Here is a 72089-nt window from a genome sequence, read left to right as displayed (position 1 = left end):
GGGGGAGGGGGAGAGGATCTTGTCGAAGGATATGAATGGACCCCTCGCCCCGTGATGACAACCACCCCCACCTCCCCCTTCCAAGGATCTGATGGCCGACGACTTGACACGGGATCAGGTACAGTCCGGTCGAAGTATATCAGCCGTCGGAGCCGTGTGTCAACACAGCCCCTGCCCAGTGTTTACTGGTGACGACTATCTCTCTTGCAGCCACGAGCAGAATCCCTCTGGAACGAACCATACCCGGCGACAACCCAACATTTTCAGAAACTGAAAAAAATTGAAAAAAATAACACGTTTATAAACATTCATATTAAACGTTACGATTAGTTTGAAAATTATAAGAAAAGCAAATCTTGCTTTAATTTAAAACTCTAATCGCCAGCCCATCTGACAAGGGCAGTTTTGCAAAGAAATGCAACCACACATTCGCTTGCAGATTTTTAAAATTTTACACTAACGTAGGCCTACAAGTTTTGTTGTAATAGGCGCCTTATATTAAACACAAGTTTAATCCTTACAATTAATTTTGTGTTTTTCATAGGTATTGAAGTATTTTTTTTTGTTGACACACTGTTATACTTTTAATATAATTGAAGAGAAAACTTCCATAGCTGCGTTGAGCGATTTTTGGTAGAGGCAGAACTTATGGGTTCGCGTCACCGACATGCTAGTGACGTGTCGCGCCAGACTGGCGAATCGCAGCGGCCAGTGTACATGTATACGCATATATACACTAATACATTGTATATACTCGACTGTATCATGTGCGTGTTGGACTCTTTTTGGATGGGTTAAAATCTTGTTGAGTTAATGGTTGATTTTTTGAAGTCTATAATTTTATGAAAAAAAGTTGGTAAATTTTTTATGAGTATAATAGATACGTTTGTTAACCCGAATTTTGTTAGATTTGCTTTTTTTATGGTTACACCCTAATGAATTTTTATATCGTATTCTTTTTTTTGTAGTCACTTAATTTATTGCTGCTAAAATTATCGGTAAATAGCACAGATGCACTTAATATAATTTTTTGTCAAATTATTTTAAACATATATATATATATATACCTATATATATATGAAATATTTTCTTTTTCACAATAGTAAAAAAATAATTTTTCAATAATAATTTGGTGTATATTAAATTAAAGTATTCGTTATATCTAATCATCATTTTTCAACGGGCGCCTTGGACACCTTGCAACCTCCTAGTTGACACATACTTAGGCTACTGTTAGAGACCGGAAAAATTCGCGGTTTCCTTTCGAGACAGGCTGGAATCCAAACTTGTTTAGCTTAATGCTGCGTCAGTGATTGGACCGCAATTTACCTGAAGGACTCTGAGCCAATGGCAAACACTCAACCAAAGAAGTATCGAATCATAAGACTCGCAGTAAACAGGTGTCCCGAGTCGGTAGCCAATGACCAGGTGATAGTTGCCCGAGTACATAGAGAATCGTGGAGTCTATCCTAGTAATCGCTGAAACCGCGAATTTTTCCAGTCCCTACTTACAGTCCATGACCACCCTGTGGAGCGGGCCAGGCACGCCCGGGTGCCACAGTGAGCGGAAGCGAGGGCGGGTACAGTCGGTGCGCGCCGCGAGTGAGCCCGGGCTGTCCCCCAGACTCGCAGCCGCTCTGATGGATGAAATCGAGAGCGTGCTCCGATCTCTCCGACGCAGAGCGGCACAAGCGTCGAGCAACACCGCGGACAGAGGAGGCGAGACTGCGGTACCTGTTAGCAACTGCTCCACGCGTCGAAGCAACAGTTATCACTAGAGACCCGGAAATTTCGCGGATTCATTTAGTCGCAAGCCAGAATGCAAACCTTCACACTCTCGCACTGTGTTCATGATTGGCACGCAGTTGTCTGGACACGCCCCTCTACGACCGTGAGCCAACGATGTCCAGCTAGCAGAGAAGTAAGCGAATCAGGTAGTGCCAAATAACAAGGATAAAAATTGTTCTCGCTAAGAAATCAACCGATGGGAAAGTAAACATGGGCCGAGCACACCTATAACTTGGAATTCTATCCTGAGGCCAGAAGAATCCGCGAAATTTCCGGGTCTCTAGTTATTACTAGGGACCGGAAAAATTCGCGGGTTCAAAGACCTGCAGGATGAACTCCATAGTTCTACGTTCACTCGGTCAAATGCCACCCACTCATTGGCTGCTGTCTTGTGAGACGTCCCAGCGTAGCAGCCTGTGATTCGATAAAGCTTTGGTCGGGTGTTTCTCATTGGCCCATAGTCATCCAGGTGAGTTGTGAACCAATAGCAGAGGCAGCACTGAGGTATAACGATTTGTATTTTAGCCTATCGTGAAATGAATTCGCGAATTTTTCCGGTCTCTAGCGATGGGCCATTGTAATTCCAGTTTAAGTCGTTCTATGTTGAGCCACACATTTCTGCTTCACAGACCGAACTCACATTCTGTTTTCGTATTTTGCCCATGAAAGGAGTATTTACAGTTGGGTAGGTGAGTGGTGCGTATTTTAGCTCATTCATTTTGAAAGTTTTTTCAATGGCATTACCACTCCAATAGGTCACGGAAGAATCTGTGTTGCCCCTGCATTATGAATGTAGTAGAGATATGGGGTAGTTACCTAATACTTGCGCGTTTTGCATTACCTCACACTATAACTTCACTAGCAACATTATGCATACTTTATGAATAGCCTAAATTTATTTTTTTGATTACAAATCCAAAATTTTATATCATTATTTGTGTGCATTAAAAATTATATGAACAATAATTGACAAATTGATCGTTAGAAATATTTAATGACCAGAGGGAAGTGTTAGTGGTAGTCAGTAAACTCTCACCAAAAAAAATATTTTAATTGGCAAAATATTTAAAAATGTTAGGCTATAAAAATGTAATTAAAATTAAGTTTTAACTATATGTTATAATAGTCCAGTCAGTAGACACATTGTACCGTGCAGAAGATTGGGTAGAAGAATTTTTATTTTATTTTGGTGTATTAATACCAACATAAATAAAACACGTTATCCAACATGGCAGACCACAGGAAATATTTTAGCGGCTGAAACACTACAAACGTTTTTTTTTTTCGAAGGTTGGTTTTTAAATGATTGACTTAACCGATTTGTTTATGTTTAATGTGCAATGTTTAAAAGAGAGCTAAATTTCCTACAAATTTTTACTCGTAAAACATTTACTGGTACTAATAGCAAGTTCGCAGCATCTGCTTGAACGTTGACTTTTTTTTTAACTTTGTAAAAAAAAGCGTTAACTCCTTATTAGTGAATAATTCACATTTATCTTTAAAGTTCGGCAAGAAGCTTTATTTTCAGAAGGTTACCCAACCTTCCAAATTCCCACTCCCCCTTCTTCCAAGGATTCCGATCTCACATTCCCGCTTGAAGATCACGGACGTAGACGACTCTATGTCACCCAAAACAACACCCCATGTTTTCATTGTACAATTGGAACATAAATTAAACTTCACAATACATTTTATTCTGATATTTTGCCTGCAAGAAGTGATTTTTTCAAATAAAAAAAGAGGCTCATTTCAGTTATTTTACAAGTTGAGAGAAAATGTCACATTCAAGAAGCTGAGCGCACTTACTATTTGTACCACAGAATAGTTGTCGGAATGAAAATTGTATACAATTTAATTTTCATTTGAACAATGCATTAAATCGTTTATTAATTTTTTTTTTTAAAACTTTAAAAGGAAAACGAAAAAAAATGTCAAATTTTGTAGTTTATCAGTCACCTTAAGTTTTATTGTGGTCGGCCATGTTTTATAATTAGTTTTATTTTCATATTGGCATCAATATACAACAAATAAATCATAAAAACCTTACAAACCACTTTTTTAAAGGCAAGGTCCCCCTTTTTTTACCTACTAACTGCATTATAAAGAATAAACAATTAAAATATTTTTTTTTGTATATTTTTTTCGTTTTGGTGCATATTTTGCAAGTTATATTAGACTTTGTCATTTATAACCTGGGATAACTTTAAAAATAATTGTAACTAAATGTTGAAAAGTCAATTACATAAATGAAAGATTTTAGTTGTGAATTGTACTATAAATCCATTAAGTGAGATGCATATTTAATATTTAAACGCATACCCTGAAGTGTGGAAAAAAGACTATTGTTCTCCAGAAATTATACAGTAAAATGAGTTAAATTTCTGCCAGTATGAAAAAATATTTAAAATTGAAATGTATATTTCCATTATACAAATAAGAAAAAAGTTTAAGTTGCAATATTTACCAGAATAATTAATCTTATTTTAAAAACAAAACTGAGCCAAACCATTAACAAAATTTCAGAAATGAACAGAGTACAAATCAGGATGAAGTCATTATGGAACCTCGTTTTAAATGGCATTTACACGAGGCATTTAAAGTTGTACCTATGAAGAGATCGCACATAATTAAAATGTTCTTTTCACTTGAAAAAAATGGCGATCTCATATTCGAAATGCAAATGATTTTAATTCAGATTAACAACACCGGAAATATTCTTGTAAAATTGTTTTCTGAAGAATTTAATCTTAAAAAAATTCACATATTTTAAGAAAAAAATTTGTACAATTTAAATTCACTCATGTATTCTAAATGAATAAATACACTCCCTCCCCTCCCCCCCCCAAAAAAAACACTTTTTTGAAATGAAACTTCTTTGCCTAGGAAGAGCTATAATTTTCGAGCGTTACGAAAATTGCGATCGCGAGAGGGGAATAGTTAGGTACGTGGTTGGGGGGGGGGGGGGGAGACTGGTAGAGAAGGAGACGGCAAGGGGGGGAGGTAGAAGTGACGGAAGATAATAATTGCACACATGTGCAAACTTGCGCAATGGCATAATATTTAGCGCTCGCGTACTTGAATACACAATATATTTGGATGTGCAACCTCGGCCAAAGACATACCTAGTGACGGATCGTTACCACAACGCCGAACGTACAATAACGCCGAATACCATAACGCCGAATGCCAAATTGACCGCAACGCCGACAGCTAGAAAACTGTTGTGTACCACAACGCCGAAATACAGTAACGCCGAAAAATGTTGCTGCGGGGAAAAGGTGGCGGAAGGGGGGGGGGGGGGGTCACAGGAGCAAAATGAAAAAAAAAAAAAACAACTGAATGAATTTGTGTATCTCACCTAACCTAGGCTAGCCTAACCTAGCCTCACCTAATCTAACCTTACATAACCTAACCCAGAGGTGCCCACCCCCCCCCCCCCAAACACTATGACTCACCCCCCCCCCCTAACCTAATGGTGCTGCCCTCCCCCCCGAAATTTTTTATGCCATTTTCTCAATGATTTACTCAATTATTTTATAATATTATACTTTTTTGGTATTATATTTTATCACATTTTGCATTAATTAAAACTGATTTTCTAATAATAATTTTGGTCATAACAGGTAATATTTCCATCCTGAACCGACAGATGCCAAACTGCTTTTGTTGAGGAAAGTGCGTGGTTGCCAATTTGATTTACAAGATCCCTTTTCAATTATCAAAGCACCATAAACGTATTTTCACATTAGAAGCTATAATTATGTAAATAATATATACATTTTTCTCGTCTTTTAACCACCCCCCCCCCCCTTGAAATTTTAAATGACGCAGTCTGCGTCGTTACCCCCCCCCCCCACCCCCTTGTGGGCACCCCTGCCTAACCTTTGTGGCAGTCCTGCAATGACATTTATCGGTGTACGTTCGGCGTTGTGGTGCGTCCCCCCTAGTGACGTATAATGAACAAGACGTTTTCACTTCTGTCGTGCGTGGACTCCAGGAATAACCCTTTTTTTTTTGTAGGTCGGCAGTTGTAAATGGCGGGTCCGCGGGAACAAACTACCGACGGCAACTGCGCGAGTGTTTTCCCCGGCCGAGCCGACGGCCGCTGCTATCTGCCCGCGCCCAGACTGATAGCTCCCGTCCTGCGAGGAACCCGCCTCGCTACTACTGCGCTACTGCGCTACTGCGCGCCCATCCCTCACCGCCGCGACGCTACCCGCGCCTATCTGTGGAGGGATGGCTTCCATTTGGGGCCGGCCGCCGGCTAATGAGGCAGCAGGCAGGCTCAATTGCAGGCTAGACTCCCGGTCTCCATCCTGATATCTGCGTGTTACGTCTCTGCACTGCATTCAAACAACAACAGCAACAGAAGCATGCAGATGTTCACATCGTAACAATTTTTTTTTTGACGTGATAACGTCTTATGAATCGATGAACGCCGGCTGCACGCGCACGGAAAAGCATGACTCATTGTCCACGTTCCGCCTGAGCCGAGCGTGCAAGAACCGGCCAAACACCGCGCGAGAAAATCTTCTAAAATATATTAAACATGTTAAAGCGGGCTTTTTAAAGACAGCAATTTAAAAAATTTGATTTATTTGTCCAATTTTAGTCATTTCAAATTAACAATTTATTGACATTGATTTTATTTCAGTTTATTTCTATACTAATTGTTCGTGATTATATTTAAACAAATATTTAAATTAAATTTGCAAAAACTGTAAATAATATTTGAAAATTAAAAAGTTTGCAATTTTTCATCAATGTTTTCTTATCACGTTATCACGTAAAACTATCGTCCGTAAACCGACTTTACAGACAACCCCCCCCCCCCCCTTTTTTTTTTTTTTTTTAGATAAATGTGTAACATCTTATCTCTCGGTATACGGCATGTGGCTGCCATCTGTGGCGGTTGGCACGAACCAAAGTTCACAAAGCCAAAGGGAAACTTTAAAGTATCAACTGTTTTAATGAATTTTGACAAGATTGGCAGTATTTTAAATAAAATTCCTTGACGAAAATGATTTCCAAAGCGGGAGATATGTAATTTTATTTTTTCTCGAAACTTTTCTCGATTGATTCTGATCCGTTTCATTATGCAGTTTAAATGTTCGGTCTGCTAAGAAAATGATTTGATGGTCGACTCAGCTGCTCCGGCAGCGGATTCTAGCGGAGGGGGCGGAAACTACGTGTGATTTCGCTTCAAGAAATTGGGTTGAAAAACACAATTTGGTAATTTTTTTTATTTCCCCGCTCGGCATTATTTCAAAGAATTAATTTGTGTTAGAGTTTCGTATTGTGAGAGTATTCGCAACACGAGGACACATGAACTCGCCCGAGTGCTGTGTGAGAGTCGCTAACGTGTTTTTCCCCCATGTAACAAGACATCGGCCGGTGCAGAGAAAGCCCAGGTCTCTCTCTCTCTTCGCCTCGTCTTGCCGTCGAACGTGCGAGGCGGGGAGAGATGATGAACGATAGCGGACACAGGAGACAGCGATGGACGGGGGATGAAGAAAGCGTGAGGGGGGGGGGGGACAAATTGAGTCGGGAGAGGGGCGGCGCGGGGTAACTGGAGACAAACAGCCCCTGGAGCTGTTATTTTTACCCCATTATACGCACCCTCTCCATGCGCGCCGCTTCCCCCTCCTTCCCAACACTTGTTCTCTACAGCGTCACGAGAAGGAAGTCAAAACGGGAATTTATTTTCGCGGCGGTCATTAGAGCGACTCCTCCTCCACGGCGATGGAGATCGCGTTGCCTTCGTCGAGATGTAACTAGGGACAGGAAAAATTCGAGGGTTCATTGACCTCCAGAATAGACTCCACTATCCTCTACACGCTCGGGCCAACTGCCAACCGTTCATTGGCTGTTGACTTATGAGTCGTCTCGACTGGGTGGCCTGTGATTCGACGCTTCTACGAGCGACGGTCTCTAATTGGCCCTCATTACTCCAGATTAACAGTGAACCAATGGCAGGAGCAGCACTAAGATTATGATTATTTGAACTGTAGCATTACACGAAATGAACCCGCGAATTTTTCAGGTCTCTACTTATCAGTAGAGACCCGGAAATTTCGCGGATTCTTCTGGCCTCAGGATAGAATTCAAAGTTATAGGTGTGCTCGGGCCCATGTTTACTTTCCCATTGGTCGATTTCTTAGCGAGAACAATTTTTATCCTTGTTATTTGGCACTACCTGTGATTCGCTTACTTCTCTCCTAGCTGGACATCGTTGGCTCACGGTCGTAGAGGGGCGTGTCCAGATTAACTGCGGTCCAATCACGAACACAGTGCGAGAGTGTGGAGGTTTGCATTCTAGCTTGCGACTAAATGAATCCGCGAAATTTCCGGGTCTCTAGTTATCGGCACTGCCGGGCACCTTGGTCCGACGCAGCACAGCGACCTCTGGTGGACACGACGACAACCTCGGCGTCTTCCAGAAGCTTCAAACCCCCCCCTCCCGGGGGACCACACCGTCTGCTCTACGAGCTTCTTCCCCGACCAGGGAAGACTTCTCCCAGGACCAGGCGCGGGGACTGAAGAACAAGGCCCCCGGGGACTCGTTTGTGTCGGATGAAGGAGAGGCCCGTGTGTTTGCCCGGCTCCTAAGGAACTGCGGGTTAATCTGCATTGTTCTGCAAACACAGAGGATACTTCTTACTTCCCTCCTGCTTTTCTTTTTTTTTTTGTAAGAGGGAAACATTCAACGTAAACGTTAACTCTAAAATTTAGATAAAACTTCTCTAACATAATAACAAGTAGGCCTACGTATATCAAGAGATTTAAAAAAAAAATCAATGTTTTGGTATCTACACGAAACATTTTGTCACAAACTACCATATTAAATATGCTGATAATTAGAATGTGTGTGTGTGTATATATATATATATATATATATATATTTGGGAAAAGGGGGGGGGGGGGGAAATAAAGATAGAAAAATTAGGAATTAAAAAAAAAGCTACTTAACAGAATTTTGAAATCTGTCTCGTTCATCCTTACGCAACCAAATCTATATTATTTTAGCTTTCTGCAACAAATTAAATAATGTTTAGTCTTGTATGCATACACTCCAAAAACATATTGTACTTTTACAAGGGAAATTATTGGAAACCCTGTTGCCAAGGATATTTCTTGCAAAACTACAAGGCAGAGCCTTGCAAAATCGCACATGGTACAAAGCTCTGCCTTGTAGTTTTACAAGTAATATTCTTGGCAACAGGGTTTCAAGGATTTTCCTTGTAAAATATACAAGAATTTCTTTCAGTGTATAATGACCTAATGCTCTTTAAAATTCGGGACACACAATACAACGTATGTTGTAGGCTGCCAATTGTGATTACCTGAAGTAAGTTAACTGTGTAATGTTAAGTGAATGTGCATTTCCAACACTGTTCCTGTTAAAAAATTTCTGAGCGGATAAACGTAAATATTGATTGAGTATTTAAATTGTTTAACGAATTTTTCATAAATATTCGATTAAGGTTTTATCTTTGATTTGAAAAATTAAGTTTGCACTCATATTATATTTTATAAGAGATAATTCGGATAATCACTGTAAGACAAGTGAAATTTGGTACAAATCTATTTTCTGATATTTTAATTTAATGATGCACATATTTATAAAACATATTTATTGAGTGAATCTTTTATTTAGTTACTTTATGAAAAATTTATGAGAGTGAATTTTTACGATGCGTTCGCATTTATTTATTATGAATATTAGTGATATAAATTGTGTGTATAAACACTTTCAAGTGTATTTATGTAAGTGAGGTTAGGTTAAACTTCTTTAGCCGCGTTATAAAAAAAGATAATGAATTTTTACGATGCGCGCGCAGGATAAAACGATAAATGACAGGATTTAAAAACATACAAATAAATAATATATATGCACTTTTAAATAATGTAATTGGTGATTGATATTAAATAAAGGTTCATAAAATTAAAACCATTAATTTATTTTCAGTATTAGTAATAGAAATTGTGTTTATAAATTTTTCACTGTAATTTCAAGTTTAGTGAGGTAATGTTCCAGAAAGTATAATATATTTGCATTACAAATTATTATACTAAAGTTTTAAATAAATTTACCATTAATAATTTAGAATAAAATTTTCCGCATATATATTAATTTAATTATTATTTAAAATATATCTCGATTATTTCAATAAATTAAACAATTCATTTTTTACATATATATTTATATTGATTACGGAGTATGTAATAATTTTTTTGTTTGATTGATTTTATAATTTACTAGCCGTATTTATAATATTTCTCCCTTACTTTTATTATTTTATTACAAATAAATTATTTTCATGCAAAATTAAAGTAATTGTTTATCATGCAAAGTAACTTTCACATCTAACGCGCGTACATACGTGACCTGGAAAACTTGTTAACTTCTGCTAACGTCGCGGCAAGGGTAATGGTAAGTAGCACAGACACCCAAGCATGACCCTGGGAACTCGAGGCGACTCTACTGGGGACCCCCCCCCCCCCCCCTGGGGGACCCCCCCCCCCCCCCCCCCACCGCCCGCACGCCCCGCAGCTACCGCGGCGAGGTTCGCGACTCGGCGCAGAAACTGTTGCGGGCGACGCGCGAAGTCAGCCCTACTAGCGCCGGGGCGATAAGGTCGGCCGGCTGGTGCGCGCGGGCTATAAATAACGGCCCAATAACCTCGCTGACGTGTGTGTTATTCCCCTCCATAAGCGAGGCGAAGTATGATATATGGGCGGACGCGTCGGGCCGCAGATGGGGTTCTAGGTTGGGGAGGAGGGGGGAGGGTGGTCGTCGCTCACCACCTCCAGAAACAAAAGAGCATCGTAAAGCTATCGCTCAGCGCCCTCCCCAGGGCTCGGGGGGGGGGGGGGGAGGGGGGAGACCACGCCCCCGTCTAGGAGATAACGAGAATACTCGGGGGACCTGCGCACCGGCTTCCACTCATTATCATAATTCATCAAGGCGGGCCCGGGCGCAATAGCCGGCTATAATCCATTCGCGCTGCACACTTCTTCCTTTTTTTATTTTACCCACGGCTTGTAAAGGTCAAGCGATGTCCTCCGGTGTACGAACGCTATTTTATACCGGCCTGGCAGTTTGACAGAAATTTTAATTGAACTCTTTTTATTTATACCTTCAGCCGCGACTCCGGCGCTAGCGAGCCATGCGCACCTAGCGGCCACTTCTGGATGCACACGCGAGAAAAAAAAAAATTTCGTAAAACCGTTAACACCCGGGGAATCCAAAGGCGTCTTAAAAAACATAAACTGTTACAAAAAGGTTATCAGTATGTTTTCATGTCATGTAGTACCAATGCGGTAGGTATGTCATTGATAAATTGCATGTACGTCAGTAACAAATAGTTAAAACGTGTATTGAATTTGTATGACATAACTAGTGAATTTTTTTTTCAGTTGATACGTAGAGTAGCAGCCCTGATTTTTTTTTCCAGGAAGTCGAAAAACATTTTTTTTTGTTGAAAAAGCTAATATCACAATTGGTAGGGACCGGAAAATTTCGCGGGTTCAATGACCTGTAGGATGAACTCCACAGTTCTACGTACACTCGGTCAAATGCCACCCACTCATTGGCTGCTGTCTTGTGAGACGTTCCAGCGTAGCAGCCTGTGATTCGATAAAGCTTTTGTCGGGTGTTTCTCATTGGTCCAGAGTCATCCAGGTGAGTTGTGAACCAATAGCAGAGGCATAGCACTGAGGTATAACGATTTGTATTTTAACCTATCGCGAAATGAATTCGCGAATTTTTCCGGTCTCTAACAATTGGGAGATTGCAGAAAATTACGTTTATTTTGTTTGGTGTCGTGTCGTTGAGGTGCAGACTTGGGTCCCTGGCGCGTGTGTCGTCCAGGCCCAGGCTGTGGTGGACACGGACCTGCAGAGTCGCGGTCAGGAGCTGACAGGAGCACAGGCTGTGTCGCGGCTGTGTCACTGAGTGCTGAGGTCACTAGGTCACTGTGTGCCGCACCGCCGCGCCACCACGCTGCGACGCCCCCAACTAACAGCAATTATAATAATTTATTTCCCTTTTGTTTTCACTTTGTTAGCAATATTCACTTAATTAACCAGGAAATTTAGCACCCACGAAAGCAAGCTCGTACGTGGGTGCATCTAGTCACTTCAAATTACGTGCGGAATTTTGACGATTGTAAACATTTGTGAATGTATAATAACTGAGAAATAAATATATAAAACATAACCTAAGAAACTTTACATTAGTTATATAAAAATGAAAGTTATAAAGAGCAATTTATTAAAATTCAATATTATGTATAAACAAAAATCGTATAAATTATAACATTGTTACATGAATAAATGAAAATATAATGAAATAAAAATATTAGTATTTAAGTAAAGTACAGGTACAAAGTTATAACAATATATAAAACTTACTTAAATACTAAAGCCATCTCTTTATCAGTTAAATTATGTAGCCAAATATTAACATTATTTTTTTCATTTGAAAATAATTTTTAGTTTTTAGTTTTGCAGGAAGAATAACAACAATTTTTTGGAAGCAATAATTCTAAAGATCTCTGAGATATTGTTTTATGAAATTGAGGGATTTGTAAATTTATATTCTGTCTATGCCGTGTAGGATAGTTATGATCTATATAATTTAACTGATTATCCCTTTGATACGTATTAATTATTGCAGCTCTAATAAACAATCTTTTAATATCAAATACATTTAATAGTTTAAAAAGTTCCTTGGATTCCTTGGATACCGCGGGAATGTTGCTTGACACGCCTGGTGTGGCGAATAAGCTCGAATAGTGCTTCTTTTCTTATTATTGTCACTGATTGCAGTCACTTCCATGGAATACAGAACCTTTCAAAACTGTTCCCACAGTGCTAACACTACACCTCACCCGGTGTTCTGGATGTCCATCAGACACGAAGCGGTCCATCGGCTGCATGCATGACCACTTCCTCAAACAAACCACGCGAAAATTAATACAAATGAAGCTAAGGGCTTTGCTACTTTTGAGGTCACAAAACTAACAGAAAAAGAAAACTGACTGAAATGCTAGCGAATCAGCTATTTTAGATGCGATTTAATACCATTTCTTGGACATAAGTACGCCACTGCGTTTAGCACTATTTACATACACAATAAGAAATAAAAATGAATGAAATGAACCCACAGAGATAAAGCCTAAATCAGCTTATGTCAAACAGATGGATCCAACGATGAACCTGTGCAGGTATTATGGATACATAACGATGACGGTTCAGACGAATTATTTCAAGGAATTTAGAAATGGAAAAATAATAAGAGAATAAGAAGAACACAGTGGCCTAACAACGACGAGTAAGTTTCAACAATAACAGTAAATGCAGACAGACAACAAAACCTGCACAACCATGACAAACAGTGCAAAACTGCAATGGCGTTTTAAATCGAATTTCCTCAATGCATGAATGATTTAAAGATCGTAATTTATACGCGCATATTCATAGTTTCATATGTTGCTTACACACTGCTTTGATGCTGGCCTACATAGATATGTGTCACAAAAAAATACAACTTTTTTTTAAGGCTGTTAGCAACTAGGTTTTGTCTGCCTGTATGCCACACACTCATAGTTAATTAACTCAATGAGACAGAGAGATGAAAATTTTACAGAATTAGTGTTGTATGATCCAAAAACAGATCAAAACAAACTTAGATAATAATCATTTGAGGAGGTATTTGTAAGCTAAAGAAAAAAATTGACTTCCCCGTGAATGTAACATGCGCTGTAACATGGCCTCTGTGACGTAAGGTAGTCTCCCCCCCCCCCCCCCGGGCCAGACCTCACCGCGAACACATGACACGAACGCCGTGAATTAGCATGATGGCAGGAAGCAGTCATTAAGCACAATACACCGCCATTTTTATTTACCCCCAGCGTAATATTTCAGCGCTGACGAAAGCTACTTGCAAATTGCGTGTAATAACAGCTTGCGTTTTGCGTGTTTTTTTCGAGAAATACGCGAGATTGCTACTTGATTGTAAATGTGGGAGTTGTAATTGTAAGCGTATCTTTACATCGAATTTCATGTTCATCACAGACATAAAAAAAAGAATAACGATTCTCGCTGCTCTTAATTCACTGCATTTGAACAATAGAAATTCATACTTAATTCTTCAGAATTATTCGTCTCACCAGCAATCATCTTTCATGCAATTTGAACCTGCCAATTTTTAGGTCTCATTTGCTTAATAACAATATCATAAAAAATATTATCCGTGTTTAAAAAGTTTGAGAAAAATAAGTATTCTCGATTTGAATATAACAGCTCTAAACTAAATGCGTTCTTCTACATGCAACCAGCTCTCTCAACTCTCTCTCTCTCTTTCTCTCTCTCTCTCTCTCTATCTATCTATCTATATATATATATATATATATATATATATATATATGTGTGTGTGATTTTCAAAACAATTATTAGAAATACTGGAGTTACACTCAGCATTGTATCGAATAAAAAAATTAACGATTTTAAATTAAAAGTAGTGTACTTTTACTTTGTAGGTAGCTTAACCTCTCTTAAACAAATGTCATAGAAAAAAAGCATATATCTGAGGCTAGGCAGTTTAGCCAAAACGTAATTACTCAAGGTAGTCGAATCTTGCATACGTATAAGTTCTGACCCAATTACCACTCACTGTGGTAAAGATCTATACACTATTGTGAAAACAAAAATAAATTAATTTTGAATAAAATTATGATAGATATTGAACTGACATTAATTAATACTTATTCTCACAAGCATTGCATAAAAAATCTACATCAAATTATGTCAAATTTCAAAATGTTCGAACTGAAATTTTTTTAAAGAATAAAGTAAGATAGTTTCCTCCCAAATGACTAGTATTCAATTGTTATCGACACAAACTGCCCTGCGACTTCAACAGTCCTGATGTGAAATGTATCTTCATTAGGATCACATACAGACATACCTGTTAGTAGCCTTTAAGGCTTATAGTTACCGCAATTTGCACTATCCAGCAGCACATTAGTGGGCGGACCTGCACAGACCGAGTGTTAACGTTAGGTGTTAGTGCTAGATGTCCGTTATCTCATGAGAAGCACTTTCAGTTCTTTTTCATATGACCCACAGTTTCGAAAATATTGTAGACTCTGACACTTAGAACACAAATAAACTTTTAACTAACTGTCAAACCAATACTTACCTATAAACGTTGCAAGAGTGCAATAAGAAGTAGATGTGATCCTAATTTTTATGAGTACTTTACAAGTGTGTGTGTGTGAGTGGATATTTAATTGTTTGTTATAGGTTCAGAATTTTTAATCTTAAGTTTAACGATAATAGTTTTGAGTTTCCAGTGTCTTTGGCATGAGTTTTATTTTTATTTTTTTGTTGAATACATTTCTGGCTTGTGTTTACTATTAATAAAATGTATCAATTGTTATATCAGTAACATGCAGCGTAATATGCGCGAATCATGTTTAATTGCTTGCTAGTTAATAGTTTTGTTTATTTAGTTTGTTTTGTATTTTGTAAGTGGTTCATCACGTTCATGTTAATTGTGGCTAGCTTAGTTATGTATGTGGTTTTTGTCGTAACTTTACATTTAATTTTATAAAATGTCTGTGGTTAAGTGGACTAGATAGACTAAATTGTAATGACACGAGGAATGTATAAAATACATAAAATTTTAAATGTATTTTGTTTAAAATTTTATCTCTTTGTTTGTTACAATCGAGGATGAAATTCAGCTTTACAAATTTTCTGTAGTTTCTTTTTAAAATATGAATTTATGTGGTTTTGGTTGAGTAACACTCTAAGTTAACATGATATTTATCTAATAACATTTTCAGACCTAAAAATTCATATTTGATGAAAAATAATTTTAAATAAATATTTATTTTTAGTTGAATGATTTCCCCCATCCCCCACCCCCCCACCCCCAATTTATTTAGTTATAAAGAAAATAGCTGAATCAAGTTCTGTTAAATTTCTTTACAGTATAAGAATGTTTTAAATGAACCCGGGAACTATTTTAAATATCTTAGCTTTTCAATCTGTGATCAGAATTCAAGTTAAGATATAATTCAACGGATAACATAAAATAATGTTAATTACTGGTAACCAATTATACAATTAAAGATCTAAACCACAATTACTGAATTTTAATTGCATTTTCCTCCACTCGAAGAAAATGGGGACCTTCATTTAATTACTTCCACAAGTTATGGTTCCGCTGAGAAAGGCATTTTATTTTAAATTTCTTGTTATATTTTAATTTTATCGTATTGGTATATAAAATAAAATTGCAATCTGAAGAGCTCACTTCGTCTGAAATTGTAAGATAAATGGCACCAATAATCGTTGGTTCAGAATTTCCACTGAAAGTTTGTTTCCTCGCGAGCATGTGGATAATGATGACGTCTCTCCGGCTGAAATCCTGCTGAAAGTGTTGGGATCTGCATGTTCATAGTTGCATTGTGAGCGCAGCGCGATAACTCGGCGTGCACGCAGGTCTTAAGCTTGGACTAAAACCGGCTGCACGTTGTTTTGGAATATAATTAAACCTGAATTGCAGCGTTAAAAACCTTGATGTTGCTGTCAAAACACGCATTACACGGAGAAAATTTGCTGGAAACATTTCAAGTTTTGCTACTTGTGAAGTTTAAATTAGTCTCTTGATAATTATTTTCATAAATATTTATGTGAGCATCAAATTAAAAGAGAAGCACGAAGTAACTACATAGAGGTTAGCAATAAAATTAAAGAGAATGGTTACTAAACAACTATTTTTTTTTTTCATTTATCTCATCCAACCAACTATGAAATAAACCATCCAGCTGACGGTAGCAGGAAACGAGATAGTAGTAATATTCACCATAATTTCTCAAAAACCGAGATAATTTCTATCTTGGATAAATAAATTCACCCACAACTGCAGTCTGTGTGCAGTATTTCATTGCATTTATGGTGCAAACGAAAATTTAACCCTCAACGCCCCAAAAGATGTTTAACCTCAAAAAACGCAGGTATGATAATTACGGTCTAGGGGGAAATGCCACAGGTTAAATCTTTAAGGGAATTTATTTACATGCGATATGTTCGGTACTCCTGTTGTTCGGCTAGACCTGAGAAATTCATAGTACCATCTCAAACAGAATTATACATAAATTTTAAAAAAGGGGAAAATACTTTACTTTTCCCCCCCTCAAATTTATACTTTTTGTTTATTTATCACGCCTAGTATTATTTTTAAGAAGTCTACGTTTGAATTGGTAAACAGATTTTCGGATTATAATTTTTATTTTCAACATGAGAAGAAATTACTTTTTTTCTTTGCCGAAAAAAAAATATATATATATTCTCACAGTTTTTTTCCGTCTAAATATGTTGTCTTTATACTTTGTCTCGAACCTTTCTTTTCTTTGTTGAGAAAACGTACATTCTGTATTTCCAGACCTCGTACCATCCTATACGCCGACTGATTTCTTGCTTAACCAATTTTATACCTTCTCAACATTTTGCAGTTTGCATTAGTCAAAAGTCACTGGCAATTAGTGAATATTCACTAATTCATATTTAGAGTGTGACTCTTGGTTTCTTCTCCAATTTCTTGAATTTTTCTAAATGGGCAGAAACTTCCCTTTCTCGCACCAGTTGTGTTATTCTTGTTGCGAGCAGACAGCCCGGTAGGCGGAGGGGGCAGACTTGTGGCCGGGGACGCACCACAACGCCGAATTACCACAACGCCAAAATACATTAACGCCGCAAAATGTCATTGCAGGACTGCCACAAAGGTTAGGTTATGTAAGGTTAGCACACAAATTCAGTCAGTTGTTGTTCATTTTGCTTCTGTGCCCCCCTCCCCCCTCCTCACCGCAGCAACATTTTTCGGCGTTACTGTATTTCGGCGTTGTGGTACATATCAGTTTTATAGCTGTCGGCGTTGCGGACAATTTGGCATTCGGCGTTATGGTATTCGGCGTTATTGTACGTTCGGCGTTGTGGTATTTCGGCGTTGTAGTGCGTCCCCCTTGTGGCCTTGTGGTTCGGAGACGGGGCTGTATCTGGTTCGCAGTCGCCCGCGGACCAGGGCACGTCCGCTGACGGGAAGGGGGGGGACAACAAACAAAAGAACGAGAACAAGGCCTCAGAGACAAAAGGTGTGTGGAGGGGGGTGGCCAGTCTGGAAGGAGGGGAGGAGGGCTAGGAAGGCAAAAGGGGGATTTGTCGTCGGTCACGAGAGAGGGGGGGGGGGGGACTTTCGAACTTCTGACCTTTCGCTTTTGATTATCCAACCGCGCGCGACCATGCGTTTTGGTTCTGTTCTTATTTTTCTTGACCAACATCTCTCTCTCTCTCTCTCTCTCTATCTCTCTCTATCTCTCCCCCACCTTTCCACCAAATGGGAACTGCTCGCACAACCACTGAATCTGTCCGTGAGTTTCGCTGGAGCGCTTCCTGGCGGGGAAAAGGCGAAGCAGGCCCCGAGTAGGACGCACCGGAAATGCACTTTTGAGAAACCCGCTGTAATTTTATTCGCCTGTTCATTTATTTATTTGCATAATTCTCGCTGCTCGCTTTGACACGCGAGGCGATTCCGAGGACAAGGCGATAGGACGTCTCATCGCCCGCTTCCTCTCTGGCTGCACTTCCTGCCATAACCTCCTGGCATTACTTCCTGCCATAACCTCCTGCCATAACCTCCTGCCATAACCTCCCGCCTCTTCACCGGGAATCGATTTGACCACTTAATTGATTTTTAAATTTATTATAGAACTAGCTAATGCCCGAAATGCGTTGCTATGCCTCTTTCAGTTATTTCGTATTTTGTTTTAAGTAGGTACACGTATATAAAACATCTCTATCTATCTCCGTCTATCTCTATATACGTCCCTCTATAAATCTTACTATATTTCTCTATATGTAAAATCTTACTATATCTCTCTCTCTCTGTATATTTTTCATCCACGTGTCTCCATATCTGTACGTATCTCTCTATGCATCTGTGTTTCTATCTATAGCTCAATACATCTCCCTATCTAAATCTCTCTACATCTCTCTAAATCTCCATATACATCCCTCTCTCTATGTCTCTAAATCTCTATATGTATATATTTTCTTTTCTTTATTTTTATCGTTACAAAACTGAAGACTAACTAACATAGGATTAAATTCATCGCGAATAGACGTTAAGGCAGACTTGAAATTTTAGCGTGCTAATGTCGTTGCGGACTCTATTCGATTGAGCACTGCATATATGGCTGCCATCTTGGCTTATATTGAAACGTATCCACAACGAGACAGATTAAAGAATGATTTGGAGGCAATTAAATGCGATGTGGTTTTCAAGAGGTTCTGCATTAAAACAATTGTTATTTATCAAATATGTTTTTATCATTTCATATATATGTATAATTTTCGTACTATCAAAAGCTTGTTTCTGTTTTGGAAAACTATTGTGTTTGTTTTCGTCTTTTCGGTTTGTTGTGTTTTGGTCTCGTTTCAACTGTTGTGCTGGCTTGTTTCTGTTTTGGAAAACTATTGTGTTTGTTTTCGTCTTTTCGTACTGTTGTGTTTTTGTCTCGTTTCGACTGTTGTGCTGAATATTTTTTTGGGGTTCAATTCATCATTTGTGGTATTTTTTTGTCGTTCTCTTAGTCCATTTTTCTCTATTTTTACCTTTGTTGGTTGACCATATTCCTGCTATGGAATATTATGCGGTGTATATATCCTGTTTACAACAGCAATTTTTGCTTAATATGTGTTTTTTTTTGTCTTTTTTTTTTGTAGTTTTCTTCTACAGACATGCATGTGCTTAGCAATGGCGTATGTCCAAAAGCTTATTTAAAATGGAAGAAAAAAAAATGTGTATTTTTTTGTCGTCCACCCAATTCTCGTAAGAAATAATCAGTATTTTCTCGAAAACTGTATTTAGTAAAAGCAAAAGTAACCATAGCTATGTGTTGTACACAATTATAATATCTTTCTTCTGGTAAATACCTTTTTTTTTGTAAAAGTACAGATACCTATATCTGTGTGACGTGGACCCTCATATTTTTGGAACTAGGATGTTCTTCACAGTATCAAAAGATATTGAATTGTAATAAACATCTGGTGTGCAGTGAATGAAGGTGCTTGTTGACCAGAGAGTGCCCTAGAGTGCAGGCCCAGCACAGAGGACAGCTCGGCGGCTACTGGTGAGGAGGCAGCGAGTGTCGCGGCGGTAAACAAGCCCGCGCGACCTCCTGGGAGACAGCCCCGGCAGATAGCGGGGCCCGCCGCGCCGCCCAGGAATCCCCGGCGCTATTTTAATTGGACGCTGCGCGGAGGGGGAGGGAAAGGGGTTTTTCGGGGGGACGGCCTCCACCCATTATAATTCATCCCCCTTGCGCGCCCTTTTTGTCAACGGGACCACCCGATAGCGACCCTTAGCGGCGGGGAGGCTGCTACTGGGTCGGCGGCACCCCGGGACTACGGACCTGACGACAGCAAGTCACGGCTCAGGCCTGAGAGAGAGACCCATCTCTGTATCTCTACTCAGTAGCGGCTCAGGCCTGAGAGAGAGAGAGAGAGAGAGAGAGAGAGAGAGAGAGAGAGAGAGAGAGAGAGAGAGAGAGACCAACTTTGGATCTCTCAGCAGTAGCGGCTCAGGCCTGAGAGAGTGACACCCACTTTGGATCTATGAGCAGACTGTAGCTGTTCTGCGGAACAGTTTTCTGTTAATGCGAACATTTCCAGAACGTCCAACACTGTATACATTTGTGAAATTACAATTATTTATGCGCCTTTTTGAAAATACATTTTGAATGTAAATTTTTACGATGCGCGCGCACCATTGCATCGAAATTTTTACGGGATGAAAAAATAAAGCTACATACAAGTAAACAAATTACATGCATATGTGCTCTTAGTTCTTATAGTGATTTATATTGAATGCTGGTCCATAAAATTAAAAAAAATATATATTCATTATAAAGATTTGTGATAAAAATTATGTATGTAAATTGTTGTTATTGCGTTTTTGGTTGGTTTTTTTCTAATAAATAAACATTAATCTTATTTAATGATTTTATTGTTATTAAAATTTATCTCGATTATTTTACTAAATTAAATAAAATTACTATAACGTGTAGCCTAAATACTAATTCTGAATACTTAGAATTTATTTATTTTTAATTAAATTAAAATTTTACTAATCGTATTTATAATACAATATTTGAAACTTTTATTGTATTTATACTAATATTTTTGCATAAAAAATTATAGTTAGATTTTGATCACGCCAAGTAATTATAAATTCTAACGCACGAAATTGTTTTGGGAATAGAACAGAAATATACATGTAAAATTGTAGATTTTTGTAAATTTGTAAATTTACATGAAAACAACTGTATCACTACAAAACAGTGTTGACAGTAATGATGGATTCGGATTCTTACCCAGGCATTCGTGCTCTGTGTTGTCCCAGTACCTCCAATAGTTCAACCGTTACCTGAATAGATTTCCAGTATTAAATACGCACACAATAAGCATGGTACAACAAAATAAGTTCAACTCTTAAATATTCGAATATATTTTCTATAGTTTATAAAGTTATGCTTAAATTAAATATCAATTAAATATAAAATTACTTGCCAATCTTCGTAAGAAAAACGCATGAAACAGTGTAATAATTATAAATTTATAATTGAACAAGTTAAAACTTTAACATGTAAAAATCATAAATAAAGAAGAATACGAACCAGAACCACACACTTACATCATGTAATGTTGCAAATAAACATTACATTTTAACTCTCGTGAATTTACATTTCCGACATGTATCTGACACATTGTGTAATGTATCGGCAGTTAGTTTCATCGACGGCGAGAGTTAAGCTCCGCCATCTTGAACTTGTTAAAACATCCACGCCGCGACTGGCTGTCCTCAGTAACGTAAAAGACAGCATGGCTGGAATGCTGTGAGGAACGTATCGATAATATAAACACATTGTTAACAACTGGCGTGTATCAGTCTAAATGTCACGTCCCTTCCACTACTTAATGAATTGGTACGAATTCTTTCTGATCAGCCGCGTAAAATGGAAATATTTTAAAAACTCCTTTTAAACGAATAATATTTAAATGTAAAATACACAGAAATATAAACGAATCATTGATCCGAGCTGAATTAGACATCGGAATACTGATGATAAAAAAAACTAAGAAAATAATTTTTTTAAACTTGACTTTTTATCGTTTTCCCAAATCAGAAGTCAGCCTCTGAAGGCTTCTTCCTACAACCTGCGAGGAAGCCATGTTCAATGTTAGAAGTGTTTCCTTGCACTATAACAGCCAATGTGACGACAGTGCTGCTATATCTCGAGCAAGAATTTGATAGCAATAGGACAGGAAGATAGTAAAAAAATAACATTTCACTTAACATTGTCCATTTATATAATGTGGTGCCTATATTTCGATAGACATATGAATATATACATACACGTATTACATCGTTTTGAATATGCACACTATACTACACATCACAATGATATGTATTTTTTCCATCACTTCAGCTCAACTTTTTTGTAGTGCTATCATCAGATAGAACGAAATCTGAAGACAAATAGCTCACTCAAGTACAATACTGAAGTCCTTTAACAGCTTTTTTTTAATGATGATACTGGCTCAAACTTAAGTTCACATACCTAGCCTACTAGGAACAAGAGTTTACTTGGTATAAATATGCATTTCCTAATTCACATGGGGAAATTCTTCCTCTTTCGTAAACAACATACAGCATGATTGTGAAGTTTTAATACTAAACACTAGCAAAAGATAATTATTTTTGGTATTTCCAAGAATTAACATATTTCTTATCAATCTCCGTATTTATTAATATGAGTTAGCTGGTGGAATCACTCTTGGCAAACGACAAAACTGACATTGTCGTAAATCATCAACGCTCTCTTGCTATTTGTTCTCATTACACATTAAAATATAATTTATTCTAGAGTAATAACCAACTCTGATGTTACAATTTGTCAGACGACTTTGTATTTAGACAGTAAATGTGACTTAAATAATTGGTCATTGTTGGAGTTATGTCTTAATGTTCATTAATATTTCAATATCATACTCATGTTTTTCTGTTCGTGTGACTGGCTCTAGTAGAAATGAAGTAAAATTTTGCTAAAATGGAAGTAAATAAATATGTGTCCTCTTTGGTCGTCCACCCAATTTTCGTAAGAAATAATCAGTATTTTCTCGAAAACCGTATTTGGTATAAGCAAAAGTAACCATAGCTATGTGTTGTACACAGTTGTAATATATTTCTTCTAGTATTACAAACTATCTTGTTTTCAAAAGAATCTTTTGTAAAAGTACAGACATTTCTGTGTGACGTGGACCCTCGTATTTTTGGAACTAGGATGTTCTTCACTGTTTAAAAAAAAACTCGCATGCTTTCACGAACATTGTTTGAAGTGTGTTGGATTGCTGGATTCAGCCACGCCGAGAGTGAAGTTTTCACTGACGTTTAGGTCGACATTGCATTAGCCATCTTCAGGGCAGAATCCCACCGAAGGTCACTGATGTCCTCTTACCTTTGGGTTTATTCTTCTGTCTGGGACGTGTTTTCTGATCGGCTGCAGCTGTGGACCAATCAGAGCTATCTCTTTTTATAGATGGCTTGTTAGAAACCACTAAAAAAACAACCAATCGCCTCCAACGAACCATGTAGCCCAGTAATCACAGAAGCCAATCTCCGATTAGCTAAACCAACCAGCCAATCAGGAATAAAGGAGCCCCTGATAGACCCCAGCTTCAGCCAATCAGGAAACGCATAGATCCCTGACAGTATTATAGACCTAAAGACAAGAGGAAATCAAAGACCTCCAGTAAGAAGTTACTTGGCCGATGGCAACCGAAATGTCAACCCTCACCGCGGCTATGTCCTCCCTCAAACCAATAAATTTCGTTCAACTATATAGTTATGATTATAAGCTCAAATATATGATCAGACCGCAGTTATGTATACATGGTAGTATTTACGAAACTATAGGCAGTGCTTTCAACAAAAAAAAAAGTGTACGCATGAATAACATTTCAAAGTATAGTTTGTAACAAATAGTCTCACGTGGTGAAGGAACAGTTGTATGTCAGCAGCAATCTATAAGATAACAACCTAACTGTTCCTACAGTAACAGTCCATATGGGTTGCATATGGGGACTTGCCAGCGAGCACTTCTCCTAGTGTGCGGTTCAGGATCAAGGGCGCCGTCGGGGCTGTGCGACCTTAGCTCGACGTCGACCGCAGTGTCGATAGAAGCTCGGCATGTCCCTCGACGTGGCGTACCATCGACACGTCACAGCCCTTGAGGCGGAGCAGTCGGTTGGAGGACAAGCCAAGGTCAGAGCGAGGACTAGTAGAGGTCAGAGCGAGGAGTAGTAGAGGTCAGAGCGAGGACTAGTAGAGGTCGGAGCGAGGACTAGTAGAGGTCAGAGCGAGGAGTAGAAGAGGTCAGAGCGAGGACTAGTTGAGGTCAGAGCGAGGAGTAGAAGAGGTCAGAGCGAGGACTAGTTGAGGTCAGAGCGAGGACTAGTAGAGGTCGGCGTGAGGACTAGTAGAGGTCAGAGCGAGGACTAGTAGAGGTCGGCGTGAGGACTAGTAGAGGTCAGAGCGAGGAGTAGAAGAGGTCAGAGCGAGGACTAGTAGAGGTCGGCGTGAGGACTAGTAGAGGTCAGAGCGAGGAGTAGTAGAGGTCAGAGCGAGGACTAGTAGTGGTCGGCGTGAGGACTAGTAGAGGTCAGAGCGAGGACTAGTAGAGGTCAGAGCGAGGACTAGTAGAGGTCAGAGCAAGGACTAGTAGAGGTCAGAGCGAGGACTAGTAGAGGTCAGAGCGAGGACTAGTAGAGGTCAGAGCGAGGACTAGTAGAGGTCAGAGCGAGGACTAGTAGAGGTCAGAGCAAGGACTAGTAGAGGTCAGAGCGAGGACTAGTAGAGGTCAGAGCGAGGTCTAGTAGAGGTCGGCGAAGCTGAGGGTCTGCGTGGTCTGCGCGTGGTGCAGGTGAAGCAGCGGCGGCCTGTGCATCTCGTCGTGGGAGGGGGCGGCGGGCAGACTGTTGCTGTCGCCCAGCGCCGGGCCGGGGGCCGGCCCACCGCCTCCACCGCCTCCACCGCCGCCTCCACCGCCCCCGGGCTGCTGGGCGGCTCCCTCCTGCCGCATCATGTTGCGTCGCCACTTGGCGCGCGCGTTCTGGAACCACACCTGCCCCGTCCCCCCTTGCCGTCAGCGACACATACCCAGTCCCTGCGGTCCTGCCGTGGCTCTGGTAGTTGGGGGATCAGAGGCCTCTGTACGGACTCCATCTCGGGCAGATACCTCCTGCATGTTGGCTGCTCATTCCTGGGACGACCCTAACATGTGATTCGATACTTCTTTGGTGGAGGTTTTGCCGTTGGCAACATCAGGTGGGAGATGTTATCTTTGAAAGATTTGTGCAATGGGAGTGCATGACTTGATGTAAGCTTTTGGACAGACGCCATTGCTAAGCACATGTATGTCTGTAGAAGAAAACTACAAAAAACCAAACGACACAAAACACAAATTAAGCAAAAATTGCTGTTGTCAGCTGGATATATACACCACATAATATTCCATAACAGGAATATGGTCAACAAACAAAGAAAAATGGACTAAGAGAACGATAAAAAAATACCACAAATGATGAATTGAACCCCAAAAAATTCAGCACAACAGTTGAAACGAGACAAAAACACAACAAAACGAAAAGACGAAACAAACACTACAGTTTTCCAAAACATAAACAAGCCAGCACAACAGTTGGAACGAGACAAAAACACAACAAAACGAAAAGACGAAAGAAACACAATAGTTTTCCAAAACAGAAACGAGCGACGTTTCGGGAACTGCTATCTGCCCCCGTCCTCAGGCAGAGACGTACATGGTACGAAAAAAAAGAAGTTGCGACTGGGTGACAATAGCGGAAGCAGTATACAGGCACACTCAAGTAATTAAATTTTAGTGAATCACAAAGTGAGTCCACGAATATTTTCGATCTCTGCGTAGCTCGGCGTGAGGTGGTCAAGTATAGTTAGGCACCGAGCAGACTCATTCCAGACCGTTCAAAAGCCTGTCAGACCAGCTTCTATTTCGGAACCCGCTCCAGGAAGATACCGGCACTGTTCCTAAACTCAGGCCAGCATTGTGACGCAGTGACCTGGCTGACGACGAGAAGTCAAAGCTCAAGGAAAGTGACCTCTGTGCAGACGGACAACTCAACCGCCAGGTCGTGACCTCCGTCGATAGTACACTGTTAAAAATTACAGCCACAAGTCTTAGCGCTGGGAAAAAAGTTACATTGAACAAAATCACTCATACAAGGAGCTCTACTCGTGGAAGAAACTCAGCCGTGTTTCAACTTGGGAATTAAATTTTAAGGTATAACAAGTGTAACGCACACTTGGAAGAAATAAGTGAGATTTTTCATGATTTCTAACCAGTTTTTGATTGGTCTTCTTCTGTACCAAGATTATTGTAGTTAGGCACATATTTACAGTAAGTGAAATATGTGCGCCGTAAATTTACGAAGATTATAACAAATTTAAGAATATCACAGGATATTTTTGTAGACAGAAATCTTCGTAAATTTGAGGTGCACAATTTGAACAGTGGGACACACCTGGAGCACCCTCTTGGACAGCCCTGTCTTCTGCGCGAGCTGCTTGAGGTCCTTGGCGTCAGGGTTCTGGTTGATGGCGAAGTAGGACTTCATGGTGCGCAGCTGGTGGTGCTTGAAGGAGGTGCGCATGCGCTTGGTGCGCTGCTGGCCACCCGGGTTGCCCGGCGAAGACACCGAGGAGTCGTAGGCCGTCAGCGAGTCCATGGAGGAGTTCAGGTCACCGGGGTGCAGCAGCTCTGCAACAGGCCAGCGAGTCCATGGAGGAGTCCAGGTCACCGGGGTGCAGCAGCTCTGCAACAGGCCAGTGAGTCCATGGAGGAGTTCAGGTCACCGGGGTGCAGCAGCTCTGCAACAGGCCAGCGAGTCCATGGAGGAGTTCAGGTCACCGGGGTGCAGCAGCTCTGCAACAGGCCAGCGAGTCCATGGAGGAGTTCAGGTCACCGGGGTGCAGCAGCTCTGCAACAGGCCAGCGAGTCCATGGAGGAGTTCAGGTCACCGGGGTGCAGCAGCTCTGCAACAGGCCAGCGAGTCCATGGAGGAGTTCAGGTCACCGGGGTGCAGCAGCTCTGCAACAGGCCAGTGAGTCCATGGAGGAGTTCAGGTCACCGGGGTGCAGCAGCTCTGCAACAGGCCAGCGAGTCCATGGAGGAGTTCAGGTCACCGGGGTGCAGCAGCTCTGCAACACGCCAGCGAGTCCATGGAGGAGTCCAGGTCACCGGGGTGCAGCAGCTCTGCAACAGGCCAGTGAGTCCATGGAGGAGTCCAGGTCACCGGGGTGCAGCAGCTCTGCAACAGGCCAGCGAGTCCATGGAGGAGTTCAGGTCACCGGGGTGCAGCAGCTCTGCAACAGGCCAGCGAGTCCATGGAGGAGTTCAGGTCACCGGGGTGCAGCAGCTCTGCAACAGGCCAGTGAGTCCATGGAGGAGTTCAGGTCACCGGGGTGCAGCAGCTCTGCAACAGGCCAGCAAGTCCATGGAGGAGTTCAGGTCACCGGGGTGCAGCAGCTCTGCAACAGGCCAGTGAGTCCATGGAGGAGTTCAGGTCACCGGGGTGCAGCAGCTCTGCAACAGGCCAGCGAGTCCATGGAGGAGTTCAGGTCACCGGGGTGCAGCAGCTCTGCAACAGGCCAGTGAGTCCATGGAGGAGTTCAGGTCACCGGGGTGCAGCAGCTCTGCAACAGGTCAGCGAGTCCATGGAGGAGTCCAGGTCACCGGGGTGCAGCAGCTCTGCAACAGGCCAGCGAGTCCATGGAGGAGTCCAGGTCACCGGGGTGCAGCAGCTCTGCAACAGGCCAGCGAGTCCATGGAGGAGTTCAGGTCACCGGGGTGCAGCAGCTCTGCAACAGGCCAGCGAGTCCATGGAGGAGTTCAGGTCACCGGGGTGCAGCAGCTCTGCAACAGGCCAGCGAGTCCATGGAGGAGTTCAGGTCACCGGGGTGCAGTAGCTCTGCAACAGGCCAGCGAGTCCATGGAGGAGTTCAGGTCACCGGGGTGCAGCAGCTCTGCAACAGGCCAGCGAGTCCATGGAGGAGTCCAGGTCACCGGGGTGCAGCAGCTCTGCAACAGGCCAGCGAGTCCATGGAGGAGTTCAGGTCACCGGGGTGCAGCAGCTCTGCAACAGGCCAGCGAGTCCATGGAGGAGTTCAGGTCACCGGCGTGCAGCAGCTCTGCAACAGGCCAGCGAGTCCATGGAGGAGTTCAGGTCACCGGGGTGCAGCAGCTCTGCAACAGGCCAGCGAGTCCATGGAGGAGTTCAGGTCACCGGGGTGCAGCAGCTCTGCAACAGGCCAGTGAGTCCATGGAGGAGTTCAGGTCACCGGGGTGCAGCAGCTCTGCAACAGGCCAGCGAGTACATGGAGGAGTTCAGGTCACCGGGGTGCAGCAGCTCTGCAACAGGCCAGTGAGTCCATGGAGGAGTTCAGGTCACCGGGGTGCAGCAGCTCTGCAACAGGCCAGCGAGTCCATGGATTAGTTCAGGTCACCGGGGTGCAGCAGCTCTGCAACAGGCCAGTGAGTCCATGGAGGAGTTCAGGTCACCGGGGTGCAGCAGCTCTGCAACAGGCCAGCGAGTCCATGGAGGAGTTCAGGTCACCGGGGTGCAGCAGCTCTGCAACAGGCCAGCGAGTCCATGGAGGAGTTCAGGTCACCGGGGTGCAGCAGCTCTGCAACAGGCCAGTGAGTCCATGGAGGAGTTCAGGTCACCGGGGTGCAGCAGCTCTGCAACAGGCCAGCGAGTCCATGGAGGAGTTCAGGTCACCGGGGTGCAGCAGCTCTGCAACAGGCCAGCGAGTCCATGGAGGAGTTCAGGTCACCGGGGTGCAGCAGCTCTGCAACAGGCCAGCGAGTCCATGGAGGAGTTCAGGTCACCGGGGTGCAGCAGCTCTGCAACAGGCCAGTGAGTCCATGGAGGAGTTCAGGTCACCGGGGTGCAGCAGCTCTGCAACAGGCCAGCGAGTCCATGGAGGAGTCCAGGTCACCGGGGTGCAGCAGCTCTGCAACAGGCCAGCGAGTCCATGGAGGAGTTCAGGTCACCGGGGTGCAGCAGCTCTGCAACAGGCCAGCGAGTCCATGGAGGAGTTCAGGTCACCGGGGTGCAGCAGCTCTGCAACAGGCCAGTGAGTCCATGGAGGAGTTCAGGTCACCGGGGTGCAGCAGCTCTGCAACAGGCCAGCGAGTCCATGGAGGAGTTCAGGTCACCGGGGTGCAGCAGCTCTGCAACAGGCCAGTGAGTCCATGGAGGAGTTCAGGTCACCGGGGTGCAGCAGCTCTGCAACAGGCCAGCGAGTCCATGGAGGAGTTCAGGTCACCGGGGTGCAGCAGCTCTGCAACAGGCCAGCGAGTCCATGGAGGAGTTCAGGTCACCGGGGTGCAGCAGCTCTGCAACAGGCCAGTGAGTCCATGGAGGAGTTCAGGTCACCGGGGTGCAGCAGCTCTGCAACAGGCCAGCGAGTCCATGGAGGAGTTCAGGTCACCGGGGTGCAGCAGCTCTGCAACAGGCCAGCGAGTCCATGGAGGAGTTCAGGTCACCGGGGTGCAGCAGCTCTGCAACAGGCCAGCGAGTCCATGGAGGAGTTCAGGTCACCGGGGTGCAGCAGCTCTGCAACAGGCCAGCGAGTCCATGGAGGAGTTCAGGTCACCGGCGTGTAGCAGCTCTGCAACAGGCCAGCGAGTCCATGGAGGAGTTCAGGTCACCGGCGTGTAGCAGCTCTGCAACAGGCCAGCGAGTCACGATCTAGAGAAGAGAGGACCGAATTTGTGTGGACACAGATATTGCCCGTGGATCAGCCACTACAGCTAACGCTAGCTTCTTTCATCGAATTTCAGTAGTGACAACTACTCTGCCTGAATCACACCTACTCCAACAGCACAGTGTCTCGAGTGAGTAGACATTCATATACATTCCAAACATTTCGATACTGACTGAATTAAATCCTTCTTTTTAATAATTTATTTTTGTTTGGACATGGTATTTGACTTAGCTTTGGCTACTTGTTGATTTCATCAATTGTGAACTGGTATGATTATCATGACAGTTGTAGCTGCACGCGTGAAATTCAAGATTATCTCGTCACGGCACTTACAGACTAGAGCCCGTTAGTAAGCATGTGGTTGCTACAAGGTACAGAAAGTCCGGGAGAAATGTCATGCTTTGACGTGCCATACATTAGGACAATTTGTTAGAAATTATGAATTATTGCTGAAAGAGGGATAAATAAAAAATGTTGTAGCCTATCACCCTTAAAGACAACATTTGGCCTATTGTCAGAAGTGTTACGGAACGGCTCACCAGGTCTAGTCGACCGCAGGCGATGACAGGTGTAAGTTGAGGCTGCAGTGTCACTGACGGAGTTAGATGTTCGGATGGACGCGAGCACAAACAATAAGGATGAACCCGCCGGACTGCGGCAACGTCCGTCGCGTTCCCCCACTCACAGTCCCGGGAACGTGATTGTTTAGCACGTGGCATTCTAACCTACACGGGTCATCTCTGGACAGGGTGTTTATTTTTGTTTTGTATACTGCACATATGTTGGCCTATATGCAATCAATAAGCAGAAAACTTTAAAATGCACAGAAAGTTATCCATAAATCAAATCTTTGACTTCAGACTTGTTTTAAAGTCACAATTATGAAAGCGCAAACCGTACTTCTCAGCGAAAGGGCTTGTTTTTTCCTGGAATTTACACCCCTGGGGGGAATTGTCCTGCCCCTGAAGTCAAAAATTCAAAAGGAACGTTACGAGTTGTTCCACACTCTGGGAAAGGGGATGTCTGCGTCGCTCCTGGCCGGGGGACCACCGGGGAGCCGGGTGCTGAGTGGAGTCCCGGGCAGGGCTGTCGACGGGAGAGGGTGACGGGCTCATCAGAGCCCCGCGCGGCCATGTTCTGCCCCAGATCCGCCATTGGCACTCGGGGCCCACCTGTCTTATCCAATCACCGCATCTGGGCCGCGCGCCGATCCCCATCTGTCACTGTCGCCCACCCACAGAGGCCGAGTTCAGCTGTAACCGGTCCTCGCCGGGCCGGCGGACCCGATAACACGGACACCACTATTCAATTATTCAATCGCTTCTTCAAGCGCGCGGGACCGTGATGCGTCCCGGGGAGGTTCCCTCGCGACTCGCACCGCGTCCCAGCGGGCCTCCACTGCGTGCTGGCACCACCGCCGTAGCGTTAGCCGACCTCCGTAGCGTTAGCCGACCTCCGTAGCGTTAGCCGACCTGTGTAGCGTTAGCCGACCTCCGTAGCGTTAGCCGACCTCCGTAGCGTTAGCCGACCTCCGTAGCGTTAGCCGACCTGTGTAGCGTTAGCCGACCTCCGTAGCGTTAGCCGACCTGTGTAGCGTTAGCCGACCTCCGTAGCGTTAGCCGACCTCCGTAGCGTTAGCCGACCTCCGTAGCTTTAGCCGACCTCCGTAGCTTTAGCCGACCTCCGTAGCTTTAGCCGACCTCCGTAGCTTTAGCCGACCTCCGTAGCGTTAGCCGACCTCCGTAGCGTTAGCCGACCTCCGTAGCGTTAGCCGACCTCCGTAGCGTTAGCCGACCTCCGTAGCGTTAGCCGACCTCCGTAGCTTTAGCCGACCTCCGTAGCTTTAGCCGACCTCCGTAGCTTTAGCCGACCTCCGTAGCTTTAACCGACCTGTGTAGCGTTAGCCGACCTCCGTAGCGTTAGCCGACCTCCGTAGCTTTAACCGACCTCCGTAGCGTTAGCCGACCTCCGTAGTTTTAGCCGACCTCCGTAGTGCTAACCAACCTCTGTAGCTCTAGCCAACCTCCGTATCTTTAGCCGACCTCCGTAGCTTTAGCCGACCTCCGTAGCTTTAGCCGACCTCCGTAGCGTTAGCCGACCTCCGTAGCTTTAGCCGACCTCCGTAGCTTTAGCCGACCTCCGTAGCTTTAGCCGACCTCCGTAGCTTTAGCCGACCTCCGTAGCTTTAACCGACCTCCGTAGCTTTAGCCGACCTCCGTAGCTTTAACCGACCTCCGTAGCTTTAGCCGACCTCCGTAGCGTTAGCCGACCTCCGTAGCGTTAGCCGACCTCCGTAGCGTTAGCCGACCTCCGTAGCTTTAACCGACCTCCGTAGCGTTAGCCGACCTCCGTAGTTTTAGCCGACCTCCGTAGTGCTAACCAACCTCTGTAGCTCTAGCCAACCTCCGTATCTTTAGCCGACCTCCGTAGCTTTAGCCGACCTCCGTAGCTTTAGCCGACCTCCGTAGCGTTAGCCGACCTCCGTAGCTTTAGCCGACCTCCGTAGCTTTAGCCGACCTCCGTAGCGTTAGCCGACCTCCGTAGCGTTAGCCGACCTCCGTAGCGTTAGCCGACTTCCGTAGCTTTAGCCGACTGTTTTCCGGGGATGTTTACCGAGCGCCTGCACTTAGGCTACACACGCATTACGTGTTCGCGGTACAAGATGCTTATTGCCGAGGCGTCCGTTCCATTCCCAGACGGCGAACATCCACGCAGAGGGGTCAAAGAAACTGGTGCAGCATTTTGGAACTGAATGGCGATTGTGTGAAAATGTGAAGTATATATTAAAAATAATTTTTTTTTCTCTTTCTAAAGAAATTTTTTTTTCTAATGACCAAACGGAGCATACTCGAGGGATATCCCTACATGGTTGCATGAGGATTCCCTGACTCAGCTCTGTCCGACAGGCAGCGCTGTAGCTGGGTACAGGGAGTGTCCGCCCCCCCCCCCCCCCCCCCTCTTACAGGCATGGCACGGGGGCAGTGCCCGGGGCGCGCTAAGCGGCTTGTGGCGGAATGCCGGGTATCCCTCCCCCCCCCCCCTCAGTGTGTGGATCTCCCCTCGGCGCGGCTGCTCACAACGCACGGCGCACGACGGCGGGCTTTTCATTACGAGGCGCGGGGCTGCGACGGCTCGTTAGGAGTTTCCGAGGGGCGCCGCCCCACGGGCCCCCGGCTGCTTGCGAGGGAGGAAATGTAACCCCCGGTACGTAAAGGAGCGTCCTTTTGAGCCGCGCCCTGCCTTTCACGCGGGAGGAGGAGGAGAAAAAAAAGTGTGTTTCCATGTTTGGGATAAAGCAACACCCTTATTAAAAAAAAAGAAAAAAATACATAGCCTCTAAGAGTTCAGTATTTGGTTACAGAAAAAAATATGTATGTATATATATATATATGTTCATTTGCAGGCCACGTTTCGTATCCTTTCCTGAAATAAAATTATGTTGCCTCGTCGAAAATTAAATTTTTAATTTTATTTCTTCTCGAAAAACTTGCGGAAATAAAAAGCTTGTACATGTAACGAGTTCGAGGTCAGTAATATTGTTTATTTGTTATAGTTTCAGGTTCAAATAAATTTTTTTATTTTGTAATGAAAATCAAAATTTGATGATTAAAACTGTTCCCCATTTTTTTTTAAATTTATTATCTACGTTAACCAAATAGATTTACATTTTTGCCAAAACACAAGATAGGCCTAATCTATTAATCTCTGTGAATTATATATTTTGATGTTAGGTATTATTCTCGAAAATGAATGGAATTTTAATGAGGAAATTAAATTAATTGTACAAACGAGATGTTTGTCAAAAATGTAATTCTTTATTGAGGGAACTATGTTTTCAATTGAAAGTAAAAAAAAATTAAATATATTTATATTTTAAAGATAGCGGATACCGACTATAAAGGAGTTAATTTCCACAAGAATCAGGGGCTGCCGTAAAGCCTAGTTTGTTTTACATATTTTATTTAACATCTGCGTATTTACTACATGAGCGTCCTAATCCTTTTGCATCGTTCAATCGTTACAGAAATTGTTATCACATCTGCGTGGGCAATAAATCCCAAAGGACTTCGCCTGCCGTTTCGGAAATTTGTCTGCCCGTCACGGATCTCGAAGAGTGACACTTTACACCCAATAATACAACACTTGCATGCAGGATCACGTAGGATTGGCGAGGGGGGGGGGGGGTGGGGGAGCCGCGTGACCCGAGAGTTTTGAGCGTGGACTTTAACCGATACAAGTCATCTCTCGATAGCGTGCTTGTATGTTGTATATGTACTGCCATTTCTTTTCCACCATATGTATACAATAGGCAGAAAAACTTCAAAATTTCAAAAAAAGATTTTTCAATAAAACATAGTTTCGTCGTTTACATTTTTATCAACCCCATTTTCACAGGAAATACTTTGCAAGTACAGGCAGGCCAACTCAGAGAATGAGTTCTTAAATCTAGGGGAGGGGGGAGGTCTACGCCCATACCTACTTGTATGGTAGGGATTTTCTTTTACCCTCACAGGGTTGTTACCGTTTCACGCGAACGTGGCGCGAAGCGGTAACTGTCTCGCTTCAGTTAGGGTTTATTTTGTTAAGTTGGTAATTATTTTCCTTTGATTTATTTACTAATTGCTATTTAATTTGGATTATTTTTGCTCTGCTAATTTTATTTTGCCTTCAGCACGCTCCGCTGGTAAAAAAAAAAAGGGGGGGGGGGTTGGTTTACTGACAGTACAGGTTATGATGTTTTCAATATAAAATGATATTTGGCCCTTTCTGGCGAGCGTGTGCGCGGTTGTCAGCCCTGGTCTTGAACGTAGAGGCCAGCCGGTGACAGAGTGTTGCGACGATGAGAACCGTTGTTTGTACCTGAAGACGGGAGAAGACGTCAGTTCCCTAAAACTTCGCAGCAACTGTTCCGTCGTAGATATACCTGCTGCGTTCGTCTGTGCTGTGGTCGCGTTGCCCGGGGTTGGATTCACCTGCTTACTGCGTTTCTTCGTTGTCGTCCTACTGTGTTCGTAATTTTCTGTCATATTATTTTTTTTCCCGACTAATTTATCTTCCACGGAATTCTCCGTGTTGCCTGAACAAGTGGTATTATTTGAAGTCGACTGGTTTCGACGTGTGCTCGTATTTGCTGCCCCGTGACAACCAGCGCGGATCAGCAATGGATAGGGACCGGAAAAATTCGCGGTTTCGATGGTCTTCAGGATAGACTGCACATTCTCCTGTACACTCGGGCAAATAACGCAAGTTCATTGGTTGTCGACTTGTAAAAGTCGTCTCAGCTGGTTTGTCTCTGTGATTCGATCCTTCTTTTGGTTGAGGGTTTAAAATTGGTTGAGATTCGTCCAGATGAACAGTAAGCCAATGGCAAAATTATCTAAGAGGGGTATATGTGTTTGAATTCTAGCCTATCACCGAATGAATCCGCGAGTTTTGCAGGTCTCTAGCAATGGAGCGTGTTGGATCCATCTCACCCGCCGCAGGACTCCTTCAAAGACCCAGACGCGGAGCTAGGCGCAAGAGTACCACGCACCATCAGCTGGGGGGGGGGGGGGGGGGAGACGCCCAGTGAACCGAGTCGACGTCTAGGCCAGACACCGTCGCTTTCAGCGTCACCGCTAATTAACACCGCAGCTTCGACCAGGGGGGAGGGCGTCGCCGCGCAACAGCGGCCTATGAGGCTGGAATCATCTTTGAAAGATTTGTGCAATGGGAGTGCATGTATATGTCATATTCCTGTTATCGTCGGCTTACTTCTAAAACCTCGTAAGTCCAGAATTTCCCAGTTTTATATTCCGGATGTGTTTGGTGTATATTTTCATTTTTTTTTTCATAGTGCATATGCTGATCAAACTTCGTAAGTCAAATCTACTTAGTCTCTTTTCTATTCACAAATTATAAAACCTCGTATCTTTGTCAGTCGAAACCGTGCTCCAAAAGCTCATAGGTGTCTCCTGTATAATTGACTGAAATGGAGTTACGAGGTTTTAGAAGTAAGCCGACGTTATGGAATATTATGTGGTGTTTATATCCTATTGACAACAGCCATTTTTTTTGCTTGATTTGTGTTTTTGTTTTTGTCTTTTGGGTTTTTTTTTGTAGTTTTCTTCTACAGACACACATGAGCTTAGCAATGGCTTATGTCCAAAAACTTACATCAAGTCATGAGACTGGAGCGACACCTGACTCTGGTCCCGAAAACTGTCCGTCATTCAGCAACATCTCAGCACTCGGGGTGCGATGTTTGGTGCGAGCAATTTCGCGAATGGAATGGAAATTTGTAACAACCCCGGTTCTGCCAGCTGCGGCGGATAAACAACGAAAAACTTTATAGTGTTTTTTTTAAATCAATTTTAACAAAATGTGCAGTATTTTTAAAAAAAATAGTGCTTGGAGTCCTTCCACGCGGAAGAAGTGAAACTTCGTAATGTGGAAATGAAAATAGGAAGGGGTAGAAATTGATTTTTAGTGAAATCATTTTGTTTCTTTAAGACAAACTTTATTAACATTTTTAATTATCATTTTCGAGTGGAGAAATATCCAAATCTATAACATTTACAATGGAATTATGATAACTAAAGTAAAATACGAAATGTTCGAATGCCACGCATTCACTCTCGCTCTGTCTCTGTCTATTCCCCCTCCCCAGGAGCGTTGAACGTTTAACGCAACAGTGCTTTCTCCATGGTATCGTTAAACGTTTAACGCAACCTTGTTGGAAGTCGCATTAGAAGTTTCACTTCAAAAACTGGTCGAAAATATGTTTCAAAGCCGGGGTTCAGTATTATTTTTCGAGTTTTTTTCCGCTTTTATCGGAGCCGTTTCATTATATAGTTTAACCTTTCCTCAGCAAATCGATCGATTTGATAGTCGACGTAGCTGCTCCGGTAGTGAATTCTAGTGGCGGGTGCGGGAACTACGTGTGATTCGCGTCCAGAAAAAAGGTTGAAAACACGATTTGTGTCTATTTATCACGCTCGGCGTTATTTTTTTAACAATTATATGTTAAATCGCATTCCCGAGTTTCGTTTTATAAGTTTATTTTGCTACACGAGAACATCTCTGACGTGGACTGAAACACTAGCTCACAATTTTTTTAAAAATCTTAATATGTTTGCACTCTCCAAATAGCAATGTAGGCCTGTGTACCATAAATAATTGTTTTCCTCGTGGCTGTGAATAAAATGATACGTCCATTAAAACGCTCTGAATTATTTTTATTTCCGTTGCGATTCTGATTGGTCCTAAAATATTTTCAATATAAATTATAGTACAGTCGATCAGCTATCTCAGAGGCAGGAATCGCACCTCTATTGAGTCTAGTTCTGCGAATAGTGCTTATTTTTTCGATTCCTTCAGATCGAAAGAGCAGAGAACCGTTTACTTCGACTTGGCCACAGCCCTTGCGATTCGATGGGCTGTTGTTGTTTACGACCTAAGTATACTAAAGCGTCTCCATAGTGCGTTATAACATACATATTATAATACGATTCTAATAAAAATAAGTATCACAGAACTATTGGACTGCAGGTATTAGTTTCATTTCATTTCGTCAAGTTACTTGTTGATATTAATGACTGATTCCAACAGAGCTTCATTGAACCTACCTAACCCTTGTAGGCTACAATCAAGGGTAACGAATGTTCAACAATCAGGAATATTAATAACTTCACCCTTATTATAGTTCATAATAATATGATCGTGGTTTCGTAAACCAAGCATGCTGCCAGTTAGAACTGACAGAATACCAGCTCGCACGAGGCGTGGCTACTTCGCCTCAATCCCCAATCATACCAGGGCCTCTCCTCGTGTTTACTGCTTGCAGCCTCCTTGACACTACTCCCCCTCAACCCTCCTCCCCTTCAGTGTTTCACACACACTCCCACCCGCTTCGCTACCCGGGCAGATATCATTATTATTTTACCTTTCACAAGCCTCTGTGGAGGGCTCCCCCTTTCCGCTTTCCACCCTGTCTCTTTCTTTCTGGGGTAGCAGAGTGAATTGTGCGCCTGCGCAGTGCCACGAGACTTTGTTTCACGATGTGAACAGGCCCGGGGGGTGGGGGTGGGGGTAGTTGCTGAGGGCCTGGCTGGAGTGGCGGGCAAATACCAGGTCGCTAGCGTAGCTATAGCGTAGCTTCCACACTCCGAGCGCACTACAGCAGCTGACATCAAACTTTTTTAATCATACGGACAAGTGCAATTTTTTTCTTTCAGAAAAAAAAATAACGAGGATATTAACTTTATCTACATGAGAAGCATTTTAATGTGGTGAACACTAAATTAATTTTTTTATAATAAATTTTTATTAACTCGTATTTAAAAAATAATTCTTTCAGACAGTCAACTCATTATGTATCGAGTCCCTAGCTCACTAGCTCAGTGCTAGTGACGCGTAATTTCATGCTTTGCTTCCAAGTGATTGCATTTAAATTTTTTTAGAAACGCAATTCTGTTATTCGCAATATCAATTATTGTTATTTCAGAGATGTGTGACATCTGACCTCGCTAAAGAAAAAACGCACGTGTTCTCGTATTACAAATGCACTTACAGTACGAAACTCGGACACGAAATTGAATGCAGAATTGTTTTAAATAATGCCGAGCGTGATAATAATGTGCAATTTGTTGAGATAAACCAAAAATATAAACAAACGTCTAAATACTCAAAAAAAATTTAAAGTTTACAAAATGCTCTGCTAACCATACTAACGCCTGTGCAAAGAGTTAGTCCCAAAAAGGTTTAAATTAAACTCCCGTTGCAAATTATAGAGGAACGTATAGGTAAATGCGTACTCAACCCTTCAATAGGACGGAAATAATAAATTATGACTAATAAACTTATATAAAAATTGTATGGAAAAATTAATCCCACCAATCAAGGAACATGAATATATTTTTAGTTGAGATGTTCTCTAGAAACTAACGAGATGAAGTATAAGATTTCAAGCAACGATTTAAAATGATGGTTACAGAATGCCTGTTACATTATAAGCTCCTATACAGTTAAATTTGTAAAATTGAAATTATTGTTATTATTAATTGAAGTTATATATCGAATCATTGTTATTATTAATCGAAGTTATATATCGAATTATTGTTATTATTAATTGAAGTTATATATCGAATTATTGTTATTATTAATTGAAGTTATACATCGATGTACTGTATATTACACTGAATACATAAATATTTGTCTCCTTCAAAAAAAATTATATTTTCTAGTTAACAATAAGAACATGAATTTCTCCTTATACTTTCAACAATACCTTTATTTAAAAAAAATAAAGCATCATGATATGAAATGTATAACAACATTCCTTAAACAAAAATTAAAAGGGAAGTAATTTACCTTGAATATTATATTAAAGTATAAATCTTATTATATATTGCAAATATAAAAATATCCCAGAAAGTTCATTCTTTAAAAATAATGTAAATACGCATGTCACTGTTTCTGTTAAAATTTCAAGAAAATTTTAAAACACATATTTACGTTAAAAATTGTTAGCAATATCTATAAATTTATTGCTGACTGTTAATTTAATTTTATAACACGGAAAGCGCTTGAATAAATTTAGATTAAGTTTTGATATAAGTCTAACTAAATTACTGCGTCGCAAATACGTTCCTAAACTGATAAATATAATCGATGTGGTAACAAAGAAATTTATTTTCAAGCAAGTAATCCCAGTGTTTAATTCATGTATGGTTATGCTTGCACATTTCTAATTTATTTTTTAAGTATGACGATCTATTTTTTAAATTTGTTTCCATACTCCGCAGTAAATCGCTCTAATCTGCGCGTAAGTACCCTGTTATAGCCCTCGATTTTTTAAATTTAATTGGTGTTTAAGCATATAATTCTGTAACGTAATGCTATATATGATGACAATTGTTCGGTTCACATACACCAAAAGGGATTGCTCTGTGCATTATCAGCTGTGTTTTTTTCCCGTGCCTTACGAGCAGTTTAATGATCCATCTCACCCTGAATGTTGGTACAACCAGCGTAACCTTTCTGTTTTTAATTTTATTCTTAAACTTATTTTTTGACGTGACAACGTCTAATAAATCGATGAACGCCGGCTGCATGCACAAAAAAGTGCTTCGTTACGCACATTGTCCCGTTACTATGTGTCCCGTTACGCTCATTGTACGCTTGCGCCGCATCTATCTCTCTTCCACTCGATTGGAACAACTATCGATTTTACTTTTTCGAGGCACATTAAACTTGAAACACTCCCATTCGTTTCCTACTTTTCCTATCATCGTCCTATCCTTGACAGAATAACACAGATTGGAAGAAGTTAAATAGCAAACATGTATAAAAGTTAAAGTTAAAATAATCTCTTCGTTAAAGTAATAAACATATTTGAATTAATGAGTGCAAATAGAGTAAATTTATCAATTAAATTGTAGATTTCATTTCACTCCTTCTTTGTATCCATAAAAAATAGTGGTAATTCAATAAAAATTATTCAATTTTATTCATAAAAGTATGCAATCATTTCATCAATGTTTTGTTATGACTTTGTCAAGTTAAATTATTGTCCGTAAACCGACTTTTCAGAGAACCAATTTTTTTGCTGAAATATTAAAAACAATAATTATATAGTTCAAATAATTTATGGTGTGAAACTAGATCACAGTTCGAAGCTGCTAGGTTGGTCTGTTGCAAGGGCGCTGTGTCTGCAGATATTGGGTGGACGGTCATTTGGAAATGTTGGTGGAAACCACGAGCAGGTACAATTTAAACGTCAAGCCAAGAAATATCTTCAATATGGATGAGTCTGGCATCCAAATTATTACCAAGCAAGGCATTTTTTCACTGTTCAGGGTTTAAAATTGTTTATATATTTTATTTGAACCCAAAGTTTTATTATAGTTGTAAGTCATTTTACATAAAAATTAAGTAGGAAAGTAACAAGTATCGTATAATGTTCCAACTTTTTTTTATGAAAACACCATTTGTAATGGCAATGAAAACCATATGTGTGCCAACCCATCCTGTTTTACCTAGGTTGCTTTATTTTCTTTTGATTTGGTTAATATGTTTTCGTCCAGCCTGCATGCGAAATGAATGCCATTCATTGAATTTAATATTTTAAAATATTACACAATTACAGTTACATTTTGGTACTTTATTTTATACAAGATATAATATTAGTGTTATTTGGTGTATTGTCCTGATTTTATATCAAAAATCATTGTAAAACCGTGTCCCTATTAATGACCAGTAGTCATGCTCCAAACATAGCAGAACTGTCACTTTGTTGGGAGTACGTTTAAACATGTTGTTTTCATGATAAATGTTGTTCTAACGGATTTTAACGAAAACAAATACATTTTAGCAATCATAAATTGTAAATATGGAACAATTTACGTATGATATTCTGCCAACCTAAAATTAGCGTGGACTTAAGTGTGAAACGTAGCATTATTATTAAAAAAAAACCCTGTCTTTTCTTCAAAGCATCACGTGTGTTCAGTAAATATGTCAAAAATTAAGCTTACGCAAGTGACTACAGCATGGTCGTAACTTTCTGCCTTCTTCCTGGACCATCCTTCTTGTCCTGTACTGAACCTGCCTGCTCAGAGCTTGCAATACTTTACCCCCGCGTGAATGAGCACAGGGTTTTACATGTGTCTATGCAGGTTTTAACCGGGCCCAGCTTAACTACAGTAGTTATAGAGTAGATCAGTGGCTGCCATGGCTGGTCAACACCCGAGCAAATACACGATGCATGCTACCCTTCCCAGCGTGACCAGGCGTTATAGGTAGAGACCCGTGAAATTCGCGGGTTCATTTCGTGTTATGCTAAAATTCAAATAATTATACCTTAGTGTTGTTTCTGTCATTGGTTCACTGTTAATCTGGAGGACTGAGGTCCAATTAGAGTCCCTCACTCATAGAAGCGTCGAATCACAGGCCACCCAGTCCAGACGACTCACAAGTCAACAGCCAATGAACAGTTGGCATTTGCCCGATTGTGTAGAGGATATTAGAGTCTATCCTGAAGGTCATTGAACCAGCGAATTTTTCCGGGCCTTGTTCATAATTATATTTAAACTTTATAGCTAAACGCCAGTTTTTTAAATGAATTACATGTCATCTACAGGTGAACTGTTTCGTCGACTGTTTACAAAGGGAAGTAAAAAGTTAATATGGTTTTCATTACTTATTACAACAACCCGCGAATTTCACGGGTCTCTAGTTATAGGCTTCGGCCTGAGACGCACCTAGAAGTCTTCCTTGACCGAGACCCTCCAAAAAAAAAAATAGGTTGTCTGTAAAGTCGGTTTACGGACGATAGTTTAACGTGACAACGTCATAACAAAACATTGATGAAATGATTGCATACTTTTATTAATAAAATTTAATCATTTTTATTTTAATAATAAAAGAATAAATACTTGAAATTATACTAGTAATCAGATTTTAAAATGCAAGCATAATTAACCTTTATTGCCGAAATTGTTGTTGTAATAAGTAATGAAAACCATATTAACTTTTTACTTCCCTTTATAAACAGTCGACGAAACAGTTCACCTGTAGATGACATGTAATTAATTTAAAAAACTGGCGTTTAGCTATAAAGTTTAAATATAATTATGAACAAGTTTTCATATAAATAAACTGTAATCAAATATCTATCATCAATTATATGAATCACCATAATTTTTTAGTCAATTGTAACATAACCTATTATTACTGCACTCGCCGACAGCGTAACGGAACACAGCGTAACGGAACAATGAGCGTAACGGGACACAGCATAACGGAACAATGAGCGCAACGCACACAGCGTAACGGAACAATGTGTGTAACGGGACACTTTTTCATGCGTGCAGCCGGCGTTCATCGATTTATTAGACGTCACGTCAAAAAAAACACTTAGTTTAAGTTAGGTATGGGGAATATTCGCCGCAGAGCAGTTCTCGAGGCCGGTCGCGCTGACGGCGGGCAAGACGCCTGCCCGGGAGAGTGCCGCTACACACTGGCGTATCGACGCGGTCCTGCACGGGGCAGGGGTGCCCACCGCCGAGCCTGGCCCGGCCAGGGGTGTGTGTCGCCTGGTCGCTCCTTGCCGCGTCCAGCGCGGGGTCGCCTCTAGGTGCGAGTTGCAAGGGTCTGTACACCCCTCTCGAGGATCCATTCAGGGCATGCCGAGACTTTGGACACGTCATCAGACTTCAATGCTACAAGAAGTTTGGCAGTAAGCTTAACATAGGATTGTTGATCCAGGCCTACCAACTCTCTCTGTAGGTATATTTATCTCGTTACTAAATATTCTAAACGGACAACGTTCAACTTGTATACGTTTTAGCCTACGTAAACTTTCATTAAATTTAATATTATTTGTCACATTTTTTTAAAGACAGTTAATCTTGTCAATTTATATATATATATTTTTCACATTTCGTTGTAACTCGATGTATAGCTATAACGTGTACACAACTAGATAATATCTTTTAAATTAATGTTGCTTCTAGTATTTCGGTAATTTATTCAATAGTTCTAAAAGAACGTACAGGTATAAATTTTTTTTTAAAAAAATTTAAAAACATAAATAAAGTATGGCACGTTGCATAAATAAACTGTACTTAGTAAAATTCTGAAGATAGATATTAAAAAAAAATAATGTTTATGATTTCAGATTGATGAGAACCTAGAATAAAATGTACACATAAAAAAATGTCAAAATACATTGCCGCAGAATTGATTGTAGGTTGGTATCATTGTAAATATTATCACTAAATAATTGCACTATCTCTTTAACACTATTATTCTATAGATATATGGAACCCAGCATGATAAAAATTATAATTTTTTAAAGTTTTTCATTACATTCAGATGGACATTAGGCCTAACTAGCGCTTTGTTCACCCCTGGCAATTAGAACAGCCGCGCCCAAAGTCGGGGTAAAACTCGCGGAAAGCCAGAGTATTCCGTTCCTTTGAGAGTCAACACGGCCTCCGCTGAGAGAGGCGCTCCCACCCTCTCCCACTGCCACCCTCTCCCACTGCCACCCTCTCCCACTGCCACCCTCTCCCACTGCCACCCTCTCCCACTGCCACCCTCTCCCGACAGTCGGCGAGGCTTTGAGCGAGGGAGGGATGACAGAGAACCGAGCAGCGCTGTGTGAGGGGGAAAAAAAAAGTGTGAAGTTTGCTCCAAGGAATTAAAAAAAGAAAAGCTTAAAGAAGCATTTCATTACTAATTTTGTACCTGGAGGGACGAAACCCTCAGCAATTTCCACGAAATACGAAACCACGTTTGTATTATTAAGGGTGATATCTGGCGACAGCTCTTAGTTCTCGTATCGTCCTCACCTGCGATGAAGACACTAATGGACAGTTGCACCATTAAGACTCCATGTGTGATCTCGAGTCATGAGCTGGTGTGATCATCGCTGGATCACTGTCACTGTTGCACCGTTGTGCTGCGAGCGCTGAGCGGAGATCGCTGGCAACTGCGATGTGAACCGAGTCATAGGAAAGATCTCGGCTCGAGCAGACATGGCCGGCATTTGCACGGGCTTTGTGCAGGTCAATTTAATCAGACTAAAGTATTATTTACAAAATTCCAGATCATATGTAATACACGTGTCAAAACTCTTACTTGGGTTTCAAGCTCTTCTCAAACGAAATATCCATTATTCAAATATTTGAAATGCTGGTTATTTTAATTAAATGTTTAAATATGATATTCGTCATGATTAATATCATAATAAACAGAAAAGTTTTTTTTTTAAATCAAAACCTATTCATATTTCCGACTGTTTCGTTTTGTATTAACCTTTAAATACAAATTATTCAAAATAGGAGGCAGCGACTATATGTGCTGCTATCTTGTGTCAATCGCACCAACCAGTTGCACGCCGTCTCACAATCGAATGTAGCGCTTTTCACACCTAGCGTTTATTCAACACTGCTGCTACCTGTAGTCGAAAATTGTAAACCCGAGAACTATAGTCCACGCGGACGACGATCGAGCAGTAGTTCCGGTATGTGTACCTACTTACATATGCGCCAAGTTTGGAGGGACGGTACTTGGATCATTCATGGGCTAATATCATTGGAGAATGGCGTAACTGGCCATGCGCCAGGCAGGCCTTCTCGTTTCGAGTTCCGCGCGAGAAGCCAGCCTCCAGCACGGACCTCCCGCCGGGTACTGCCTGCGTCCGGCCTCCTGACATTTTGTCAAAGCTTTCCCTCCGCTCATTTCTTACGGGCGATTCCCCTAAACCTCGCGGGCCGGAATGCAGATCTGAGGGGAACGGATACGCCGCTTCATCGCAGCCCGGATGCGTGGAGAGGCCAGCGCAGAAACTACCACTCCCTCGCACCTCAACCAACCAGCAGCAAGCCCCACCCCCCCTCCCCACCACCAGCAAGCTCCCGAAGGCGTGAAGAAGACCCGTGATCGGCCCCAGGTACCTACCCGAGCCTCCACTTCCTCTCAGGGCTAGCGCCGGAGAAGATAGACGCTGAACTCACGTCCACCCGTATCGGATTGGGCTATCCCAGAGCTTGCGACCGCCTAGCTTCGTCACAGTAGCCGACTTCAGCCGACACCCTGGATCCGACTGCCAGATATATTCCGACCTTACGGCTGGCTTTCTCACGTTCCCCTCCCAATACGCGCCCTATCAGGGTAGGGTGGCAGTAGCATTCCAGTTCTCTTTCAAGACATTCCAGAGCTTTCACAATACAGAACTGTGAGTGATCGCTCCATGTTGTTGATCGGGAGGGTATTAGAGCTTCAGCGTCTACCAGAGGCTGGAACCACCAAACCAGCATAGTCGCCTCTACCACACTCAGAGTGCCACAGTTTTCCAGCCCGAAGGCCGGCTCAACCGCCCCCTCCCCTCCCATGTCTGCTCCCTTTTAGGGTGGAACAGGAGTCGACTTACAGATCTTATTTAATCCAGAGCCAAACATCTGAACTAGACTTGGTGGACAGGTCCCCTCCACTCTGTCCGACTAGTGGAGACCGACTCAGAGTGCCGCTGCCGGTGTGAATTCGACGCCACACGGCCGGAGCATCTGGATGCTGGACTCTCCAGGGCACCTGGGGGTTTCTCCGGGCTGCTGACCCAGGGAGTCACCTCGTGCAGGACTCACCCAGGCCTCCCGCCGGGACGCGCAGGGCCACGGGCAGCTCCGCCAGCTCGGCCGAGGACTTCCTCTTGCGCGGGCGGCCCTTGTGCGCGCCGAAGAACACGCCGTCCAGCTCCAGCCCCGCGGGGCAGCAGTCGTGCGGCGAGAAGAGCAGCTCGTAGTGCGGCCGGCAGTAGACCAGGCCGTCGCGCAGGCCGAAGTGGTCTCCCTTGGCCAGGTGCGCGCCGCAGGAGTAGCACGTGAAGCAGTGCAGGTGGTAGACCAGGTCGCGCGCGCGCATCACCAGCTCGCTGGCCGAGATGCCGGCGCGGCAGCGCGCGCACCGCTTCACCGCGAACAACCTGCGCCAGGGGCACACCCTCGCTGCACATTTCAGATATTTATAAATTTAAAAAAAATTGTAAATAACCCTGAATGGACATACTATTAATGATTAATGTTAGTTTTTTAATGTATTTTTCTGATTTTTCAAGACGAGAATTTAAAGTTAATTCCATTGCCAAAAATATTACATTAGCGAGTTGTTTTACAATTAATGCCTAATGTACATATGTTAATTGGTTTATTTTATCCATAGATACAAGGGGATTAAAAGTAATATGTAATTCGGATGAAGATAATTTATAGTATCGTATTAATTATTCGTTTAATAATAATAAATAAAAATATTTATCATGTATTGTCACTAGTGCATTACCCCTGCGTCCTTGTATGTCTCCACGCCGTCTAAGCGCCACACTTCTCTCCGCCTGCCTGGCTCCCAGACGCTCTAGTTTGCGTGCGGCCACTGTGTAATTAGTGCCAGGGGTGTGTTTCAGCACGACGCGATGGCCATCTAGGTCTCCGGGGAAGCCTGGAGGAGGGAGGGAGGGAGGGGAGTCGCTAATTGCAGGTGAGCAGACGGCGGCTAGTTCGCCCCTGGCGCGACGGAGGCAGGCGTGTTTACAAACACCCTGCGCCTGGCGCGGCAGGCAACCACGCAGACACCCGCGTCTCTGGGGACGCCTGCCCGCAGGAGGGAGTACAGCTGATGTGTGTCGTGTAGACAGTGTTTGAGTCTGCCTTAACCAACCTGTGCCGCGCACACGAAACTGCTTAGCTCAAACACTTACTCATGCCAAAACATGTTTTACTGTTGAATTTAAAACTTGCGATCATGTATTTTCCCACGAAATTACTTCCAGACCGGCTGTGTGTTAAAACATTGTAGCGTGGTCTGTGTTTCGTGGTTGGCTGGGTTTATCCCAGGCACATGTCTACTGTCGGCGCACCAATCACAGCCAGCCATTGTCCTGATTGGCCCCATCCAAACAGGACAATGGCTTCTCTCGCAGACGGCCATCCAATCACAAGGAAACAATCGCTATCGCGGGCATACCTCATTGCAGGCTAATGAGCAAAAAATTAATGCCCTAATCATAACATTTTGTTATTTAAAAACCTCCACCACAATTTAACATACAATAACACAAACTTCACTGAAAACCATTCCGTAAATGAATTTTTTTTTTTTTTTTTTGTATTTTATCGTCAGCTATTCATTGTACTTTTGACATATATTTTGTGTGTGTCACGCATTTCTAACTAATTACAGAATTCTTCTTAAGTTATAGTAATTTATGTACTTTAGCGCGTGCATGAAAACAAAGTGCCTATCATATACGTAATTCACAAAGTAAGGTGTTAGGATCGTTGTTCAGAAACAGTTACGTATTATAATATTATTTAGGTTTTCATTCGTTATTTCCCAGTATTAAAACGAGCAGATAATTTTACAGGTAATTTCCATTCCAACAACTTTTGAATCATAGTTTAAAATTAAAAGTTTTGGCCGTGTTTGATAAAGATACCCATTGTTTTAGCACATTGTTTATCTGCCAATGCTGTCTAAAATTAAATATACATATGTATTTTTTTTCTTTATAGTTCGTGGATTCAGTGACCTATATAAGATAGACACCACAATCCTTAAAGAACTAGGACAAATGCTACCTCCCAATTTTCTCTTGACCTGTTTACTGGGATGCTTGCGATTCGAGACTGAGTGTTTTTCATTGGCCCAGGGACCTGAGGCCTGATCGCAGAAGCAGTAGTAAGGTCAAAGTTAATCGATCCTTGCCTATCACGAAATAAACCCGCGGAATTTTTTTTTCCTGTGCCTACAGATGACTATGCTCCCGGCAAGCAGGTACAGTCACGGCGCGCGAGAAAAAGCTCAACCACTGACCTAGGATCATTGGCCTATAGTAGTCCTCCTAATAGGATAAAGTGGTAGAAGAGCAAAGGTAAATAGAACTGTAGTTGAAATGTGGCTACAGGTGTTGATATTGCACTGGCGGATACAAAAAAAGGGGGGGGGGGGGATATCGTAACCTCCCCCCCCTCCCGAAATGGAATACATTCATACATGTATATATATTTATTTAATTTTCTCTTAACTCCTTACCATTGTTTCTCCAAACTTACTTAATTGTTATTTTACTGCAGCGCAATGGATAACAAGACTTTTTTGAACTACAATAAAACCAATTAAATATTTAAATTCTAAACGTACGGAAATTATAATCGAAAATTTAATTTGGCCCTCCACTGATCATCATTCTGGATCGGCCCTTGTGCTATTGGCAGATTACTCAAAACTCCCGGCCAGAAGGTACAGTCATTGACCTATGATAGTCCTCCTAGGACCAGTGACCTGTAGTGGTGAGCCCAGGATACAGTGGTGGCATGGCAGAGGTAAACAGAGGCCCCCGGCCAGCAGGTACAGTCACGGCTAGCGAGGACAGGCACAGTCACTGACCTGTAGTAGTTCTCCTAGGACCACTGACCTGTAGTAGTCCTCCTTGCAGTAGATGCGGCCGTCGCGCGCGAAGCAGGTCAGCTCCGAGTCGAGCGGCAGTTTGCACTCCCCGCACTGCAGGCAGCCCTGGTGCCAGGAGCGGTCCGCCGCCAGCAGGTAGTAGCGGTCCGCGATGCGGCCCCCGCAGCCGCCGCACACGGCCGGCTCGCCGCCCCCGCCGCCCCCGCCGCCGCCCCCGGCGCACGGGCTGGCGGCCGGGCCCATGGCGTCGCGGTCCTTCAGCATGCCGCCCCCCGCCGCCCCCCGGCGCTCATGGCCGCCCCTCGCGCGCTGGACACACCACACCCGTCCGTCCGTCCGTCTGTCTGTCCGTCACCACACTTCCAGTCCGCCAGCAACACTGCCAGTTGGGGTTACCAACTATTTCACCCTGACCATAAGACACTGAACCCCACCTAATTGGTGCTATTTTAGCAGTTTTTGTATCTGAAAATAAATTATGCACCTGGTTGAAATATTAAAATTTTTCGTATTGGCCTAATAATTTTTTGAGTTATGAATTTAATACATAAAGATATGATAATAAAGATAACTTCATCCGTTTTTCAACTCAACACAATATCAACATAAACATAACAGACTAAGCGCGGACGAGTGATGCCACCTGTCGGCGTCAACATGAACTATTTGGTGGCCAGTGAACTGCGGAGTGAACGGAGCCTCGCAACGTCGCAATACATTTATAACAGGTGGTGCGGCGCAGGCGGGAAAATACTTTTTTTCAATTTTATGCAGGTGTGTGAATTGAACTTTAAACAAGATACGGGAAATATCACGTCCCGTCCTGCCTACGTACGGGATAATTCTTTTAGTCACAGAATACGGGAAATCCCGTACAATACGGGACGGTGGCAACCCTACTGCCAGTCCACCAACAACACTGCCCGGAGGCCTTCGTCAAGTCACGGACACCGAGATCACTATTAACAAACCTTTCAGGGAAGTCAAAACACACTGTAGTTTCTAAGAAGATTCAGTTATTCGAAATTACGAAGAACTCATCAATAGAGACCTGCAGAATTCGCGGGTTCAATGACCTCCAGGATAGACTCTATACTACACTCTGCACACTCGGGCAAATGTCACCTGTTCATTGGCTGCTGACTTGTGAGTCGTCTCGACCGAGTGTCTGTGATTCGACACTTCTATGAGTGAGGGTCTCTAATTGGCCCTCATTAAACCAGATTGACAGTTGACCAGTGGTAGAAGCAGCGCTAAGGTATACTGATTTGAATTGTAGCATATCACGAAATGAATCCGCGAATTTTGCAGGTCTCTACTCATCAATTATTTGAGGTTAATTCTTCGTTGGAAAGTCTGTATATTTGCTGTTATTTCTAACGGCGTAGAAAGCATTGAGTTTTGGGAAAATTAATCCTGTTTGTTTGGTACGCTAAGTACATATGAACTATTAAACTGTTTTTACTGTACTATTAATTTAAATGTATCTTCAAATTACCGTACATTATTAATCATACGTTTGTGTGTCGGTAGAATTTTTTTAAAATATTATTTTGTTTAAGGTTTTTGGAATGCATATGGAAGCAGCTAAACAAATAAAATAAAGGCAATGTTTTCCAGACTTTTTGAGGTTATGATTCCAACCAACCGTCCGTCGAACGTTAGGTACGTCTTGGCAAGGTTCTGGCGGCCGCGGCCGGATGGAATTTTTCGGGCAATCTGATTGGCTGCACGTCGCGTGATCGACGTTCATATCGAGTCCAGCTTTAAAGAACAATCTGTCTGGCGGAATGCCTTTGTCGCATCGCCATTTTCTCGTTTACAACACTTCTGTGCTTTCAATTCACTGTCCAAGAAATAGGCCAACTTCTCTCTGAAGATGGGCTCACAATTGAAATAAAATTAGCGACTGCATAATGCATGGCATGAGAAATATAGGTTTGAATTATTGTGCATTTTCTCCAATGGAACTTCGCAATGCAGCATTCGTAAATAAATAATACTTAAACTATCTAGTGACTATTCCGCAACAGTGACCAGTAATCTGCGAACAAACAAATTAATTTTTTATTATGTCAGCTTATGTAAAATTTTGAGTATACAATTAGACGCAAGAAAAATATTTTTTTAAATATTTTTAAATTTACTTTAATCGCTAGTAACTTTATTCAGATAATTTTGTGTGATTTATATTTAAAGCACTTGAGCAATCTAATATCTCGACAAACATTACCCCAAGAATAGAATAACACAAACCATTTCCAACTCCCAACTCCCGCCAAAATGCCACCTTACTCTGTTCTCATTGGTTCTTCAGCTGTGCATCCACATGGAAATTATGTGATTTCAATAAGTGGAATGAGTTTCACTAAAACTTCAGGCATTGTGTTTCTGACGACTACCAATCGGCGGTTTACAATGTTATTATTAATTGCAATCATGTATCTTAAATAATATGTGTGATTTTACTGATTTCCTTGGTACAGTTTCAAAAGATTTTCAGTTAGTTATATCCGATTTGGGGTAGTTTTTTTTAATTTAAAATATAGTGTTTATCATTATCTAGGCTACATTCTTGCTTTTAAAACTAAATAATTAATTTCACACATTCTTCAGCAAAGCATTGTAACAATGACAGTGATTCTTGTGAAGTCTCAAAAAAAAAATACTAGCAAATAATTTACAAAGCGCTTGTTTTTTGATCATATGAATAGGTACCTACTTTTTTACTACGCAACTGTGGCGTTTTGAAATGTGCGTTATACAAATTACAAAACTTAAATAAAATAGTTGCATGTGACTCGGGAAGTGTTATAATGCTTTAAAGCAATACCAGTTTTCAACCGTTCCAGCGGCTATGCAGTCGGTTTTCACTTACTTGAACTAGTTCTCTCTACTTGATAGTTAGGCCACGGTCACGCATTTTAAACTTCTTCATTAGAATATCTTTTACTCAGCAGAGGTGACATATTTTATTCAGAGAATTTTGCTATCGTGGTTCTCATTTAAAATAAACAGGTTTTGCAAGTACCTACTTCAGAACGACACACCGTCAATGCTTGCTTGTGATTGGCCAGTTTTACGTAAGCAAACTACAAGCTGTAAAAGACGACCGAAGCAGCATAAAATTCAAGAGGCAAACAAAATAAAAATAAACTTATTGGTTTTGCGTAAGTGTGCACGTAAATGGAAATACAGAATAATTGAGTGGTATGATACTTTTAAGCAGGAAATGAAAAGAAAAAAAAACCCTGATTGCAATCAATCGCTTTCAGTTGTAAACATTCGAATCCTGTGTAACCTGGCAAGTGTACTTTCTTCTCAATCAAGATAATATTTTAATTTTTTGGTGACATAAACGTATTCGCTTAAGCTATTTTATCTGTGACGTGCAAGTGAGTGACTCAGCAAGTCCGACTTGCAACTGAGAGAACAAAGGTTGAGTTTCACCTCTGACTCTGGTGTTTCTGGACTGAATTAGTGCCTATTGTAAATAAATCTCTGACAACCTCCCTTCACAAATTATATAAATTAACGTTTACATTAGCGGAAAATACAACGTTATATTTAACTATTCCATACGAAATATAGGATGAATCTATGGCGTCGGCCTTGTAATCAAAACTCTTAAAGTACATTTTTGTAAATTTTTACTTTTTTTTTGCATTAATTTTCTCAAGACTATGTTCTGAACGTCATATTTAGCTACCTGAAAAGTACATAAGCAAACCTATTAACTGCTAACTTTGTATTCTTAATGTAGGCCCCTATATTACAGTAGGAATCATAGGAATCATGATTGTATGTTTATCATGCCTTGAAACTATTTATATTTTAAATGAAAATTGAAACCAAGTAGTTGAGATGTACTTATGCATAGTTATACAAACAGTAGTACAGTCATACGTAGTAACAAGATTTGATTTTAATCTCTTTTTGAAAGTTTTTTTCCCGGGATATAAGAGATTGTCTAACTACGTAGACCGATAACATGCTGTCGTCAATTTTGTAGTGGTTGTTGTAGAAAAAAAAAGGCAAAAATACCTGAAGAATGAATGATATGATGAAAATTGGTTTTCAATGTATAGTTAGCCAATGCATATTTTTTGTATTGATGTATTTATAAATATGTACATATATCATATTTAGATATTATATTAATATTGATGTATATATACCTATTAACTTTAATATATTTTAAACTGTTATTTGAATTAATAATATAAGGTAGACCAACCATTGTTTTAACATTTTAGTAACCATGGTCAACGGACTGTTGAGAAAGGAAGACAACATATGTTGTTATAAAATGTTACCATTTATGTGGGGAGAACTACTGGGTGCGGAAGAGATAGCCCAATTATTGATTATTATTGTCTACACTATAAATTTAATTACTGCACTCAATATCTCTGTCCACAACAATTAGTCTTGCACTGGTCATTGAAACACTAACACTTTCCACCGGAGCTTGGCTGGATAGTGGCTCGCTCTTCTGTCCGCCTCTGTCCGCTTCCTTCGCACACTCGCCCATGCAGTACCACAGCACAGTCCCCCGACTATCGCTCGCCAGGCCTTCTCGCAGGCATCGCCTCCCGATAGGTCCGGTCCGCTCAGCAAGGGCCACTGCCCTCTTCACCCCTCGCTGATCGCACGTGTATCACCAGTATCACTCCCCGAGGGGGAGACCCTCTCCCCTAATCCCAGATCCCTCGGAACTCCTACGGAGGCCGGCGTCACTGCTTATATACCCTTGGTGTCCTTCTCGAAGGGACTAGAGCGGCTGAGACGTGTCGCGCGATCTCGGGACGACCCGACGCCCGAAAAACCCAGAAAAGCGACGCTCATTCACGCCACTCCACGCGGCGGCCTCTGCAAGCCCGTAATTCTTATGCCACTAAAGGGAATGATAGCCCGAGGCGGGACGATGCTATGGTTGGGCGGAGGGGGTAGCGAGGACCCTTGTAATCCGGCCAGGCACGCGTGGCATGTCTTAAGTCAGCGGACGGCGCGTGACGTCAGAGGCCGTGCGGGGACACCAGCCAGCTCCGAACCTGGCGCGCGTCGCGGTTATGTCTCTCGCATTCGTATAATTATTTATCTATCTCCTGCGATCCTATGAAAATATAGCAAGTCATTGAGCTGTGGAAGGCATTTTATACTACAATGGTGCTGTCATAAGCCGAGAAAGTAACTGTTACTCTGACCTCTGAATGCACCATGGAGTGTTACCTCTCGTGTATAACCACCACACAGTCCTCGAGGCTTTAAGGATGTGTCTGACACACCTAGTTGGTTACTGCATTTATTTTTCAACGCTATAATTCAAATGAACTTTCATATTTTGTCTGTGCCCTCAAATTTTTTTCGCCAAATGTTTACTAAATTTATGATTTGTAAACTCACACAAATATTCACAATTGTGAACTCTTGCACGATATTTTACCGCCATTGTAGGTATAAAATATTGCAAATATTGGTGGGGATAATTTGAGAATGAAACATAAAATGCATGAGGGATGATGTGGTAAAAGGAAAAGAAATGCTAATGGAAATAAGATGAAATATACAACTTCGCGCGTGAGGTCGGAGCCTCAGGAACTATGCAGCCGTTGCTCGCCTGACTAACTACTATTTCGAATTAGCTTGCAGATGGCAACTTTTCTTATTTCTGTGCAGTGATGTAAGTCATTGAGCAATAAGTCAAAGCAGACAGGGTTATTTAGAGAAGCATACAAGGATTGCAGAGGATGGAAACATTTGAGCGTCAACTCGATGTTCGTGAGCTGGCATAGTCGTTGGATTCGAACTCACGACTTTTGTCAGGGTGAGTTCATCCCTCAACGACCACATCCAAGGATGACACTTGTGTAGGTTACTGTACACGAGAGCTTACTAACTTTTGGACCTTATTGTAAGAGTATTTTTAGACTTGGAGGCTTCAATAAATACGTTTCTCTTGGTTTTATATTAAAGTATGGTTATGTATGACTATATTTTTATATTATTTAAACAACGTCACAGTCTCATTTTTTTAACCAGCACTCTGCAGAAGTGTTTGAAAGAACCTGGAAAAATATCCTAAATATCACTTTAAATATGAACAATTTACATGAAGAAGCATTACTTATTGTTTTTGTTTGTGTTCTTTGACGTTAGTATATGATTTTATATCACGTGGAAATTAACAGGCTAGCGAAAGACATGAGGTTTTAGTTTTTTAGTTTTTGGAATTTGACTTGATGAATTGATATAGGTACCTATACTTTTAAATTATCTTTAACATTTCTGCATAAAATATAGGTAGGCCTACTTACCTACTTTCTTGTCAACTTTAATGTAAAGTTGTAACTTAAGAGTACCATAAGCCTAACATTGTTTATGTCATGAATGATATTAAGTATAAAATGTAATCCGTTTTGATTTCGATGAAACTAATTACCTATGTCTTTACGAACGCATTAAGCAAATATTGAAAGTGTCACCAGGTTATTTAGAATTTAAAATTACTCTTGGAAACTACCTAAACATTTATAAAATCCATTTTTTTTTCCAAATTCATCCTTTTAAACACTATAGGTATATTTAATCAGTTGGTTCGTACTTGAGAATACTTCGGGAATACAAGCTTATAAAATTTGTTTTGTAACAAAATGTTAGTTAAATTATTATATCTAACATTTACATGAGTAGTTTCTATGATTTTAATTAAATTATAATCTTATATTTTATTAATAGTTTTCTAGTTTAGTATAGTAATAGGCATATGCTATTTAAACAATATCAAGAAAAGATTAATGCTGACAAAAATTCCATAGGTATTATTTAAATGATATGATAGCTATAAATTTGTATAGGATACTGTAGAAAACTAATGTTTTTTTTTTTAGTTACTTTACTATGAAAAACAAAGTTACTATTTCAACACCAGCAGATTTAATTTCAAAACGATAAATATAACTTAAATTTGTGACGTTTGTCGGCCCTATATGTATGTATTTTATGTATTATCCTTTGAACCCACAACTATAACTGCAGTGGAAAAAAATGTGTATTTTTCTGAAAAGTTTTTTTATATTTTTATAAGTATGTTATAAGTTAAAGGTAAGTTATGTTATAAGTAAGTTTTAAAAGTTTCAAGCAGTAGGTATCTTCTATAAAATAAAAATAGTAAAATAAATGCATGCTGAAAATAGATTGGCGTTGAAACATTTCTAATCGTCAGCAGTTGTTATTTCAGATAAATATTAACTAATAGGCCTACAGCAATGTGAAAAATTTCTAACTTGCGTTATCGATTTCTGCAAGTCTTAAAATGTGTCATTTTTACTTAGTTATACAAATTGGTTAAAAAGTAGATATTTAGTGTAAAAAATTCATAAATACATAAATATATTTTAAATGAAATAAATGATAATAGATTTTTCGTAGAGAATGTGTAATTATCACGCGTAGTTGCCGAGACAAATAACTAGCAACCTGAAAATTTTTGTTCCTTTGTGGGTGGTTTTCAAAACGTAAAAAAATGCGACGAATAGCTAACAAAGTAAAATAAAAGCAACGGTTGTTTTATTTTTCAAAATTTCATTATAATTAAATCTGTTCGAAGTTTTTAAAGAAAATATTCAATTACTACCTGAAATGTGCAGAATAATACTTTAAAAAAGGCCCAAAAAGGTTGAAAAAATTTAAGTAGATGCATTATTGTCTAAACTTAACTTTCCACTTCTCTCTGTATAAAAGATTTATTTTTATAGCATTATAAAGTACGGGGAAGATATATGACGGAAGAAACTTAAAAACGCAAATGTTGCAACATGAATTACTCTGGCCCTTATTACAAAAATAAATAAAATAGTATTTATTATGTATTAAATGTAACAATTATATAAGCCTACGGTGAAGTTTCAAATATTTGTATTATAAGTAAGAAGGCTATACCGGCTGATATTTCTACACTTAAGTAGCTTACCTACGTTTATGTATTTGACTGTCTTGAATTATAATTAAAGTTGTCCAATTTAACAGGCACATGCCTAGACGTTATTTATATATACGCCATTTTTACATAGCATAGCTATATTTAGGCTACGTAGTTTAGAAAAAAATATTGGTACATAAGCTTTATCAGCATTAATAGAGTATATCGTAGCTATAGGTACGGGCAAAAGAGTAAAAGGTTACGTAAGTGTGGGTGTATGCATTTTAACTTCTCTGTACGTGCAGACCTCTATGCCAAGTACAAATTAGTGGCACACACATACACACACACACAAACTTAACCTCTGCTTGTTCGAAACGATATTTGTTTTCACTTTACTTCCTATTATTTTGTCTGGTAGCTGCAGTTTTCAGATTGTCATACAAACTTGTCAAATGCTTTACAGTGTTCTGTTTTGACATCAGAGCTCAGGCTAAATATATAGGCTACATTGTAAAAAAAAAATTGTACTTTTTACAAGGAAAACCCTGTTACCAACGATATCACTTGTAAAACTACAAGGCAGTGCTTTGTAAAATTTCATAGAGTACAAAGCTTTGTCTTGCAATTTTACAAGTGATATCGCTGGCATCAGGATTTCCAAGGATTTTCCTTGTAAAAGTACAAAATCTTTTTTAGAGTGTACTGTTATTAAAACACCAAGATATTTAATATGCTGTTGATATTTATTAAGTATGTTTCCTGGGTGGTAGCTAAGCCTGTGTTTTAAAATATAATGGTATTAGGTTACATGTTATTTACAAATTAGGTATATCTGTGAGGAACTTCTTATTTTTCGTGTCTCCTAATGTATCTATTTATCAAAAGGATTTTACTCTACTGCGTTTTGGGTATTATTCGGCACTTTTTTTTGTTGCAAAGGTAACGATTCGTCAGTCCTAACCTAGGACTTAGTAAATAAAAACATATGCAGTTGCAAAATTACATAGGCTACACAACAATATATAGGCTATATATTTATCCTGGTTTGAATGCAGGTATGTTGTTCGTTAAGATTTTAAGATTCTATGTGATAACCGTTTTACTTTGAAATCACGGCTGAAGAGAAAGAGAACCGCGAAATGCTGTGGCGCGCAGGAGTCACGGATACACACTCTACAGAATTGTTGTACTTTTACAAGCAAAGTCCTTGGAAACTCAGTTGCCAACGATATCACTTGCAAAACTGCAACGCAGAGCTCTGTTTCATGCATAATTTTTAGAGACCTGAAAAATTCGCGGGTTCATTTCGTGTTTTGCTAAAATTCAAATAATTATACCTTGGTGCTGCTTCTGCCATTGGTCCACTGTTAATCTGGAGGACTGAGGGCCAATTAGAGACCCTCACTCATAGAAGTGTCGAATCACAGGCCACCCAGTCGAGACGACTCACAAGTCAGCAGCCAATGAACAATTGGCATTTGCCCGAGTGTGTATAGAGGATATTGGAGTCTATCCTGGAGGTCCTTGAACCCACGAATTTTTCCAGTCTCTAGTAATTTTACAAAGCTCTGCCTTGTAGTTTTACAAGTGATGTATTTGGCAACTGAGTTTCCAAGGTTTTCCTTGTAAAAGTACGAAACATTTTTGCTGTGAGCATCGCTGGCCAGCAAGGACTGAATCAAACCCAAGGAATGCGTCACAGTTGCTCTGAGTCAGCTGATGAAAATAGCAGAGACAGAATAACAGGTAGGTATTTAGGAAGCACTAACGGCCTCATGAGTGCTTGTTCCAGATGCGTACAAGTTGCGGTCTACGCATAGGTACGTCTACAGCCTACAAGTCTACGTCCAGCAGCGGTTGCACGGTTAGATTATTCGCTTCAAAAAAAGTGCCTATAGGTAGAGACTGAAATAAATTTCGTGGTAGGATAGATTCCACGATCCTCTATGCACTCGGGCAATTCACTCCAGCTCATTGGCTACTGACTCGTGACACCTGTTAACTGGGATGCTTGTGATTTGATACTGCTTTAGTTAGGGAGTTATTCATTGGCTCAGAGTCCTTCTAACAAACTGTGTTCCAATCACAGAAGCAGCCTAAAGTTATACGCATTTTGATTCTAGCCTATCACGAAATGAATCCGCGAATTCTTTTCCCGGTCTCTACCGACAGGCCTGTGCAAATTGCAAAACACTAATAAATTGTTGTTTTTTTACGATTGGCGAGTCACGCGGCACAAACAACACAACAGCAACTCCGTGACCTCATTGGCCAGTCAAATGCACCGCGGGCTTCTCTCGCCAATCACAGTCTCGACACGACCGGCTTGACAACGTGTAGAACTGTGGCTTGACTACAAGTACTTATTAGTTTGCTGCCATTCTTCTCTTATTCTCATTAAGTACAAAGCATATTTATCCTTGATTTAAGCGACAAAAAAAATAGTGTTAATATTCATGTAGCCAATGGAACTGGTTATTTACAGTAACACCATTTAAATACCCTCAAATATTTCAGTAGCGTTAAAAAATATTTTTTATAAAACACGCTGTAGTTTCGAAGAATATACCTATTGTGTTTAAAAAAAAGGGGGGGGGGGAAATTGGTACTTAAATTTCTTAAAAAATAAAAGTCTACCTATACATAACCTCTAATAATTGATAGTAGGCTATTTATTACGTTCAATAAAATAACCTTTCTGAATTCAAGAAATTGAAAACATTAAAAAAAGCTTACAGCACAGCTTGCATTACTTATACGAGGCAGTGTATACAGTACCTATAGGCCTATTATTAAAACATTTACATTTAAGAAGATTTCAAAGCAAACATAAATTTATAACGATACAGTCCTTCACAAAAATAGGCCTAGTATATCGATAAAGGCCACATTGACCTATGTTCTATTTAAATATTATATTTGAAATGTTTAGATAGGTAGGCCTACTTCAGACATCGCAGCAGCTAGCCAGAGAATATTGTTGAACTCTGTCGAGTGCATGCCGGTGGACGGTTGGTCCAGTCGGCGCGGGGACGGGACCTGGTGATTGGCTGACCGCGCACTGGAATGTGACGTCACTGGGGAATGAAACAAGCACTCGGAGGCGACAGTCAGGCACGGCGATCGACGCGCCGATGTCGAGTGACGCGGAGGATATTTTAATTGAAAGGCGGTGCGGCTGAGGGGAAATGAGGAGGGGGGGAGAGGAGGGGAGGTAGCTGCTGCTAATGAGCTTGAAGCTGCAGTAGTAGCGGGTAGCAGTAGTAGCGGGGGGAGGGGTAGCCGGAGAGGGGACGGTGCTACTCACGCGCCTCCAAGGTCCGCCGTCTCAGCGCCTGACGCCAGTCCAGCCGGCGATGCACTCCAACTATCACTCGCGGTCGCCACGAACACTCACTCCACACAAATTACGTTAAGAAAAATATTTTGATAAACTTGGTAAAGGGGGGGGGGGGAGGGTGTATGAATTAAAGGGCGATAATTTAGACTCCCGCCAAAAAAAAAAAAATAAAAAAGGTTTGGATTTCCGCGACGAAACTTGTGAGCGGTCCGCAGAGCCACTGGCGGCCCATTTGACGCTTACCTAGGTCCACGCGGCCTGTCAGTCATGCACACGTACACTCGCCTGCGATGGCAGATAGGGGAGTGTTCCCTCTCCCCTCCACTCCTGTGAGAGAGAGAGAGAGAGAGAGAGACGGCGACTCGCGTCCCCTGCAGAGCGAGAGAGACAGAGACACGCGAGACCACGCCCCCCGCCGACACGCAGGCGCAGGTCGCGGCTTGTCACCCGGTCCCCCCCACCCCCCCCCGCTCTCCCGCGCGGCGCTGTCCGCCAATGAGGCGCGACCGGGGGGTGGGGGGCCCGCGCCGCGCCGCGCCATTGGTACTCTCTTCCCCTCCCGGCCGGTGGGAGGAGTGGGGGTGTGGGGGGGCAGACGCCGCGGCGCGGGGCGGCTGCTGCATTTGACTGCTCGTCGCGGCGAGGACCGGTCGCTGATTGGCGGGCGGTCACGTGTCACTGTGGCCTGTCAGTGACGCTAGATGCAATACTGTAGGCATCAGCAGGCTCCTTTGCGAATTTCGTCAGAATTTCTTGTTGAAAACTAATTTTAATAATAAGTGGTGTGAACAGAGGCCAAAGCATTTCGTTCCTTCGCCTGGCAACATGCTAACATTCACAGGCTCCACGATCCACTCGGGCAAATAACACAGCTATTTGTCTTTGTTGGCTCTTGAGAACTGACTGGGAAGCTTATTGACTTGATATCGTCTTATGAATAGAGACCTGCATAATTCGCGGATTCAGTGACCTCCATGATAGACTCTACTACACTCTACACACTCGGGCAAATGCCACCAGTTCATTGGCTGCTGACTTGTGAGTCGTCTCGACTGGGTGGCCTGTGATTCGACACTTCTATGAGTGAGGGTCTCTAATTGGCCCTTTTTACTCCAGATTAACAGTGAACCAATGGCAGAAGCAGCGCTAAGGTATAATTATTTGAATTGCAGCTTGTCACGAAACGAATCTGCGAATTTTGCAGGTCTATAGATACTTATAAATCGATGAACGCCGGCTGCACGCATGAAAAACTGTCACCTTCAGCCTGAGCCGAGCGTGCAAGAACCGGCCAACCACCGCGTGAGAAAAACTTCTATAATATCAAACAGGTTAAGGCGGGTTTTTTAAATAATCGTTCGTGATTATCTGATTATATTTAAACAAATTATTGAAATTAATTTTGCAAAAACTATAAACATCTAATATTTGAAAATTAAAAAGTGTGCAATTGTTCATCAATGTTTTCTTATGACGTTATCACGTAAAATTATCGTCCGTGTTGTGTGTAAAGTCGGTTTATAAACCGACTTTACACACAACCCCCTTTCTTGTTGAGTGTTTTTCATTGGCTCAGAGTCCTTCAGGAAATAATATTTCAATCACTGAAGCAGGATGAAGGTGGACGATTTTGGAATCTAGCGTATCGCGAAATATATACGGCAATTTTTTTTTCCAGTCTGTATTTGTTGGATTTGTTTCGTGCTCACCCAGTGATACGAATCCAGCAACTCATAATTATAGACCGGATTCATTTCGTGATAGGCTGAAATTCAAACATGTGTATAATTTTGCTGGTTCTGCTATTGGCTCGCGGTTTAAATGGAGCTCTCTGGGCCAATGAGAGACTATCGACCAATGAAGCGTCGAATCACAAGCTGCCCAGTGGAGACGTCTCACAATTTAGTACCCAATGAACACGCGTGTCTACTTGAGAAGTGCAGAGGATAATGGAGGCTATCCTAGAGGTCATTGAATCCGCGAATTTTTCCGGTCCCTACTCATAATTAGACACCCGTAAATTTCTCGTTTTTTTTTTTTCGTCACCAGTTAGACTGCAAACATCCTTTACCTTAGCATTGCTTTATGATTGTGTCACAATAGTTCCGACTGTGTGCCAGTCAGCTGTCAGCAAGCCGAAGAGAGACCGAATCACAACGACCCCAACTTCCTAAGGGGAGGTGCCACATAATAAATAAGCCAAAAGTAAAGCCTTGCCATTTTGCCACGTGCCTACCGATGAGAAACCCTCGCCCAAAGACATAATTATCGCAATACGGGAAACATGTCACGTGTGAGCAGCCAATGACCAGGAGAAAAATGCTGGATTATGCAGAGGACTTAGAGTCCATCCTAATGGTTACTGAATCCGAGATTATTCCTTTTTCATCGGCTATAAATACTGTGTTTCAAACTTACTGCGTTCAATATTCGGCTTCAGGAAATAATTATATTGGTTAGTGATTCGTGGGTCTTGTAGCTATCATTCACGAAAATATTCCGAGACTAGCTGAAAGTTAAAACACTGTACCATCGTCTGCGTTTCCTAATTGGGCGATTTTATTTTAGGTGCATGTCGATTGTCAGAACACCAATCACAGTAATTCAGTGCGGAAACAAACGCGTCCTGAATGGTCCGGTCATATGTGGCAACGAATTCTCTCGCAGACAGCCGCCAATCAAAACGAAGAAACCACAGGTGTGGGTGTAGGCCTACCTTGTTTCAGTCTAATAGGTGTTCAGATTTTTACGAGAAAAATGCCTGCCCCTAGTTATTAGTAATTAATAAAACTGTATAAACATCAATTGGGCTTTTCCCCCACTTCGTAACATTAGTTTGAAGAGTTAAATTTGAAAACTATTTTAGAAAAAATATTAGGAAGACTGACATGTAATTAGCAATTATTATCGTATCTTACTAATGAAGTAGCTGTTATCACTCAATATTATTTACTTGTGGGCTGAAAAAACAGGTTTAATATTAAGTCAGTGGTGAAAAACAAATTATTATTGAAGTCTCAACAAAACAGTTTTATTTGTTAATAATCAGACGTAAAAAAATATTTGTAAGTAAACTATGGCGTTCCTATTGATGAAGTAATTTTTTTTTGTGATTATAAAAAGGTTTAAAAAGTGATAGACTATTTTAATAACTTTTTGTGCATTCGGTACAAGAAAAGGGTCAAACCTACAATTTGGTATTTGCTCATTTGTACCCTTCAAAGTTGACGAAGCGGTAAGCATGAATATATTATAAAAATACGTGACGTGACTAGACACGTGGTGTGAATAAAGAGCGCTGATTGGACGACGGCGCGAGCTGTCAGAAGAAGCGCCGAGTGTCGGTGCATGAGCAGATTAGAGAAGGAATCATGATGCAGAAAACACGATAAACAGAACTGAGAGAGAGAGAAATAAAGAGAGAGAGAGAAAAAAAAAAAAAGAGGGTCAACGAAAGGATGGAGGTTTTGGAGAGCTAAGTAGTGAAGTTTGTATTTATTTTTTTTTAATGGCCAGTAATGTTTCAGTGTCTGTTTTTCAACCTTGGTGTAAGCTTTCTTTAATGCTTCTCTCTTGTTGTGTCATAATAATGTCTTTGGACTTTTCCCTTCTGTTTCACCTGTTAAAACATTTTATTTATATACATATTTATTTATTTAAGTTTTTAAATTTTGTTTTTCATGGCGCACATTATGCAAGTTTCTGTACTTTTTTTGCTATAACGATTGCAAGAGTTTTTGATTGCTATCTTGTTTCAGAAAAATACTAGTAGCTCTCAAAATAACTTCACCTTTTCTCAGTAAAGTTATTATTGGAAAGATTTCGATTTTTCTTGGCAACTCTTTTCGATTTATAATTTTTTAGTTTATGTTGTATTTTAGTCTGTTTTTTTTCAAATACAGGCTGTTGACAGCATTATTTTTAATTTAATGCACTTGCTATCACAGCCTTTATTTTTTTTCTTTGCCTGGTTCAATTATATATATATAGGGACCGGAAATATTCGCGGGTTCAATGACCTGTAGGATGAACTCCATAGTTCTACGTACACTCGGACAAATGCCACCCACTCATTGGCTGCTGTCTTGTGAGACGTTCCAGCGTAGCAACCTGTGATTCGACAAAGCTTTGATCGGGTGTTTCTCATTGGCCCAGAGTCGTCCAGGTGAGTTGTGAGCCAATAGCATAGGCAGCACTGAGGTATAACGATTTGTATTTTAGCCTATCGCGAAATGAACTCGCGAATTTTTCCGGTCTCTATATATATATTTGTATAAAATATGTGAACCTGTCGTTTTAGAAGAAGAGAATAATTTTTTATTTATATAACAAGATATATTTTTGAAAAAAAATTCTGATATACAAAAGTGTGTTTTAAAATTAAATTAAAATATTTTATCTTGTTCTTGATGTTCTGCTACCCTTCAAAGTTCTGTTGAATTAGGTCACAATTATAAACCGGAAAAAATCGCGAATTCATTTCGCGATAGGCTAAAATACAAATCTTTATACCTCAGTGCTGCCTCTGCTATTGGTTCACAACTCACCTGGATGACTCTGGGCCAATGAGAAACACCCAACCAAAGCTTTATAGAATCATAGACTGCTACTCTGGAACGTCTCACAAGACAGCAGCCAATGAGTGGGTGACATTTTGTTATGGTAGGAATGCAGGAGATAACAATTTGACCTAGTGTACGTAGAACTATGGAGTTCATCCTACAGGTCATTGAACCCGCGAATTTTTCCGGTCTCTATCAATCACGAAACACAGACGGTAATATATCTTTTCACAAAAATAATAATAATGCATACGTCCCCTGATGTACAATAAAATATTTAAGAAACTAGTTATTTTTGAAGTTATACTTCTTTATGTGCGAAGTGAAAAAAATTATGAGAGTGAATTTTTACGATGCGCGCTCAACATGCAACGAAATTTTCACAGGAGCTAAAAAAAAGCTACCTAGAAATAAAAATTATAGATGCGCTTTTAAATCATTTACTTTAGTAATTAATGTTGAATACTGGTCCATATAATTAAAAACATTTATTTATTGCGAATATTTGTGATGAAAATTGTGTTTACCAAATTTTTCAAGTGTGTTTAAATAACTGAGTTTACGTTTCCGTATGTATAGGCCTAAATATGTCAGGTTGCGTGTAAGCTTCCATTGCCACTGGCAGGGAGTGTTTGTGGAAGGAAGGTTTAGTATGTAGTCTCCTGGCCGTTTACATGGGAGTGTTTGTGAGGTTATGTTCCGTATGTAGGTATAATTTATTTCCATTTTAACTAGTACATTATTATTAAATAATTAATTCCAATAGATACATTAGGATAATCATTCAGAATATTTATTGGGTTTCATTATTAATTAAAATTTGTCTCGAATATTTTACTAAATTAAATAATTATTTTATATTCGTGTTTTTATATTTATATTGGCTAGTGAGTATAGCCTATATTAAGAGACCCGGAAATTTCGCGGATTCATTTAGTCGCAAGCTAGAATGCAAACCTTCACACTGTCGCACTGTGTTCATGATTGGACCACAGTTATCTGTACACGCCCCTCTACGACCGTGAGCCAACGACGCCCAGCTAGGAGAGAAGTAAGCGAATCAGGTAGAGCCAAATAACAAGGATAAAAATGTTCTCGCTAAGAAATCAACCAATGGGAAAGTAAACATGGGTCGAGCACACCTATAACTTTGAATTCTATCCTGAGGCCAGAGGAATCCGCGAAATTTCCGGGTCTCTACCTATAGCTAGAGACTGGAAAAATTCGCGCTTTCGATGACCTCTAGGATAGACTCCACAACCCTCTACATACTCAGGCAAATTCCACCTGCTCATTGGCTATTGACTCGTGACACTTGTCAACTGGGACGCTTGCGATTCGATACTATTTTGGTTGAAGGTTTTCCATTGGCTCAAAGTCCTTCAGATAAACTGTAAGCCAATCACGGAAGCAATATAAATGTACAGATGTTTGGATTCTAGCATATCGTGAAATTAATCCGCGAATTTTTCCTGTCTCTACCTATAGCCTATTCAATTCGTTGAATAAACAATTTACAAACTGTATTTGTAACATCAGCCCAATTATTTTATTTTATTTCTATTAATCACTCGCATGCAAAACTAAAGCTGGTATTCTAGCACGCTGGGCGAGTGTAACTTGAGCAGTAGCCACGCGCGCCCAGGTGTGCCCAGGTGGAGCCTGGTGCTAGCGACGGTCCCAGACGCTCGCCGCGCCCCAGGCGGCGCGGCCTGCAATTACAGCCATTGTCCCTCCGCCACTCCCACGCACTAAATCACGTAATTAACCGCCTCGGCTGGTGGTGCCGTTTAGCGACCCCCGCGGGCTCAGGAAGTACTACCCCACCTGGTGTACTTATCTACCGCTGCTGACCGCACCTCCGTGGCTGGTCAGTAGGGGCATGCATACCTCGGGAAAAGATTCCGAGACCAGTTGAGAGTTAAAACACTGTAGCATCATCTTTGTTTCGTGATTGGGTGAGATTTTTTATGATTTATGTCGATCGATTTATAACCAATCACTAGGGACCCAAAAAAATTCGCGGGTTCAATGACCTGTAGGATGAACTCCATAGTTCTACGTACACTCGGTCAAATGCCACCCACTCATTGGCTGCTGTCTTGTGAGATGTCCCAGCGTAGCAGCCTGTGATTCGATACAGCTTTGGTTGAGTGTTTCTCATTGGCCCAGAGTCATCCAGGTGAGTTGTGAACCAATATAGCAGAGGTAGAACTGAGGTATAACAATTTGTATTTTAGCATATCGCGAAATGAATTCGCGAATTTTTCCGGTCTCTTCCAATCACAGTAATTCAGTGCGGAATAAAACGCGTCCTGAGTGGTTCGGTCAAATATGGCGACAACTTTTCTCGCAGACGTCCGCCAATCACAAGTAAGAAACTGCTGGTACGTATACGCCTTTTTGCAGTCTATTCAGAGTACAGATTTTTTTTCGCGAAAACTACCTGCCCCTAATGGTCAGACAAGCCTCTCTACGGGAAGACATGGTAGCCGTCGTAACTTAGAAACACACAAGACAGCATTATTCTAATTTATTCCTGTTCTGAGTGGCGTGTTTCTAAGTTATGACTAGAGACCGGAAAAAATTCGCGAATTAATTTCGCGATAGACTAAAATACAAATCGTTATACCTCAATGCTGCCTCTGCTATTGGTTCACAACTAACCTGGATGACTCTGGGCCAATGAGAAACACCCAACCAAAGCTTTATCGAATCACAGGCTGCTACGCTGGGACGTCTCACAAGACAGCAGCCAATGAGTGGGTGGCATTTGACCGAGTGTACGTAGAACTATGGAGTTCATCCTGCAGGTCTTTGAACCCGCTTTCCTGTCCCTAGTCATAACAATTTTTTTTAACTACCATAGCAATGTATGGGTTCAATAAGAGAGTAGGAATTGTTAAGATATGTCCCCATACCTAAGTATAGGTATTCATGTCTTATCTCATATGTAGGTATTAGGAAAAAGTTGAATTCGTATTAAATCTACCATACCTATTTGTAAGGAAAATTACCCATGAAGTAATTTATAGATTCATAACTTTTTTAATATATTTCGGAACTTTACTAAAAAAAATGTAGCCTATGTACTTTTAAGGAAATTCTACCTGAAGTAGATAGTGATTGGCTGAAAAATTTTTTTAGTTTTTAAATCCTTGCTTCAGTATACAATTAACTACCTGCATTTGACTGACAAGTGCAATGAAATCGCCAAAAGCAACTCAAGGACCTTTGCAGATCGAGCATCCAGACAGTCGCCCGTCGACAAAGAGATCGATCTCTCGCGGAGTCGAACACTCGAAGAGTGACTCGACAGGATCAGCCGGTCATTCGAATGACCTCGATATTGACGATAGATTCAACCCTACGTCATTCATTCAAGCAGGGACTGACCTACTATCTTATCTGCCTATGTTATCTGCCTGTCCTTCGAGTTGGGTTACAGTAATTCCATGCTGTTATCGTTTAAAAGAAAATGTTTGACGTGACAACGTCTAAAAAATCGATTAACGCCGGCTGCACGCACGAAAAAGGATGACTCATTGTCCCGTTACACACATTGTCCCGTTACGCTCATTGTACGCTTGCACCGCATCTATCTCTCTTCCACTCGATTGGAACAACCATCGATTTGACTTTTTCGAGGCACATTAAACTTGAAACACTCCCATTCGTTTCCTACTTTTCCTATCATCGTCCTATCCTTAACAGAATAACACAGATTGGAAGAAGTTAAATAGCAAACATGTATAAAAGTTATAGTTAAAATAATCTCTTCGTTAAAGTAATAAACATATTTGAATTAATGAGTGCAAATAGAGTAAATTTATCAATTAAATTGTAGATTTCATTTCACTCCTTCTTTGTATCTATACAAAATAGTGATAATTAAATAAAAATGATTCAATTTTATTCATAAAAGTATGCAATCATTTCATCAATGTTTTGTTATGACGTTGTCACGTTAAACTATCGTCCGTAAAGCGACTTTACAGACAACCAATTTTTTTTTCAGAAATTTTTTTCATTCTTTTGTTATACATTCATTGCATGTTGTATTCTGTAGAACAATTTTATCGTCAGATAGGAGCTTATATTACTACATGTTACCAGTCTGCTATTTGTAAATTTCAGCAAATATTATTGGTTAAAAGTTTTACCTGGCTAATAGAGTCGTGGACCCTCATTGAAAGTTCATTCTCTGGGTTTCCACCGTTTACCGAAATATATTTTCACAAATATCTGCAATCATCGAAAAACTATCAGATTCTACAGGTCAGGTGGAGCCAAGTCTTTACGAAGGCAAAATTTCAAAAATAAACTGTATGAATTTATTTTTTGGCCTAAAGCATTTCGTAAAAAATTGCAACGATCTACAAACGGTTGGATGTAAGTTGGCGTGTGTCATAGTGTGTTTAAGGTTGGATTCACGGTTTAAAAAAATAACAGTAACAGTAGGTCACGCGCACATGATTTGACCGCCATGTTTTTTCGAACCTGCTGATTCAAGACAGCGCATTGGGCGGTAGTGTGCATGGTAGAGAGGTCTTGCCCATATAGGGACAGTATAAGGGAGGGGGGGGGGGGGGCAATATGTTTTATTTCTGTCACGGACAAATGGCAAAACCAGTCAGCTGTCGAGAGAAGAATAGAGTGCAATTTTGACGGGACACTGAGAACTGTTCAAATCTAGCAATCATTTTGGGGCAAAAGGTTTTAGAGATATTACAATGCTCAGGTGATCCCTGGCATTGAAAATAAATTAATGCAATTACTCAGAAAAATCCACGAGACATAAATGTATATCTACACAAAAAAAATCTACAGAAAAAAAGTTTTGTGGTCAGCTAAAAATTTTCATAAGTTGAAAAAAAACTGCGTTTAAAAATTATTGGTACCTAATAAGTCACGGGTTTTTTTTTTCCATCAGATAGTTAATATGGTTATTTACCAACAGACGCCGGATACAACGCGAGAATTCACTGGCCGGGATGAACAGTAAGATCGCAATCGCGGACCGAATCCGCAGAGAGCGTGCGCGCGGCCGTGCTATGCTAATAGCGAGCATCCTTGCGTGGCTCGAGGGTGTAGGGGGGGGGTCAGCCCCCAGACGTATCAATGACACCAGCGCAGGGGCGGGGGGAGAGAGATAGCATCTGGCGGCGGCCGGGGGCGAATATCTCACTCCGCGCGGACGAGCCAGCGACCTCTGGGGCGGCGCGCGCCCGATAGCCATCAACAGGAGGTCATGCGTCTCCCGCCCGTCACGGGGCCTCGTGGGGGGGGGGGAATATCATCCCCCTGCCCTCCACCTCCCCCTGCTCCGCCTCCGAGACTCCGAGACTCCAGGACTCTAGCAGCTTCATAAAAACCTTTTCCTATTTCGAGCAAAAAATTTACCGTTTTTTATTTCCCCCAAAAAATCTGGAAAGGCCAAAATTACTCGAAGGGGACCATATAGGTAACTCAAAGAGGGGCAAAATTCCTCAAGATTCACCCCCCCCCCAACCCGATCAAAGGTAATGACTAGAGACCTGCAAAATTCGCGGTTTCGCTGGCCTTCAGTATAGACTGCACATACCCCTGTAAACTCGGGCAAATAACGCAAGGTTCATTGGCTGCCGACTTGTAAGTCGTCTCAGCTGGTTTGTCTGTGATTCGATCCTTCTTTGGTTGAGGGTTTATAACTGGTTGAGATTCGTCCAGATGAACAGTAAGCCCATAGCAAAATTATCTAAGAGGTATGTGTGTTTGAATTCTAGCCTATCACCGAATGAATCCGCGAATTTTGCAGGTCTCTAGTAATGACAATGACTAGAGACCGGCAAAATTCGCGATTTCATTTCGCGATAGGCTAAAATACAAATCGTTATACCTCAGTGCTGCCTCTGCTATTGGCTCACAACTCACCTGGATGACTCTGGGCCAATGAGAAACACCCGATCAAAGCTTTGTCGAATCGCAGGTTGCTACGCTGGAACGTCTCACAAGACAGCAGCCAATGAGTGGGTGGCATTTGACCGAGTGTACGTAGAACTATGGAGTTCATCCTACAGGTCATTGAACCCGCGAATATTTCCGGTCCCTAGTCTTAACCGTAAACTTGAAATTCTTTAATTTCGACTGGTCAGGCAGTTACATATGGGACCCTACTCTAGCGCCTGACGTGAAGTTTCAGCGCCTCCATCGGCCATTCGACATAAATGTTTCGAGGTTCGGCTTTTCGACTTGCGCACCTACCACATTCCTCACAGAGAACAGCTGCAGTCATAAATGTAACAGAAATTAAATATAATGTTTCTTTCTTCCGTGTTCTTCGTGTTATCACATAGTTATCGCTCAACACGGACCCACTGACCAACTCTGTGACGCTGTGTTGTGCCACTGCGTACGATAATTCTTCTACTTACTCCGCTTTGCTTACCATATATTTACTTATTTATTTAGTTATTTATTTATTTATTCCTGTTTAGAAGTGAAATTGAATTTTTTCATTACAACATGGCACCAGAAAGTAAAGAATTTTTTTTTATTTGTGAGTTTTTAATCAATATTTTCTATTCGTGTAAATATTCAAATTATCGCTGATAATTTAATTAATCAAATTTATCTTCCAGACTTAAAAATAATACATTACCATTAAATAAAAGAACTATATTCATTGCTATATTATTGAAATAGTCAATAAAATTACTCAAGGAAAATGTCAAATTAAATTTTAAAAATCAAATATTTGTCATTTCATACAGGTATATTATCAGAAATATTTTTTTTGCACAATATAATTTTTTTATTTTTTTTTACTTAGATATTTCGTAGGTATATATTAAATTAAATTGTTCGTTATATTCATTATTTTTTGGGCGCCTTAGGCACCATACATCTAACTGTTCTCATATATTTTACTATATTTTATATAAATACATACATTATAAGTTAAGCTGAATCATATATTTATAGATGTAGTTCCAAAAGACACGGTACACAAAACTGTACAAAACAGATTAAAGTTTAATGGTAAAAATAATTTAAAAAATATCTTTAGAAAACCACTGTTTTTGATTCAGTACACTTTCGAGTGACAGTCACTGACGAATCAGTAAAGAAATCATTTATCAATACCTAAGCAAATTTCAATTTTCCCCCCTCCATAATGTAAAAATTAACTTATTGAAAGCCAATTTATTCATACCACTACTACACCTACGTAAACCTAATAATTATATAGGATAAAGGTATGATCATAATTTGAAAATACTTATAGGTAGGGACCGGAAAAATTCGCGGATTCAATGACTTCTAGGATAGCCTCCATTATCCTCCGCACTTCTCAAATAAACACGCGTGTTCATTGGTTACTAAATTGTGAGGCGTCTCCACTGGGTAGCTTGTGATTCGACGCTTCTTTGATCGATAGTCTCTCATTGGCCCAGAGAGCTCCAGTTAAACCGCGAGCCAATAGCAGAGCCAGCAGAACTGTACACATGTTTGAATTTCAGCCTATCACGAAATGAATCTGCGAATTTTTCCGGTCTCTACTTATAGGTAGTAAAAAAAATCTGCAGTCAATCATACGCACGTCTGCCT

The 72089-nt window shown here is 41.3% G+C and overlaps 1 protein-coding gene across 1 annotated transcript; it reads right to left on the bottom strand.

The window, feature by feature from the left end:
* Positions 1-24791: 24791 nt before the first annotated feature.
* LOC134538630 (LIM/homeobox protein Lhx9-like) lies at positions 24792-48937 on the bottom strand. The gene is made up of 4 exons (XM_063380065.1): positions 48681-48937; positions 45856-46193; positions 26479-26714; positions 24792-25043 (listed from the first exon to the last, which is right to left on the bottom strand). Exons 1-4 carry the CDS (start codon positions 48935-48937, stop codon positions 24792-24794), a joined length of 1083 nt encoding a protein of 360 aa, XP_063236135.1.
* Between the last annotated feature and the right edge of the window lie 23152 nt (positions 48938-72089).

The sequence above is a fragment of the Bacillus rossius genome, chromosome 13 (assembly GCF_032445375.1).
Source record: "Bacillus rossius redtenbacheri isolate Brsri chromosome 13, Brsri_v3, whole genome shotgun sequence".
Taxonomy (NCBI): domain Eukaryota; kingdom Metazoa; phylum Arthropoda; class Insecta; order Phasmatodea; family Bacillidae; genus Bacillus; species Bacillus rossius.
This window is presented reverse-complemented; position numbering and strand designations above follow the sequence as displayed.

Excerpts from the sequence above, each read along its gene's own strand:
- LOC134538630 (XM_063380065.1), bottom strand. The coding sequence starts at position 48,937 with ATGCTGAAGGACCGCGACGCCATGGGCCCGGCCGCCAGCCCGTGCGCC. Across the intron at positions 46,194-48,680 it reads TGCAAGGAGGACTACTACAG|GTTGTTCGCGGTGAAGCGGT; the intron begins GTCAGTGGTCCT and ends CCCCTGGCGCAG. Across the intron at positions 25,044-26,478 it reads TGTCCAAGAGGGTGCTCCAG|GTGTGGTTCCAGAACGCGCG; the intron begins GTGTGTCCCACT and ends GGGACGGGGCAG.